The following is a 72,089-nucleotide window of genomic DNA, read 5'->3' as shown; positions in this document are numbered from 1 at the left end:
GGAGCGCTATGTGTTAGATGCAACATTTCTACAAACACATTTTTAACATAGGTCTGGCGATGCCTTTCCTTATGAGGGGCCAAAATAAGGAAGAAATGCTCAGTCGGTGGGGTAGGAGTACCTAGTACAGTATGCATGGGATGATGAAGTTCTAAATATAAAAATACTCCCATTATTATGATGAAAAGAACTGCAATAGTAATCACAAAAGCTACTTTCAGAAGGGTTATCCAAGAAGAAAACATGGGTATATAAGAAGGCATATATCGAGGAGCGAGGAGGCATTCCTCTTCAGGAATAAAACAACCAAAGGGGTACATTCTAGCTAAAAGTTCAAACTACACTAAGGGACGCAGTCCAACCTGCCAGAGGGTACTTCTTTCCTGTGTCTGTATAGAGCCTCACAGGCAGGCTCCTATCGTTCATCAAAAAGGACACAGATCCTTGTGTTGACTTTTCCATACAGTTGCAACCTGGGCCCCCTTTCCTTTTTCTTAGTCTTTCTTTCTGAACAGAGCAATATAATGTTCCAGCTCTCAACGTGTTCAGTCCAGTGTCTCGCTCAGTATGCCCAAACTAGTCTAGCAATGCCTTATTACTCAAGTCTCTCCCTATCTCCTACCATGTTTGTGTTGTTTTCTGGGCCGCAGGTTGTATCCAACATGACCAGGTAACGCCTGGTCGGCAAACAAAACAGATGAAGTGACACATGTGATACCTGACTTATCATGAACTCCTCGTGCAACAATAGGGGCAACCGATTCCGGGGCCAATTCCACTGTTGATGATGAGACCCCTTCCGTGCCCGATGCTCTTCCTCTTGCCTTTTCTCTATTCCCTGGGCGTTGGAAAAAGGGACAACACAAGGAGCCCTCTCACTCTCCTGGGTCAAAACTCTTTCTGGGTTTTGTTGATCAAAAGGAAGCGCAAAAGGTATTTTAGTTAGATGGGAAACATGGATCCAATGTTTCCGACCACCTTCACAGCTGTCCGAGTAGCCAGAAGAATTTGGACTGGTTCGGTCCACCTAGGCTCCAGGCTAGATTTCCGTTGATAATTCCTCACCAACACCCACTGGCCGGGTTCCAAACGATGTCCGGGACCCTCCGGCAGGGGCTGCAGCATATCTGGCACCTGTTGATGAATAGAACAAAGGTCTTTAGTCAAAGCATACAGGTAATCTGTCATCATTGTATAATCAATCTCTCGAAAATTTCTTGGTTGTGGAATGCCCCAAACATTAGCTGGCCGCCCAAAAATAACCTCATATGGTGACAATCCTAATCGGGAATGGGGGGTGATATGTAAAGACATTAAAGCTAAAGGCAAAACATCGGGCCATTTCAACACGGTGCTTTCCTGAATTTTGGACATTTCCAGTTTAAGAATTCCATTATATTTTTCAACCAACCCTGCGGACTGGGGATGCCGAGCAGCATGACATTTCTGTTTTATGTGCAGCCCATTACAAATATGCTTGATAAGATCTGCATTAAAGTGCCCCCCGTTGTCTGACCAAATCACTCCATATCTAGGGAAAAACTCCTTGATCAAGGCTTTGACTGTCGCTAGAGCAGTGTTTTCCTTGGTGGGGTAGGCTTGTACCCATTTACTGAAAGCACAAACCACCACAAAAACGTATTTCAAATTATTCACTCTTTCTAACTGAATATAATCCATCTGGAATACTTCAAAAAGTAAAGACGGGGGTGCAAAGTTTCCACTAAGAACAGGTTCCCGTCCCCCTGGATTATGTCGTAAGCAAACCATGCAATGCTGAAATAAATGAGCTGCAGTTTTGGAAATATTAAGATTATTCCAGGCTAGATCTAACAAGGCACAAATTCCCTTTGCTCCAACATGCGCTGTTCCATGAGCGATAGTCACTACAGCACCCACCTTTGTTTCTCACTTAAGTCAATCCAGCAGCCATTATCATCCAACCTCCTCACCTTATTCTCCCAACGGAACAGTTCAGCAGGGGTAGCTTCTTTCAGTATTTCTCAGACACTTTCCATGGTGTTATCAAACATATCAGTCTCCTCGACCCATCTGGCCGAACTCACATTCATAGGAGACATTTTAGATCTGTCAGTTTCCTTCGCTATTTGATCAGCAAAAGCATTCCCTTCTCCCACAGTATTCACTATTGCCTTGTATGCACTACACTTCACTATTGCTACCTTTTGGGGCAGAGTTAAAGCAGTTAACAACCTTAAGATCAAAGGGCCATGTTGTATTTGCTGGCCATGTGAGGTGAGGAATCCCCTTTCTGCCCACAATTTTCTGAAACTATAAGCCACACTGAAGGCGTACTGGCTATCAGTGTAAATGTTTACTCTCAATCCCTCACTTAACCCACAGGCTCGCACCAATGCTATTAACTCAGCTGCTTGCGCTGAATGATAGGGAACTCGAAAAGTCTCAACTACAGTACGGAGAGTGGTAATTGCATATGCAGCTGTCGCTGTGCCATCTGGTAACTTGAAACATGAGCCATTCACATACAACTCCCCTTGGGGTTCAGATAGAGGTATGCCTGTGAGGTCCACCCGTCCCTTTGTCTCTTCCTCAGTCCGAAATATACAATCATGAATGTCATTGTCTGGCTCGTCCGAAGGGAGGGGTAGTAACTTGGCTGGGTTCAGAGTGGCACACCTTTTGATAGTGATATGGGGAGCGAATAAAGTCAATTCATATCTAGTAAGACGTGCACTCGTAGGGTGCTGAGTTTTTGTTTTGTTCAGGAGCGTATCCATATCATGCGGTACCATCACAGTGAGGTCAGAGTTCAAAGCGAGTACTTCCGAATGTCGGATGGCCGCCGCCACGGCAGCGGTAGCCCTCAAACAGCTAGAAAGTGCTCTGGCAACATAATCCAACAGTGCCCAAAAATAAGCACAAGGCCTTTGCTTACCACCAAATCCTTGTGTTAACACAGAAAGCGAACAACCGTCCACCTCGTGTACATAAAGCACAGAAGGCTTTCGGTAGTCTGGAGTTCCTAGGACAGGTGCAGAACAAAGAGCAGTTTTTAAAGACTCAAAAGCCTTCTGACATTCATCAGTCCAAGGTAAAGGTTCATGCAGATCCTTAGTGGTTAGGTACAAGAGAGGTTTAGTAAGAAGAGAAAAATTAGTAATCCACTGGCGACAGTAAGAGATAATGCCAAGAAATGCACGAACATCACGTTGAGTACGAGGAACAGACATGTTAAAAATAGTAGGCACTCGTTCAGGGGTTAGTTTCCTCCCCTCTTTTGACAGTAGATGACCAAGATAGGTCACCTCCTGTCGACAATATTGAAACTTAGAAAGAGACACTTTGTTACCGTTGGCTGCTAAAAGGGACAATAATTTAACCGTGGCTTCCTTATAACCTTCCTCAGTGTCTGATGCCACTAATAAGTCGTCCAAGTACTGAAGGAAGACGTTTCCTGGGGGCAACGTCATTCGTCTAAAATTACTTTCAGGGCTTGACTATAAATACTAGGACTCTCCGTATAGCCTTGTGGAGCGCGACAAAATCTAAAGCTGCGCCCAGATAACGAGAAGCCAAAAATATGACGTCTATCAGGGTGTATTGGGATGCTAAAGAAAGCATTCTTCAGGTCTATAACAGAAAAAAACGTAGCTGTTGGGGGAATCATGGTGAGAATCGTAGTAATGTCTGAAACCACTGGATATTGGGGTACTGCTACTTTGTTGATTAACGATAAATATCAGCATAATCAGGGCCATTCCCTGTAGGGGCGTTTTTCAATATTGGTAATATAGGGCTATTACAGGTATTTGAAACTGTTTCTTCCACTACGCCTTTGTCAATGAAATCCTGTATGATCGCTAACAATGCTTTCTCACCAGCCGGTGAGATCTTATACTGCAAAATACTTGGCAAACGAGCATTTGGTTTTAAGGTGATGGAGACTGGTGGAATATTTAAAAGGCCAACGTCCGTATCACAAGACGCCCACAATGTAGATGGAATGGCAGCAAACACAGGAGGGAGGGGTTCATTTTTCGCAAAACACTGCCAAGTATGCTGACCAGGTGATTGAATAGTCAAATGCACTCCATCGGGAGAACAATACATCTTTGCATGCAATTTCTTTAGTAGGTCCAATCCCAATAAATCTTCCCCACAATGTGACGTCAACAGAAATTGGGAATCCCCCGTAACTGGACCTATGGTAAGTGGAAGAGGTTTAGAAATGAGGCTCACTACCGAGATTCCCGAAAACCCGAGTAAGACATTGTTTTGCCCAGACAGAGCAGCCCCTTGGACCAGTGAACGAGCAATCAAACTATTCATTGCCCCCGTGTCTACTAGAAAATCCTCAACAGTTCCCATTAATTGTCCTTTAACATAAGGTCCTCTCTGATCGACGGGTACTGACACTTGGCCCCTACTCTGTCCGTGGCTGTCCTATGCGTAACTATACCTATCTTTCCTGTCAGTTCCATAATCGTCATTATAGTACTGCCTCCCTCTCAGATTATCAAACCAATTTCCCCATGCCTCACCTCGTATCACCTCTTCTCTTCTCATGTCACTCCGGTCAACTCCTCCTCGTCCCCTTCCTCTGCCTCTTGCTTCTCCATTTTGTGTGGGGAACAAAGGACACTGAGCTCGCCAATGCCCTTCCAGTTTACAGTAAGCACATTGGTTTCCTCCCAAAGTAACAGCTGGACCTCCTCCTCGTCCTGCTCCCGCCCCTCTCGGGACAAACCCTTTTCCCACTCCGTCTCTACCTCATCCTCTAGCTACTTGCTGTAATATTACTCGGGTCTTAGGATCCTTCGTCTTCTTGTCGGACTTATCTTTGCTCTCATTTTCCCTATGCTCATGATTTTGGGCCATACTTAAAATAACAGAAGGAGTGGAGGTGGTCCAAGTACTTTCTGCTGCCTGAAACCGGGCAGATATTTCCGGCAACAGATTAGTCACAAAACGATTAACGAATAATCTTATCCCACCTTCCACCGACTAATCTTGCCCACTAAAATCAATGAACACCCCCTCAAATCGAGTAAAAAAATCAGACACACTCTCATCCTTCTTCTGTTTGCAAACGGTTAATTTATCCCAATCCACCTTCCGTGTTGGAATTAAAGAATGCATATATGTGATAATCCCACCCGGCAAGGCTAGAATTTCTGGTCTCGGTTTATCTCCAGGTTTCCGGTCCATGTCCGAATCTTTAATTTGGTCCCAAGTTCCTCTTAACTCATTAACGTGAAGATGATCATGCACCTGTCGCCATACATCGACGGGGACCAGTACACCACAGAATAATTCTATACCGGCTAAGGTCATCACTACCGATGAAGCGGCCTCAGTCAGTTCTTTAAAATAAGCAGTGGGATTCTTTCGAGGGTCAGGTAGCTGTGATTTCAAGGAAAGAACCTCACTCCTTTTCAAAGTGGTGTAAACTCATTGCTCTTGGAACCGGGCTTCAACGCGGGCTTGAACAATTTGATTCCGACCATCCCTGACCTTGGGGATTTCGGGATGGTACATGGAATGAACTTCCCGCATGGGATGCTGAGAGTCCCAATTCGGGCATTTGGTGAACAACCGTTCTCGGTTCTTCATTATTAGTCATGAGATTCCCATATACATCGTCTAAACCTAATTTGAATTTATGTGCCCAATCTATAATGTCATATAGGACCTGCGGGTCTCTCCCATCCATGAAACACTGTTCCCATAGTGAAATTAAACGATTTGCCATGGTTTCTAAAGCATATTGCTGCATAACTGGTTCGTAATCCTTCATGGTCCCCCATATATCTGGAACAGTATAGATGGCGTTCCGTACCCATTGGGATGCTTGATCTAATACCATCTGCTTTTCCCGGTAACCCACTGTAGCGTGGATATACAACCGTCGGGCACCAAGGGTTCTGGAGGCATGGGAGAGGGTTGAATCGATCATAGCAGGTGTCTTCTTTTGGCGAACAATCGATCCTGTAAATACTGTATCTTTTTCTCATCGAATGATCAGTTAAGGGCCACTGCAACTCCACGTTATCTTTTGTGTATTTGTGCCATACTTTATTAAACAGTATAGCCGAAAGGCCATGATTTACATACATATCAAAATGCAGGCTGCCTTCTGGTGGGGCAGGCTGGCTTTCAGCTCTTACGGCTGCAGCAACACCTGAAACACAGTTTACTAAAACACAAAATTTTGGTTATCAACAATACACCCGCTCTCAAATAGTACAAACTCTCAAACATGGCCATGTTCACTCATGCTCAATCTTTCCTCAAACAGAGTCATACACACAGAACAGATGAACAAAAGTACAATATTTTACCTTGATATGTCTTTCTCCAGAACCAGAAACCAAAGAACGGAGCCCGTCGACTCTCGCTCGTGGAGAACTCGCAGATTTTAAAACACCAGACCAACAGATACCAAAAACAGGCAGTCCAAAGACTACCAACAGGCCATCATACAGGGGTTACCCACAGACCGGCCTACAGACCATCCCGCAATCTTCATGGTTCACCTTCAGGACTATTCTGACTGAGCCTGCTGCCTTAGCGCCGCTTGAGATGTGTCCAAAAGGCTACCCAAAAGACCACCAAAACCAAATACAGTTAACTGTTTCCAAGACGCCGTTCAAACAGCGTAATCCAAAACACCAAATTATTACACTGACCTGGTGCACACAGGTACAATTGCGTGTTCTCCACTGCCCACTCCTGAAGACCAACACGGTCAGCTCCTGGGTTACGCCCGTAGGACTCCGGCGAGGGGTCACTAGCAGCTGAGGCTCTCTGATCACGAGAGCGGAGTTCAGCCAGAATCATTAGTCAGTCCAACCCCTCGACCAGAGTTCCCCTTCATTTGTCCTTGCTCACCCCGTATAACAGGAGGACGACCCCAAACGCAAAGTGCCACCACAGTCGCCAACTGTCGTATTACGAAAATAATCTATGGAGCTATTCCTACCAAAAGGCCCCAAATCTCGTCTTACCAAATAATCAGTCAGTTGGCAGTGAAGAAAAGTAAATTGTTTATTAAACCAATCATACTCTATAGAGGAGCCTCTCCGACATCACCCAGCCAGGGCACAGAGAAGACCGCCAATTCACACTCAATACATGGCATATATACTTTCATTGCGTTACATGAGATCACCGTACATGGAAAAATACTGGTTGGCACAGTAGCTTAAAGGAAAGACCATATATGGCACACAAAGCTTGTTTAGAAGTCTGCTTCTGCTATTATTGGGGAGGGTCAGGAGGGGTGACTCCCTTTCGTCTCGGTGCCTGGGAGCACAGGCACGGCGCCTCCAGGAATGTGCTTATCACCTCTGAAGCCAGATGCAACCTTGGGTCTTAGAACAAGAAATAATAGTATGAATTCAGCTGCCTTGTGTAACTCAACTAACTGGGGCCTACTCGACTGCTGGAGGACACCGCGTGACCGCTGCCTGAGTCTAATACATGTACAACAAAATGGCGTCTGTTGGGTTCTCTGTTCGAATACAGAGGAATACAATGCAAGAGCGGAAAAGGAATTCCTGTATTGATGTAACTAATTATTCTAAAGTACGATAAACGTAGATAAATTATGTATATAGATAGATACATCATGCTAACAAAAGATTACAATAAATGCAGAAAATTAATTCTATCCCTCAGAAAATCGTGGAGTTGATGTCCCCCGGGGAGGCCCCTTTTATATAGCTCACTGGTTGGGGCACCCTGTCGAGCCGGCGTAGATGCCCCCGTAGCCTGTCCCACATGTCACACCGGTGGTTACTAGAGGGTCTGGGTCGCGATGCGTGCCACTACAGATGAAGCAACTGAGGTATTTAATTGATGCGCAACTTTAGTATTAGAGGCTGCAATCTGCATGAGTTGGGCGGAAGAGGCCAATGAATTTTCCATTTTGGAGAGCGTTGCCCTTATGTCAATAGGAGTTTTCGAGAATTCATTTAAAAAAATGTTCAAAAGACAAGACACTGTCTCCACAATTTTTGTTTCAGGACCTCCACAGGTCTTCAGAGTCATTAGCAACGTTAGTGTCTGGGCCTTTAGTGCCCACCCCCAACTGCTTAGGGATTGTTTTCTTGTGTACTTTCCGTTGTTTCTTCGGGGCCAGGGGACCACTTAGGTCTGCACAATGAGTGATGAGCGAAGTGTGATCTGGCCAGCCGCGTTGTTACTCAGGCTGGTACCCGTGTTAGGGCCCCCTACCTCTTCTACTTCCTCTATTTGCCTCTGGCCTTGATCATCCTCTGCTACCTCTTCAACAGCCTGGGCCACGCTCCCATCCAAGCGCGGTGCAGCTAATCCAGCCCTGTCCAGAGAAAGCCTCCTCTCTGCTTTGTCAATTTCTTTAGAAATTACCCCCACCGCTTTTATCAGAAAGGAGAAAATAGTACCTTTACTTAAATCCTGTTTTGAACATGTGGGGGCCCCTTTCCTCTTCCCATGGTGTGCTTGATCCTTCAGTCACCCCAACCCTCCTCTATACACCGGGCGTAAACAGAGAGGATGCACACAAACAAAAAGTACTCACATGGGCTTCATCGATAGCCACTTCCTGCATGCTCCTTTATGCTTTCCCAATCAACAGTGGGCAGCCCAGACATGTCATTCCTCCCTCAAATGAGAATCACTGGTCCACTAGTCTACGGCCAAGAGAGTTGGCCCGGCCAGACCTCGTACATCAGCAGAAGGGCTCAGACTGGACCGGACACGCCGTTGTGCGTCCCGTGCTGCGGGGTCCGCGATATACTTTTAAAGTGCCTCCGAGCGAGGACACAGTGATGGCAGAGCCTCATGGCGCTCAGCTTTGTGGGGCTTGGAGTCCCCCCCTGGCTGTGGCTGCTGCTGGTGCTCTGCTTTTCCACAGGCGGGTCCTGCTCTCCGGGGGTCCCAATGTACTTTTGAAGTGCCTCCCTGCATGGACACGGTGACGGCAGCGCCTCCTGGCACTCAGCTTTGTGGGGCTTGGAGTCCTCCCCTGGCTGTGGCTGCTGCTGGTGCTCTGCTTTTCTACTGGTGGCTCCCGTGCTGCAGGGGCCACAATGGTCTTTTAAAGCTCCCCGGGCACGGACACGGTGACGGCAGCACCTCCTGGTACTCATCTTTGTGGGGCTTGGAGTCCTCCCCTGGCTGTGGCTGCTGCTGGTGCTCTGCTTCTCTACTGGCGGTTCCCAGGACCTAGCACTTATCTGTTTCTTATATTTTATGCCCAGTTATTCATATTTATTAAAATAGCAGTTTAAATATATATGGACCTCTGCATATTAACCACCAGCTAGAGTCAAGGGAAGCAAATATCATGATTTCCTCACCTCAAGCAGTTAATTTTATTATGTTCCGTATTACTTTGTAAGTCATTTATGCGTTAAAAAGTAATGTGTCAATAATATGAAATGTATTTTTTTTTTAAATATACTATAATCAAACTATTTACCCTTGAATGAACCCTGAGTTACAGATGGATGTTGAAATTGTTCTTCTAGGCACACAATAAAGCAAATGTAATAACTTTTTTTCATTACAGTAGAACATATTCGCTTCTCAAAGTATATATTCATGCAAGCATTAACATTTTCTCTTTTATGTCCCCGTAGACTTTGAAACAGCAATTTGCGATGGTAAGTTTACTCTTTTAAGAAAACCTTTGGAAAACAACTGTCTCCTGTAGAAGTTGTAATGTAGTTTATTATGTGCATAGTGACTCAGAGTGCATCCTGTTATTACCTATTTTCTCTGTGTTATGCATGACAAGCATCACTTGGTTTGTTTTGGTCATAGAAGGACATGCACATTTTTTGTGCGTTGTTTTGAAGTCTGGCAACTGTAATTATCAACTGACATTTACCTAGCAGTGCATAGCGCCTTCAATTTATTTGTTCTGGTAGCTCCTCTCTTAGAATTCACACACTACCTCTTTGTTTCAGTCATGCTTCTATTCACACAAGCAGCACTTTCCATTTTGTTTATTACTATTTGACATTGTTAACTTTATTGGGTCTGGTGTTAGCTAGGTCATTTGATTTTACTAACTCATAAGGGGGCTGATTTACAATAACTGGCGCATTGCTGCATATTAGAAGGGATGCACCAGTTATTGTGAGCTGCGGCTACGCCACCATGGATGCGCCACATTTACAATGTGCGTGACGCATCTGTGCCGTAAAGGCGGCACATTGCTGGAGTTGCGTTACAAGCGCGACTCAGCTCCAGCAATGCTCTGGGGGGCCCTATCTGTACAATGCTGCTTCAATCCTTATGCCTGCTTCTGGCAGGTGCAGGGTTTTGACGCATCATTGCCCCAAAAGTGACTGAGTGAAATATTGCAGATTTCCCTCAGCCACTTTTAGGAGGCGCTCCTGCGCCGGAACGCCTCCCCTTGCGCAGGAACGCCTACTTCTGGCGCAGGGCTTTGCAACGTGATGTATCTCCCAGATTTAACTGTGTCTCTATGTGCAACTGCTTTTTAGAATTGGTGAATTACAAGCTTTATATAAATCATTTGAGTCTCCTTGTTTCATACTTATGTAATGCTGCTTGCATACATGGTTAAACTGTCTTAAAACTGATACCGGTTGGGATATTGTTTCTCATATATACTGTATCTCCAAGATACGTCACGTTGTACATACCCTGCACCATGGCGCCTCTATTGCGCCGCCTCTGCATCACAAAAGTGATGCAACGGCGGCGTAAAAGAGGCACAAGGGGCTTGTAAATCTGCCCTAAAGTTTTTAGGAAAGCCATCTTGTTCCATTGTATATCCAAATGTAAATGTAAATGTAAATGTAAATGTAGTATACTTGTAAAGCGCACAGCTGCCCCAGCAACGGGGCGTCCCGGCGCTGTATAACTCTGGGGAACCCGTCCTGGCTTTCCCTGTGGGATGGTCCCTTGCTGGGAGTCCCCAAGGTGGAGCCAGGCATCCCCGGAATTGGTGGGGCCGTTGTGAAGATTAGGCAAGCTAATGCCCAGAGTTGCCGAGTGGAACCCCTGATTAGAGTAAGCACCGAAGCGAGAATTATCGAGTCCGCTGACCAAGGTCCACGACCCTGCCGCGTCGGGAATTGAACCCTGGTCCCAGGCTGACTTCTGCTCTCAGGCCTGCCGCCTCTAACCAGTGAGCCACACTACTCCACGACACATGGTGACCAGGCAAGGTGCTCAAGGGTGAGGGATGGCAACCAAAGAACCCTTATAGAATGGAAAAGGTTCAACAAATACAAATTACCCTGAGTACTCAGATATGTTACAAGGTAGGATTGTACAAATTAGGAATTTTATCATTCCAGTCTCTTGATTGAACCCATAGGCACTTCCTTAAATTCACGCACCAGTATAACTAGCAAAGTCATATTTTATTACAGCCAACACATGTTTTTTCATAGTTTCGTATTAACCTCTGACTTAATCAGGGCTGTGAATAAATACATCCCAGATCAGCTAATTCCTAAAGCTAGACAGTGTATGTTGCCATCATCCACCAACAATAAGGTAAAAATGACATAGCTTTCCAATATACTAGAAAATTAATGATATAGGGTCCGATTCACAGAACTAACTTAAGACAACATCATAAACTTACTACCATTTTGGAATTCACAGAAGGCACTTACTCATTTTGGTATCCACAGAAGGCACTTACTCATTTCTGTATTCTCAGAAGTTAGGACTCCAAACTTTAGGCCTCCTAAATGCTTTCTGTGAATACCGAAGTCTTAAAATTAGGATTTTTCTCAGTTTAGTAGTAGTAAAGTTAGGACTCCTAACTTTAGGACTCCCAAATGTCTTCTGTGAATACCGAAAGTCTTAAAATTAGGATTTTTCTCAGTTTAGTAGTAGTAAAGTTAGGACTCCTAACTTTAGGACTCCTAAATACCTTCTATGAATACCGAAAGTCTTAAAATTATGATTTATTTCAGTTTAGTAGTAGTAAAGTTAGAACTTCTAACTTTACTACTCCTAAACTGAGAAAAATCCTCACAAGTCTTCTGCTTTAAGAATGTTTCATTCACCTGGATGCGCTGGGCTGCAATCTCACATTCATTGAATCGACTTGGCATAACACTAGGCAAAAATCTCAAAATGGAAGTTAAGATTTGCACATCTGCCCGCACGCACACAGTGCACTCCTACATTTTATGCTCCTGAAGAAATTGGAACCATTCATACCGACTTCCCACCTCAAAATAGCAATCCAATACTTCGCTATATCTAGGTTTGACTACGGAAATGCAACACTGTTGGAAAATCCCAAATCACAACTTGCATCGCTAAAGGTACCCCTCAAAGCTGCTAGAGGACAAGAGAGGGGCCTATGGAGACGTGGTGAGATTGGCCCCCAACTGACTGCTGTGCGGAGGGGTTCGAGGACGGAGACCGCTGATCGCGGGTTCCCACGGCATTGGGACAGCTGGATTTAGCCTGGGGTTTGCAACGAGAGTGCCCGAACTGCGTCTCCCTTACCTGGCGGGAGCTGAAACTGACTACTTGCCCCGGTCTGCACCGCTGGGTTATAGGTACGACGCCCTCGTCGGAGGCCGCTTCCGGCTGACGTTGGAGACTACCTGAGTCTGGGGACGCGGCCTGCCTGCTGGGCCCTGTGGAGGCGAAGTGCGACGGAGATCGATAGGCACCACGACGCCTTGGCCGGGACCCTGCCGGATGCTGAGCTCGTCGGTGGGCGATTGCTGACTTCCATGCTGAGGCAGAGACCCAGGGCCGCCTGTAGTCTGGGCCATAGGAGGCGGGACACGGAGCGAGTTGCGCTTGGCCCCCCTCTGATTGACCAACGAGGAGATACGGGACTAGATTCCCGCATGCACTGACGCCGTGGTCGGCGACACGGCTGGGGGGATAGAGCTGGGACTCACTCGCCGCCTTGCCCTGCCGCTTGCCCGACCCTGATGCTGATGTGCTTTTGGGGCACTTCATCGCATGGATCTCCGCCCTGAGCCCAGGTGAATGCTGAAGGCCTACCCTGCCAGTGAGACATGGCCGTGCTCTGAGCGCCGCATCCGTTACACACAGTTCTGTGGTGGCAGAGACGGACCCTGAGGCTGCTTTAACTCTGCTGAGGTGCTTGCCCATCCACACTGAGATCTCCTTCGCGACGCTGGTAATCGTGGGCCCGAACACAGATGGGACTACGAGGTGCACGGGGAAGCCGGCGTATGCCCTGAGGAGCGGGAGGAGAGGCGGAGGGGATCACAAGCTGGTCTCCCTGGTGCGTTACAAACACTGTCTGCAGTGACGGACGGGTGTGTACCTGGCGGATAGGGTCACCCCTCTTGGATTGCACCCCCCCCTGCATGGGATCCTTACGCCAGATACCTGCTCGCCGGCTGGCGGCACCGCTGACTCTCTCTTGCGCCTGGGACATGGCGCGGTCGACTTGGGTTTGAACCATCTTCCAGCTGAACCCGATCCCACCGTGGGCATATCCACAGAGTTCCTACAGGACACAAGAGACTCAAGCTCCTTTGCAGCTGAATAGCGTCCCCCCCTCGGTGAGCTGTTCCTCCGTGGGCTGCGTAAAAAGGCTCTCCGAAACATACCCTTGGCTACACACTGCGGAGCCTCCCATGTCTGAGGGGCCTAAAACAAGAGCTGTAACCGGCGGCGCACAGGTGAAGGGTAAGATGACGAAGCAGGCTAAACAGGACAAACCGCCTCCAAACTGGACACGATGTTGGCAGCAATGGAAAGGCTGGAGGAGTCGATGCAACTGACCCGCGCCTCTTTAGAGACTAAAATCGACAGCGTGGCCATAGATCTGACGTACCTCCGAGCTGACCACAAAAAACTCTCGGAACGGACAACCACCCTGGAGACCGCAATGACAGATCTGACTCCCAAGATCACTCAGATAGACAAACATGTTCAAGATCTTCTTAACAGGGTGGAGTTCCTGGAAGATCGCGCAGAGGATGCGGAAGGGCGGGCTAGAAGGAACAACATCCGCATAGTGGGCCTGCCGGAGCGATGGGAGCCTAGAGAAGCACCGGAGCATGTGGAGCGGTGGCTCAGAGCGATTCTCCCGGAGGACACCCTCTCGCAGCACTTTGTTGTAGAGCGAGCCCATCGTGTGCCGACCCGACCTCCCCCTTAGGCTCAAACCCGAGGCCAATGCTAATCCGTGTATTGAACTATCGTGATCGGGACACCATTCTACGTGAAGTTAGGAAGTTGTCCGAAGTCAGGGTTGACAACGCGAAAATTATGTTCTTCTCGGACTACACAATCCAAGTACAGCATCAGCGACACTCATTCTTGGCAGTGAAACAACGCCTCCGTCGCCTGGCTCTCAAATATTCCTTGCTGTTCCCTGCTCGCTTACGAGTCGTAGCTCAGGACAAGACACACTTTTTCAACACCTCGGAAGCGGTTGAGGCTTGGCTCGACTAGGGCGTTGACAAAGAACCTGGCGGGATGCCCCCGAGGATGCGCCACGACAGAGGAGCTCGACGGCGCCGGCGCAGGAGACCCTCAATATCGAATTCAATGCGTGCAGAGACAGACGTGGGCCCTACTCCTGAACATCGGCAAAATGAACAACAAGAGGCCCTCCGCATGGTGGCGGAGATCAGTGGCTCGTTGTCGGGGGACCCTGCCCCAGGAACTAACCCTGAAAGACAGGTGAGCGATGATGAGTACCTACAGACTCCCAGGTGTCAGTGGATCTTCCAGATGTTACACCACAGACCGCTGATCTGCTCCATTGACAATGCTTTAATCTAAACGGCCCGCAATTGAGATGCAAAGGCGCATCTGCAGCCGATGTACTACTGGATCCTTAGGTTGCTGGTGAGCTGCTGGGGGTGCTACACTGGCGCAACAGCGAGGTTCAGATTTGCTTGCTGCGAACCTGAGTGCCGAACGTAACATTTGTACCCTGTCATGGATGATCCCACTACTGGTGAGTCCCAGGATTGTATAGAGGGGGTGGACGTACCTCCCCAGAGGTGAGTGCCTATGTGCGCCCCGCCCAGCGCAGCTGCCGATTACTTGGCTCCTGGCCTGCTCGGACTAGCTGCCCCATGCACTGGAAACTTTCGCTGTTGATGGGACGCAAGACTGGTCCTCAACCTGCCAAAACACTGCCACATCTCCCAGCACCTGCGCACACTCCACTGGCTCCCCGTCGAGGCAAGAATCACCTTTAAGATGCTCACCCACGCACACAAGGCCCTCCACGGCACCGGACCAGCATACCTGAACAGCCGACTCAAATTCCACGCACCCCAAAGGACCCTACGATCAGCCCAGCTTTCCTACGCTGTGGTCCCCCGCACCAGAAAGACCAGATCGGGAGGCCGCTCCTTCTCCTTCCTCGCGGCCAAAGCATGGAACGCCCTTCCGCTCCACCTCAGACAGACAACATCGCTCCCCATCTTCGCAAGAAACCTCAAAACCTGGCTCTTCGACAGACCCCCTCCTTGATGGAATGGAACCTGCACCCCCCCAACTCCCCCCCACCCCTAGCGCCTTGAGACCCTTACGGGTGAGTAGTCGCGCTTTAACAAACTCCTGATTGATTGATTGATTGATGGGCTGTATAACAATGACTGCCTGTGGTGGGGAGTCTACACCCTCACCCTGATTGCATGAATCCTTGGTACACTTGATACAACAACCTCAGTGCACCCCCCTTGAACTTACGGACTGTTAGTGCTCACTAGAGCGTTTGGACGACAGCACGTTCCGCTGTTGTCCTTTTGGAATTATGATTATGTTTCCCAAGTTTATGAGACTGATAATCTTTTCCTTTCCCTTTGATGTGTGCTTGCGGGGCGGTGGGACTGTGCAGACGTTGCAATGGGCATGGTATGGCAATTTTATCTGTTGTGCTGCTGGTTGGGTTGTTGCGGGTGGGTGGTGGGGGGGGGTGGGGAGATGGAGTTGCAATGTCTACTGTTAAATTTTTCACCTGGAACGTGCGTGGCATGCATACCCCCTCGAGACGTTACCAGGTATACTCATATCTCAAACGACACCGGTTGCAGGTAGCGCTGCTACAAGAGATACACTTTACAGAACAAGAGACGCACACACTGCGGCGCCGGTGGAGGGGGCAACTGTATGCCACAGGTTTCTCAGCATATGCGCGTGGTTCTCTGATATGGATTCGCCCAGGCGTCCTCTTTGCTCTCGCTCAAAGTACACTAGATACTGAGGGCAGATATGTGATACTTCAGGGTAGACTAGATGGACAACAGATAGTCATAGCCTCTGTGTATGCCCCTAACACTGAACAAGGGCGTTTTCTTACATGATTATCGACAGCACTAGCGCCATGGCCAGGCGTCCCACTCTTGCTGGGGGGCGACTACAATTGTATGCTGGATGTCAAGCTGGACCGTTCATTTCCCCCACTGGCAAATGCGCCGATGATCGGAGCATCACGAGCGTTCGCTGAGTGGGCAGCACAGTGGGATCTCCACGATGTCTGGCATAGTCACAATCCCAACACGAGGATCTATTCGTATTACTTGGGTGCACACACGCTACATGTCTAGTGACCTGCTACCTGATGTCACGGACTCCTGCTATCTGGGTCGCACTCACTCAGACCATAACCCTCACACTCTTGACTTTACCTGGGAACGCCCACACCCACCGATCCCCACGTGGCGACTCCAGCCGGATATCTTACTAGACGCCCCATTCCGGGAATTACTCTCGTATCACATTCTACAATATTTTGAGGATAATACTGACACTGCGTCCACCCCGCAAGTTGAGTGGGATGCATTTAAAGTGGTCATACGTGGTCATTGTCTGGGCACGCAGGCGGGAATGAGACGCCAGGTAGATAGGGATTTGACGAGGGTGGAATCTACCCCACTGGATGGCGAGCAGGAGGCAGCGGAGGGCGACAATACGAGACTAGTGAATGCCCGCGAACAACATGCGCAACTTCTGGATAGACTGAGGCACTTGAACTATGCCGCACACTCGGCACGCACACACTACGCGGGGGACAAGCCAGGCAAGCTCTTGACTTGGCTGATACGGCGAGTCACTCAAACGTTACCTGTGATGTCAATCCATACCACACAAAGTACCGTGGTATACACACAGAGGGCCATACACGAGGCTTTTACGAGTCACTATGTGAATCTGTACCGCTCCCGTTTGCGAGCCACTGGTGATGATATCTCCAGGTAAATATCGGAGTTGCCACTACCAACGGCCACTAATACACAACGCGACGGACTGGGCGGGCCGCTTACGGCGGTGGAACTTCGGGCTGTTATATTCTCCCTCTCTAACGGTAAGACCCCACGCCCTGATGGCTTGCCTGCGGAGTTTTATAAGGCCTACTCTACTATCCTCATCCCTGAGCTTTTACGGATGTATAAGGCGGCGATAGAAGATGCCACTCTCCCACCCACTCTTAACGAGGCGAAGGTGATATCGCTTTTAAAGCCTGGTATGGACGAGCTCAATATGGGATCTTACAGGCCACTTGCCCTCCTTGAAACTGACTACAAGATCCTAGCGTCTGCACTGGCTCAGAGACTGGCGCCGCTGGTCCCCGCACTAGTACACACTGACCAGAACAGTTTTGTGCCCACCTGCAGCACGTCTTATAATATCAGGCGGCTATTTCGTGTGCAGAGTCTGGCTGTGTCCCGGTGGCCTCGATCGGGTTGTGTAATTCTGGATCTTGAGAAAGCGTTCGATTCAGTGGAATGGCCCTACCTCATGCAAGTACTGGGAAAGTTTGAGCTGGGTGCTGCCTACCTACGAATGGGGGAACTCCTTTACTCTGACCCTGTGGTGCGTGTACGCACAGGCAGACTTTTCTCTGACCCGGTCCGAGTGCGAAGAGGCACCAGACAGGGTTGCCCCCTAACCCCCCTGATTTTTGCGCTAATGATGGAATCCTTAGCTGCGCAGTTGCGTGCTTTCGGCGCGAATTGGGGTATCCCCCTGGCTGACGGGGTGCACTTGGTGTCATTGTATGCTGACGATCTACTGATCCACGTTAGAGACCTGACCCATTTTCCGTGCGTGCTGACTGCCATATTTAGCAACTTTGAAGACGTGTCGGGACTTCGTGTTAATTGGGCGAAATCATGGTAATAGGTGAACGACTCCTCTGGTATCCAACCGTTTTTAGATATCTAGGAATTCAAGTTTATCGTGACTCCGCTGATCTGTTGGAAGGTAACCTCACGAGAACAATTTCGTCACTTACAGCTCAAGTGTCCTTTTGGGCCTCTCTCCCGTTGAACGTCCCCAGTCGCATTACACTGGCAAAAATGGTCGCCCTACCTCGGTTGCTGTACTTTTATGCAAACCTACCGGTATATGTCCCTAATCGCATTTTCCGTGAACTGGAAACTGGAAACGCATTGTTTCATCCCTTAACTAAGACCCGCTGCCCTAATCAACTGCACCTCGTGGTGGCGAGAAAGTGCTATGTGAGGAGTCTGAAACTTACAGGCGCTACCACACCATACGCACCTAACCTACCACTACTGGGTACACCTTGGGAGGGGGGAGCGCTCGCGGTGCCTGCGTTGAGCAGCTGGGCGGCAGTTGATTTGGAGAGCCTGGGCGACTTGTTTGAAGATGGCTCACTGCTTCCTTTTGCGACTCTAGCGGACAACACAGGCCTACCGGCTGGGAAATTCCTGACACATGCAACGCTTCTGCATATATTGACGCGAGCCTGGGGAACTCTAATGGAGGAGCCCCCGACACATCTGCTAATTCAATATCTGCATGTGATGGGGAACGGCTCTCACATAGTACATTGGCTCGCCCAGGCGCTACACCCACACACGCAGTTCTCGTCACAGCGGCTGCGAGACAAATGGACAGCTGATAGAGGCCGGGACTGGACTGACAGGGAATGGGCGCAGATACTAGCCGGGACACTACACATACCGCGCAATGCACGCTTTAAGATTATACAATATTATATCTTGCACCGTGCCTATCTGTCCCCTGATAAGATCAATAGATACTTCGGGCTTACTACATCAGCGTGCCCCAGATGCGGACTTGTGGATGCACAACTCCTACATGCACTCTGGACATGCCCATTTCTGCATACCTACTGGACTACAGTGTCAGGTACCTTGGCAAAAGCGACGGGAGGCAGCTTGCCGCTTACATGGGAAGCTTGCTTGCTGGGCTTGTTCAAAAGAACGAAACAGACAAAAGTCCGGGAGAGGTTCTGGGACCTGGGGCTGATAACTGCGAAGCGCCTCATTACCAAGCGCTGGAAGAATAGTACACCCCCCCAGGCGATACACTGGCGTAATTCGTTTGACAACTGGGCAAGGGGGGAAAGTGTAGTGCTACACAGCAAGAGACAGCGGGGCTCCCCAAGTATCCCATAGCACTGGACTGTGATAGCACCTTGACGACTTACCATCAGGTGTGCCTGCAGAGTGGCATTGTTTAAACGCTGGTGCCTCTATTTGCATGGTTCCGGCTGGGCTTTTTCTCCCCCCTCTTCCCCCCCCGGAACCCCCCCCCCGCTGCGCACTTGGCAGATCTTGTAGTTGGATCCTCACTGTCGATATAACACAGTACATGCCTGTTCTCCCCGCCTGCCCTGAGAGCAACACACATACTCGCTGTTGGACACCGCCCAGTCTCTCGTTTCCGCAACTTTCAGATTGTCCTTTACACTTGTTAGTTTTGTAATAAAGCTTTGGATATATGTTGTATTGCTGATGTGCCCAACCTACTTTGATTTACTGCCATGGCATAGCCTGTGCTCCGAACTGAACAAATCTCTGATGTGACATTGGGAAGCAACACTTGCTTTATCATCACCAATGTAGATCAATATTCTCTCTTTGATATGCCTGTAGCTAATGATGTTGACACGCTGTTTTAACTAAGTTGCTTTTAAATTGATCCTTACGGTCGAACTCCTTCATGTGTATGAACGACCGAAGCGGCCTATGACACATCTTCTGTACTACGGCATAACTAATCATTTTTTTCATATGTGTAATGTTGTCATATGACAAAAAATGCAATAAACATATTCAAACAAATAAACAATCATGATTACCAATAAAAAAAAAGAAAGAATATGTTACAATCTTATATAGTTGTCTTTCTTTCTTTACATAAACGCATATTGTTCACAAAGTAGTTGTCTCCTCTGGCTTGATGGCTATTCTCTCTCAGGAACACTCATTTACTCTCTCCTAGCAATGTGGACTTTAAAGTTCTTACACTGCTGATAAAATCTGCATTAGGTCCTTGGAGACATCCCTGCAGAAATGTCCAATTTCAATTTGTAAGTTGACTCTGCAGGACGACAACACTTCACTTGCACTGGCTATACAATACAATGACCTTCCTGAACCTGTCTTCAGGGTGCTACTCCTTTGAAGCTGGTATTAGTGGCTCGTCAAGTGTTGCTTAATGGAGAAAACAGTAGAGTAATGCAAAATAATGGGGCCTCCCTGCAGAATATGAAGAGGGGCACTTAAGTTTCCCAGGTCTTACAGATTTGGCGTTGGCTGAATAGGGAACCTCTGAATGGTTGTGCCTCCTCCCCGGCACAGCAGGGTCTGCAGGGCTCTGTGTCATGCCCAATGGAAGAAGAGTTGCTGTCTATTCCATCAAACCTGTTTAGGATGCCCTTGCTTACTAATCTAACCTAACGCTTTTCAAACCTTCATGTTTATTCATAGCCAGGCATGCTACTGGGTCATGCACAGTCTGTCCACTCACTGAACCCACTAAGGAAATCAGACATGACGCAACCAACACATGGGCCCAAAAGACACACATGAACTGTATTTAAAAAATAGTGTCTACTTGATCACCCGTCAAGGTAAGAATCATGGAAAATCACGCAGCAGCATCTGCTGCAAAAAGCTGACCACAAAATTGAGCAGACACTTTATCAATCTAATTCATACCCCTGATGATACTTACTGCTCAGAAGAGAGCAGAATTGGATATTCCACCTTGTGACCCATAAAGTTGGCCTCCATGATGTTATTCCGTAGAGCATATTGGATAACTGATCTTTAGCTCCATTACTCCCCTTTGATAACTCTTGTTTGGCCACCTACAGACTGCCACACCTATCACATCTCATGTCAAGCTTGACTTTGATATACACTATACCTATGTGCAATGTTTTTTTAACTTTATTTTCTTTAATTGAATGGAAAAAAACATGGAATTATACATCAGTTGTGAGACCAGATGGGCAGGATGAAGACAGCAAAGCAGACATACTAAGGCAGAGATCTACACATCCACGCAGACTGCATTTGGTCCAACTCCTTGAGATACCTCAATGCTTAGATCACTCCTTTAACGGGACCCATATTCTAGTGGCCAACTCCTGCCTACTTTTCCCCCTTAGAAGAACAACAAAGGACTCCAAATTATACGTTGCCAACATCCTAGCTCTCCAATTAAAAAATGAGTGGGCTTCCAGACTTAACCATTGAGACGTAATACACAGCCGAATCATTGCCATCGCAGCAAACAGGAAGGCGGAAACATACCTAGATCTTTCACCCATCCAGGTATCCTCGCACCCCATTATCACTCGCTCAGAGGAGATTACAACCAGAATTTTCAGCGCCATTTTGATAAAATACTCAACTTCCTAGAGGAATTCCCTCAGATTTGGACACAAATAAAACACCCCTATAGTATTGGACGCTCGAAGCCCACACCTACGACAACTATCACCCTTCCGCACCCCACGCACTTTGCAATCTTTGCCGGTGTGTGTATAGATCAAACATTGCCATATAGCTTTGAGTCTGTAAGCTACCAGAGACTAAAATATGGCTTGCCAGTTCCAATGAAGGCCTAATATCAACCCCAGTCTTACAAAATGTTCCCTTCCATTTAGTATTCTGTACGTCAACATCGTCCGGGAGACCGGATAACAGGTGTTGATAAACTGTACCTATTCTCGCTCTCCTTCAAACTAATTCGATTAAAATAACCTTTTCCAACATTGTGGGAGTATCATGATGGTATTTATCAATGAAACTTCTGATCTGGAGATATTTTAAAAAAATCATGAGTATTTAAATGAAACCTCTCCCTTAAAAAGAAGAAGGAAGCCATTTGCCCACCAGAACATAGGCCGCCTATATCCTTCAGGCCCAGCAGCTGCCATCTAAATATAACCTGGTCCTGAAAAATAGATGGCAAAACTCCAGCAGCCGTAAAGGGCGTATAGGTATTAATATTTGGAATTGCCCATTTATGGCGAATTTTCCGTCAAATTGAAAACACAGCCCTGATTACTTTGAACCTTGTTTTTTTGAAGTAACTTGGTTCAAGTATCCACATTAGAATACCCTTAGCCGCCTCTCCCAAACCTATCTCGTAAATAGTCGGTCTGTTGGCTAATGGAACCTCTGCCTTATCTCCTACCAACAATACTCCAAAATGTTGCAGCATAGCTGACCAATAATACAATAAAATATTAAGGACCGCCCATCCTCCACGGTCTCTAGGGAGGCACATCCACTTTGCCGCCCTACGTGACCGATGATATCCCCAGAGGAATCTAAAACAAATCCCCTCGGCCCTACCCAGACTCATTTGCAAAAACTCTAGTGGGATAGTTCTAAATAAATATAAAAAATTTGGGAGGACCAACATTTTAAGTATGTTGCAATGGCCATACAACGAAAGGTGCAGATGATCTAATCTTTCTAAATAATTATTATTAGATTCAACCACTGGAAGGATATTCAAGTCAGTGATATTGGCCACTGAAGCAGTGATTTTGACCCCCAAATATATTGCTTCTGTAACAACAGGAACATCAGAGGGACACATAGCGGCCTTTTGTATGACCTGAGTTTTATAAACATTCAGCTTATAGCCTGATGGTAGGCCAAATTGCTCAGCAAGAGTCTTTAGAGCTGCAAAGGCAGGACCGACATCTGTAGTTAGAAGCTAAATATTGGCCACATAGGCCAGCGTCTTATACTCTGTACCATTGACCCTAACCAGCAAAATATTCGGATTTCCTTCGATTTTACTAAGAAAAGGGTCAATGTACAGAGCAAAGAGCAAGGGCGAACACGGACAACCTTGCCTGGTACCCCTGCCAATATGAAATAACCTGTCTCCTGCCCTGGGATACAAATTGTTGCAGCTGGAGAAATATATAATGCCTGTAATGCCTGTATAAATTCGATATTAAAGCCCTTCCAGCGGAGCCCTGCCCATAAGAACCCCAGGAAACCCTGTTGTCTCGGTGTCCAACAGGATCACTCCGAGGGGAGACCCCATGACCTGCGCCCAATCCAACAGGACAATGACCCGCCGAACATGGTCGGGCGTATCCCTGCCTGGAATAAACCCATGCTGCCATATGGACACTAAAGGAGTTATAACCTCCGTGAGTCTAGTGCCTGCATTTTAGAGTATATTTTGCTGTCTGTATTAATTAATGAGATAGACCGATAAGATGAGGTGTTTAGCTCTGACTTGTCTTTTTTCTTGAAAAGTACTATCGTAGTTTGTCGCTAAGATTCAGGTATGACACCTTTCTGTGCCGCCCTAAAGACTGATAAAACGTCTTGATGGATTTCTTGGGAAAATGCCCTATAGAACTCCAGCGGAATAGCATCCGGGCCTGCAGCATTTCCATTGGCCAAGGACTGTTTGGCCAGCTCAACCTCCTCCCAAGTAATTGGAGCAGAAAGAGCCTTATTCTGACCTGTTGTGACTTTAGGTGTATCAATATCCTGCAGAAAGCCCTCAGCCAAAGACTCACTGAGCAATCTGGTACTCTCCTCCTTGTACTGCAAAGTATACAACTTCTCAAACACTTCCATGACCCCCTCCTGCGTGTCCTGAATACAACCTTGCTGATCCTGAACTCTAGTGATTCGATTTGCCAAACTTCTCCGTTGTAGCCTTTTAGCAAGAACGATGCCCAAATTTACCCCAAATGTATACATCATTGTACGATATTGAACATACTTCGCAGCCAAATCTTCACCAAAAAATTCCAATAATTTAGACTTGATTATAGCCACCGCCTGTTGACTCTAATCAATATTAAGGCCATCCTTAATATTCCGCTTTACCTCCATCTCTGCAACCCGTAACTCCTCAACGCGTCCCTTGGTCTGCTCCTGTAGAGTCTTCCAACGATAGGCTGCAAAGCTCTTAGTCTCACCCCGCACTGCAGCATTGAATGTGTCCCACACCATACAATCAGAAGCAGTTTTTCTGTTAATACCTAAAAATTCTGCCATCCATTTAAGCATGTGATCTCGATAAGATTGGTCCAACAATAATTTTCCTTCAAATGTCCACGGTCTGGGAGCTCTGACCAAGCGACACCAGGGGCACTTCACTATCAGCGATTTATGATCAGATATAATTCTTGGGGGTACTTCAACAGAGGCTTCCCCCTACTAGCTAATCAGAGATAAAGAGATAGTCCAACCGGACCATTTTATTGTGGGGGGCAGAATAGTATGTATACCCATCATTATCTTTATTATGCCTGTACCAAACGACAACCAATCTGTGCTCTGAGACTAAAGTCTGAAGAGTCTTAAGGACTCTGGGTTTCCTACCCAGATACTTTTTTATCACTTATAAGATTAAAGTTGCCTGCCAGATGAATATTTAGGTCCCCACACATAACCATAGGGTGCAGCCATGCTGCTAATTCAAGATTTAGACATTTCATAACTTCTGGATCTTCTAAGTTTGAGCCATATATTGTGCATATGGAAATAGGTCTGCTATTAATCATAATTCCGGCTACTGCCCATCTGCCTGCACTGTCCTTTTTGGATATTTTACAGAGCTCAACTCCTCGCCTTAGCAGTATGGCCACACTTCTAATCATAGATGACTGTCTAGAGCAAGCACCTAAATCAAAACCAGGGACTTTCCAACACTCCGGCTTGTCCCATGGTATATGTGTTTCTTGTAAACACAGAATATCTACTTGCATGATTTGTAAAATTTTGGATAGCAATGCCCGTTTTTTCCCATCATTTAGGCCACAAATATTCCATGTACTTGTACGCAACCTATCCCGCCCCATTTAAACAGAACACAAGGCCTAATCTCAACTCAGAAAAAAATAAAAATTTTACTCACAAACAGTAACATACCACCAAAAATTTTATTGCAGTTGTCACAACTATATTTTAAGACCAAAACCCTGCTAGCCCTCCAGTCCCCACTCTTCAGCCAAAGCTTAACCCCTCCCTTTGCCCATACCCAACCCCAACCCCTGCCCCCCAAACCTTCACCCCCCCTTATGAGGCAACAGGACCTAGGTCCTTGTGATAAGCTGGCTTCCCCCACTCTCCCCTAGATCCTTCCTCCCATTATTGCACACCACAGAGGATCTGAGCCAATACCAACCTAAAAAAATTCTAAATGAGAGAAGAAAAACAAACCTTTGCATTAGCTCAAGCCCCGTCTTAATACCGGAGAAATCTAATGACCCCTGCAATGGTGAGCCACCAAGGCTGGAATTTTCAGCTAAATAGAATTCAAAAACTCCTTTGCCTGGATTTCCGTTAGAAAGAATCTCGTCTGGCCCTGTTGAATTATTTTCAGCTTTGAGAGGTAGAACAAGAAGTCTTGCGCCCCCTTCGCTTGAAATGCCACTATTAGCTGGCGGAGCTGCCACCTCCGCTCAACTGTTGCCGGACATAAATCCGGTCCAATGAAAAACTCACAATCTTTCCCTACCCTCTTCCTGTCTGGCCTAGCTTGGTCATAAACTCTCTCCCTAGCCAAAAAATTATTTAGACAAATTATTATTGCCCAAGGCTTATCCCCAGCTGAGCCAGACTTCTGCCTTTGCTTGAAGGGAAAACGATGTGCTTGTTGAACCTCCAGCTGCCAGTCCCACTGCTTTAAGTCCAGAAATGCTACGGAAAAAAGTTCCACGACAAAGTGTCTGATGTCCGACCCCTCTCTGCTTTCCGGAGTTCCTAAGATTCTTAAATTTTTCCCCCTGGACCTGGTTTGCTGATCTGTGAATTTCCACAACATGTCATCCCTTTGTGCCTTAATTGAATCCGTAAGGCCTTTCTGAATTGCCAAATCGTCCTCCAACGTAGGGATCCTTTCTTCAGCTTCTACGATTCTGGTAGCAATATCCGTGCATGTTTTGGCCACTCTTCAGATTGAATTCTGCATCCTGCAACATGCACCCTGTGTACGAGCACTCTTCCTGACCCGTCTCTTCATGGTGCACCATGATAGTCTGATAAATAGTTGACAGTGTTATTTCTGCAGGAGACATCTGAGCAGCTTTTATTGTACTAGCTCCATCAGCAACAGCAGCATTCCCAGTTGAACCAGGCTGCGCAGAGAAGGAATAATCCCATATCATCAATCCCAGAGACCCCGGGTCTTTACTTGACAAAAGAGCCCATTGATCTTTCAGTTTCATAACTTTGCGGACAGTACGGACCCCTTGGGGTGAAACTTCATCTTTTGACGCTTTGTTGCACCACCAATCAGCGAGATTACTGTCGTCATCCGTCTACTTCTTGTCCGGGCCTTCATCCTCCAATGACCCTGTATGGTCTGACATAGAATAGAATTTGTCTAACCCTTCGGGCTCCTTTAGAAACCCATTACCGGCAGAAGGATCCCTAGAACGAGCCCCTTGAGCTGCTGTACTTACAAAATCAGCACTTTGGCTCGGCGACTCAGGATTATGTTGAGCACAAATGGCCAAAGCTACCGAGTGCTGGACTACAGTTCCCATAATTCCATTGTCCGACAGAGGTACCATTGGTTGGGATTCTCTATTGCCTTCACCTCCAATAGCGTTTTCACTGCCACCAGCCAGCATCATGCTACTGTTTGAGCCATCCCCGTTTGGTACCAATACGCTAGCCCCAGCCTGCTCCTGATGCGGGGACCCATTTCGCTGGAGGGGCTGAACAAATAGACTCTCACTGCATACAGCAGAAATGAAAGATGCGCTTGTCACTTTCGATACAGTATCGCTTGCCGTTTTGAATGCAGCCAGCTGCTCCCGCTTGTTCCTTTCCCAACTCACTGGGTTCTTCACTTTCCCCGCTTGTACCTTGAATAGTAAGGGCAGCAACTGCTTCCCTTTGCCTACTCCGGCGACAGTCGATTGCAGATTTCGAGCTACTCCTGCCGCCATCTCATCTACTCCGCGGGCAGCTTGCAGCTCCTTGCCCCGCTGGCACCTTTACCGGGACTGGCTGCTAGCGCTATCAGCGCGTGGGCTTTCACGTTCTTAACTGGCACTTTCGGAGCCAGTATTCCAAGTGGACACTGAGATGAACACAGGAGACCAAAACAGTTTGGAGGTAATCCGAGCCAGGATATTTTGCCCGGTAACCGTTTCTGTAACGGAGTCAAACGCCAAAGCATGTCATTTGATAACACCCCATCTCTTTTTCATTAGATTTAAATCACTTTCTTCCAGCTTCAGCTCCCACCATTACAGCAACCTTGAATAGGAGGAATTGTCCAGGAGAGCAAGCAACACCAGCTCACAGAGCCGAGTGGCCATCTTGCCTCCTCTCCACATACCTATGGAAGTTGTCAGTAAAATATACCTATGTACATTGTACTGACAACTTTCTTTGGTTACTCTTTCACACCGGCACCAGATTCAGTGCCTTAACTCATATGATAACTATATTTATTAGCATACAATGAAGTTTACTACAGCATGTTCTCTTATGACATATTGACATAGCTCCTACCATTCAGCGAGTTGATACTTAGCCTTTCATGTCTGCCTAACGAGTTCTCCATGTAAGGCTCTACACAAGATTACTTCTACTAGAGGCTCCCCCACATTAGTTTGGCCCCTTTTAAGATGGCGCCCATCGTACTCACTGCCCTATGTGGCGCCGGTCACTGGCCATGGCAATCCATGTATTATGACCTTGACCTTTGCAACCCTCCTACTGACCTCCCATGTACTTCGGGAGGTTACTTTGCATGACCTTTTAATAATGAAGGGAGGTTCACATCTGCGACTGACCCAGGACCATCTCACCTTCCGGATACACCTCAAGACCTGGCTATTCGAGCAGTAGCGCCCCCCCCCCCCTCTCCCTTCAGCTCATTGAAACCCTCACGGGTGAGAAGTGCGCTCTATAAATGTATTGATTGATTGATTGATTATCCAACCTCCCCAATGGAGGCCTAGTCCATTCACCCCCTTCCAATATGGTGCCAGTAATAAGTTGAAAATAACAAGCCCAATCCTGGGGTCTGAAAATAACACACAGAAGAAAAGACGAAGACACTGACAATATCACACAGATCTAGCTGTGGGACAATCCCTTTTTAGGACGAAATCCCTCACCCACCATAAGTGGCATGCTTCATAATTTGGGATTCTCCGCTCAGAGGAACCTAGTTCCTCTGAGGGCTTCAACCCCCTCTCTGCGAGAGAGACGCACAGGGAATCCCAAATGATGAAGCATGCCACATTCGGTGGGTGAGGGATTTCATCCTAAAAAAGGATTATCCCACAGTTACATCTGTGTGATATTGTCAGTGTTGTCGTCCTTTCTTCTGTGTGTTATTTTCAAACCTCAGGATTGTATTTGTTATTTTCGTATATTGAATTGGGAATGTAGCAGTGAAGCCCATGATACAGTTAATACAAGTAAAAGTAGATATTTAGTACACCAGGTTCAAACAGTCAAGTATCACGTAATGAGAATTGTAAACACCAAGGAAATCGCTAAGATGCAGCATTTCTATGTGTGTACTCAATTAAAAATTAAGTAAAAAGGATAAAACAGGAATAAAGTGTGAGTACAATAATGACTAACAATATCCACAATTTAAATATATTTTGATAAAAACTTTGAGAAGAAAGTTAACAACAGGATCCTGGGGATTAAAGCACCCTTGAGTCGTAAGATTTTTACTACAGCTGGTCCCTGGCACAGGGAAAAGTGGACAGGAGCCTTCGCCTAATGACCCAGAACCAGCCAAGGTATTTTGCAATGGCACATACAAAGGATGGTCTTGTATCCGATCTTAAAATCCGTAGTGGGTCAAGATGGCTATGGGTCCCCAACTGTCTGCATTGTGGTAACCAAACATTTCCTTCTTGGTCTGTCGTAGGCCGGCATTGCAAAAAAGACATGGCCCACAGTTTCGTTTGGGTCGAGATAGGATGGGGCATCCCTTGGGCTGGCTGGTGATGTTTAGCCAAAGGTTGGTAAAGGCATTGATGGGTAAGCAGCCAAACCTAAACTGGGTATACAATTTCCTGTCCCCAGGCACTTTGATAGTAACAAGATATTTCTCAAGGTATTTCGAGGATTTTATGATTAAAAAAACATAGGTTAACCAGCCATGACGAGTCCTCGAATAGGTGGTCTGTTCTTCCCATAGCCTATATTGACCCTTTAGCTGGTCCTTTTAGTACCGTGGTGGAAAGCTAGCAGGCTCATTAGGGAGGCCAATTGCTGCCCGAACAGTGTTAACATATTTTATCCACCATAGGTTTTCATCCTACCTTCACATTAGGATATAGTGAGTACGATTGCTTCTCTCCCCTTGTAAGTCTCTATCAAGCCGTTCCCGTCATTTGTCCCAAGCAAATTCCTACATTTACAACACTTTTTAGAGTTGTATTTCCAGCTAGCTAAAATTTAGCTTGGTCTCCCCATCCACCTAAGGTGGCCCTCTGTTTTTCCTAATTGGGTGAGTTTTACTAACAGACGCAGTGCTTGTTTAAATTATCATGTGGTATCACTTTGTTTGTTTGTTCTGTGGTTTGATTGGTCTTCACTCTTGTGATCCATGCACCTTCACTACCAAGGGTGGGCTCGCAAGTATGTGTGTTTCATGGATAGCACTTGTACGTACATTGGTCCAAGATGGCGGATTGACACCGCCGGAGTGGGGAACGCTGAATGGGTCCGGGCTGATGCGAGTTTAATGGACGATTGATATGCTACACGACGCAGAAGTGTAAAGCTGTAAAGCTACAATGCTTTAACTCACAAAAAAGAAAACGGAGAGCTCGGAACTTACTGAGACCGCAAGTGCTGAAAGTTGAATGCGGCAGCTACGGCTGATCGAGAGCCGTATCTGGAGCTTGCTGCGCTCCACTAGCATACAGAAACTTTCGAAAATACCACGCTTTGCTCTAGAATCTACGAAGGGCTGGACGAGCTGGGCGAGCTTGACGGCATTCAACTGGTTTGGTCTGCGACTGCTTCAGCGCTCTCCCGCGGCACCGGCAGTAGCGCTGACAGAGAAGGCGAGCTCTTGTGGGATGGCACCGAAACCTCCTGCACGGACTACCCGGACGACAACAGCTAGCGGGAGAGCAACGACCACACCGGTATCTGTGTTTGTGCCGGCTATGAATGACTTAACAGCATGTAAAAAGCCCTTATCTGCCAACAACGCTCTGGAGCCAACTGTGGATGTGGATAAAATGTACCCCGGCAAGTACCAAAAATTAACTCGAGCAAAAGGTAACACAGAAGATAACATGCTGTTAAACGGAGGGATTCAAACAGAAGTATTAGAATCTGAGACAATGTGTCAAAGTGTTACTGCAGTAGCTCAGAGCGATGCCACTTTAACTGAGTCAAATACCTCGTCAGTGTTAGATACTACGGAGATGGTTATTGCAGATGAAGGGGTTACAGATTTAACTAATGCCTCTATTAGTCTGTCTAAAGGAACGACTGAGCCCTTAGAGCCCTTAGAGCCCTTAGAGCCTCAGATTATGAACAGGGTGACTAATACCGATATTAATACGAGAGCCCCTCAGAGTGAAATAACTAATATGCCTCCAGACAAGGGGAATGCCGAGGGCGTGGAAGAAGGTGAGGGTGGTGAGGGCGGAGAAATTACTGATAATACGGATTTGGCTGAAACAGACGAAGAATACATGGACTTTAATGATCAAGGGAGCAATACGCCTTTAAGATCAATTAAAGATAAAAATAAAGCTTTTAATACCAAAAAATCGAAGGTTAAAAATAAGAATAAGACCACAAAAACCACAAGCAAATCCAAGACAAGTGTTCTGAAAGCGATTGCCGAAAACAGTCCAATTAGACAGTGGGTGCAGGCTAAGGGCGGCGTAAAATCAATGGCGATGAGACTGTCCGGTAATAGCCCTAACGATCAAAATATTACTACAAAAGAGGTAAACGGAGCTACTACTATGGTGAATACGAATAGACCTGGGCTAATGGACTCAAATCAAGTCACCAATGTACCACTTAGCTCCATTCTGTCTACTAGTTCTATTACTACGAAGACCCCAGCCGAAGCTGATGGACTTGATCTGTCTGGCATGATTAAGGAGCCTACAAAATCATCTGAGGAAATTCTTTTGGATCACCCACACCCTTCTGTACCTTCTATTATACTTGTGGAAGACAATTCTGCTTCCATGTTAATTAGCTGTAGCAGTAGCAGTAGCGGTAATAACAGCAGTACCAGTATAACCCAAGCTTTGCCTAATACTTCTAAGGCGTCTATATGCGATGCTCTTCCAGCTCCGATAGACGAGATTATGCCAGAAACACACCCGGGAAATACAGCTCTTTCTTCATCTAGTGTACCAACTGAATGGATTCCTCAGGGGGAGGTATCTGCTTCTTTTCAGACAATATTACATCTTTTAAATGAACAGAAACAAGAAGCTAAAATTCATTACCAGCAAATGAGGGATGACAATAATAGAACTCAAACCACACTACAAGAGATGGCATGTAAATTGGGGGCTGTGACTCAAGATATTGAGGAATTACAGCAAAGAGTGGTGGTAACGGAGGAGAAATCACAACGTTCCGAAATAGCAGTGAACAAACATGCCTCACATCTTCTTCAGATGCAAGCTAAGCTGGAAGACTTAGAAAATAGACAAAGGAGACAGAATCTCCGCATTTTTGGTATTGCTGAAGGAGCCGAGGGGGCAGATCCGAGAGCATATATTACTCAATTATTCCAAAAGGCCTTTCCCGACCTTTCAGATTGGGATTGGGATTCACAGATCCAACGGGCTCACCGGTTACCCCTAGTTCAAAGGGATAAGAGTGGTAAATTCCCACGACCAATTCTGATCTACATAGGTAATTATTTGCTTAGACAAGCTATTTCTCTAAAAGCACGGCCGAATACTCCAGTTACCATTGATTCTACTATTTTTTGTGAGGTCAGATCTAAGCAAACTCTCGTTAGAAAGACATTGGAAACTGAAACAATTCATTGACCCGATTAAAGAACTTGGATGTCAAGTTTATTTACAGGAACCTGCAAAACTGAAAGTGATTAAAAACGGCCGTTCCTATCTCTTTTTGGAAGTAAATGAAGTTGAAAAAGCTATTGCCTCTTGGCGATTGGGGAAATGATTAAGTTAATGACTAATGCTCTGCTTATATTGCTTCCTGGATTTTTTTGATATATTACTATTTGTCCTAATTTCTTGCGGGATTTGGGCGATTGTCCTTCTGGCTAGGTTATATTTGAGATAAAGATCACGGTGTAGCATGGTTTTTTTTCTATCTTTTTGTTGATATGATTAGTACTGATTACCTGGACCCTATTAGCGCTCTACCCGCTCTCCGACTGCCAGGGGAACGGCAGTCAATCGAATGGGGGGACCAGCAGGTAACTATTGGGTGGGGGGTGGATGTTATGAAGTGTGGGGAGGGGAAGAGGGAGAGTTTTTTGGGGGGGGAAAAAATGCATCAAAAGGCACAAAAAATACAAAATATACGAAAATAATATGATTTATAAAAATGTTTTGATTTGTTATGACGGTCATACAGATAAGGATTTCTATCATCTACAATGCATCGTATAAAATGGCTAGTTTGGAATGTTTCAGGATTAAATAGTAGAACAAAGAGAAACTTAGTGTATGAAGAGCTGAAAATGTATAATCCTTAAATAGTGGTTATAACTGAAACTCATATACCTTATAAAGATAAACATCTGTTGAAACAATTAGGATACGACATAATCGTTTGTACTAGATTTAATGCTTCAATTCGGGGAGTAGCGATATTAAAGCAAAAAGGGCTGAAATGCGAAATACTTAAGACACTAACTGACAAAGCTGGTAGATGGGCTATTGCTCAGATAAAACTGGAGGGACGGAAATACACTATATGTGGAATTTATGCATCAAATCAAGATGAACCACACATTTTTGATAATATTAATATAGAATTGCTTGGATGGGAAGGGGAATTTATTGTTTTGGGTGACTTCAACTGTATTATGAATTATGCTTTGGATACAACTAGGAGAAATTCCATTTCAAAGAATGCGGAAAACTAGAGCAGCAATTTTGGACTTAGCTTCTAATCATTTTTTAAAAGACTCTTGGAGATGTCTAAATCATAAACTTGCAGGGTATTCCTACTACTCGGCCCCCCATAAACTATGCTCACGCATTGACATGATCTGGGTCTCAGATTCTATCCTCAATTGCAATAAATGCTCAATGGCAATTTACCCAAGGGTTACTTCAGATCATAACCCAATTTCTATTACTTTCGAGATTACACCTGAAGATTTTTCGCCACGACTTTTCTCATTTCCTAGATATTTATTTTCTGACAACGGATTTGTGAGTCAACTTAAGGAACACCTGAAACAATTTATTGATATAAATATCCATTCGAGTCAACCCTTAATAGTATGGGACGCTTGTAAAGCTAGCATACGTGGCTTTACACAACAATACATATGGCATCAAAATAAAAAACACCAAATTCTGAATGAGAAAAGGCTTGGTGAAATACGAGATATTGAACTTCAGTTATCAACAGCTTTGTCTGATGAGGCAATGATTTCAGATATACTTAATCTTAATCTTAAATTAATCGCACTCAAAGTTGCACTCAAAGATCTCCTTAGAACTAAAAGTATTAATAAATTAAAAAAATATCAGCTTGATCAGTATGAAAATGCAGATAAAATTGGTAAACTTCTGGCTTATAGAGTTGCCGAAGATCGCGCACAGAATATAGTTAAAGAAATCAAAGGAGACAATGATCAACTGGTTAGCGATTCTAAATCTATACTGCTACAATTTGCTTCTTACTATCAAGCTTTATATACTCCGGAATATGCAACCTCGGAAGATAGCGTTAAAAAGTATATAGAACTTAACACAGTAAATGTTTTAAATCCACAACAAATGAAACAACTAGAGGAAGACATCACAGTAAGAGAAATTAGAGAGGCCATTAACTCCTTAGCAACAGGGAAAGCAGTAGGGGAGGATTCTATTCCTCTGGAACTATACAAATGCTCTGCTGAGGAATTAATACCTTTATTATTAGAAGTGATCCGGGCAATTGGTAATGGACAACAAGCACCTAAATCCTGGAATTTAACTCAAATCATTTTTTTCTTAAAAAAGGGTAAAGTACCTCATGAGAGGGGATCATATCGACCAATCTCACTTATCAATAGCGATGCCAAAATTTTTGCTAAAATATTGGCCATTAGGCTTGCACCAGTTATGTCTCAATTAGTATCTTCCCAACAACATGGATTCATACCAAAACGTGATACAACAGCACACATTAATATGGCCATTTCTGCTTTTGATGCTGCACGGGTACAGTCCGCCCCACTCGGTATGATCTTACTAGATGCAGAAAAAGCATTTGACCGAGTGGGGTGGGACTTTCTATGGCCAGCCCTACAGGCATTTGGCATTAATGGTCAACTGTTGAGGTGGATTCAATCACTCTATGACAACCCAATGGGTAAAATATCTTACATGGGGAAATACTCTCCTATGTTCCCAATCAAGAGGGGGACAAGACAGGGGTGTCCTTTATCACCCCTGCTTTTCGCTTTGGGTATGGAACCTTTCTTAATTGCTCTTCAACGTCAGACGTTAATCAATCTACTTTTTAATGGTTTAAATAAATTGGACATCACGGTATATGCAGATGATGTAGCAGTGTTTTCTTCGGATGTACCTCAAGCTTTGAAAGGTATTTTTATCAAAGCAAACATATATGGATCAGTTTCTGGTTACAAGCTTAACACTATTAAAACTCAAATAGTTGCTAATCATCATCTTCCTACCTCTATTTCAGGTATTTGTAAAGTCGCAACATATCTTGGTGTTAAAATTTCTTCAGATATTGATTCTGTTGTGGCTCTAAATTACGAAGTATTATTAAAAGAGACTACATTGCAATTTAAGAAATGGCACAAACTTCCCCTTAATATTATCGGACGTATAAATCTAATTAAAATGAAAATTCTGCCTAAATATTTATATTTATTTCGGGCAATTCCTCTACGTGTTAATAACTCTTATTTTGTCAGATTAGAAGGGATTATTAGCAGCTTTATATGGGGATATAAAAAGGCCCGACGGGCAATCTCCTCACTTAAGTTTCCTTTTAGTCAAGGAGGCTTGGCTCTTCCAGACTTCAAACTCTATTATTTGTCGGCTTTTCTAACTCGCTTTCGCAGTTTAACAATCCGGGATAAATGTTTGTATTTTCATAAATTTCTGTTAGGACAAGATGCCACTATGTTTATATACAGATTAAATGACCCTAATTATTTTAAAAGGGTTAAGTTTAAGACTATACGAGATACTGTTAATATTTGCCGCTCCATCCTGATGAAATGTAATGCCTCTTGCTTTCATTATAAAACACCTCTTTGGGGTAATCCAGGATTCCCTTCAATTTTTCATGAATCAATATGCAGACTATATGCAGAATCTGGTATTAGATCACTGGGAGACCTGTATGATCATCAAGGGTTTATGACATTTGAAAAATTGAGGCAATGTTATAATTTATCTGAACTGGCTGGGTTTAAATATCTTCAAATTAAGGATTATTTAGTGAAAAAATTAGAACTTAAGGTGATAATAGATTCAGACTTTTGGGATTGTATCTATAGAGAATCAGACCAAGCTTTGATTAGTATTGGATACAAATTATTTGCGGCCTTCTATACTAGCGATTTAATAAAATTAACTGCGAAATGGAATACAAGGCTAGCTGTAAATATACCACCTGATCTAATCACCTTATCTTTTAAGAGCTTAGATATGTCAGTTCATTCCTCTAGCCTTAAGTTGCAAATGTTTAAATCTATATGCCAACTGTATCATACCCCAGAGAGAATTCTTAAATGGACAAGGAATAAAAACTTTAGTGAACGTACAAAATGCCCTAAATGTGATCTAAGCGGGGCTGATATCACTCATATGTTTTTACTTTGCCCTATGCTTAAAGAATATTGGAGTGGTATACTTAAGGTGGTCTCCGATAGACTTAATCAACCAATCTCTTTTTCCTCAACTGATGTAATGATTGGTACATGCGTGGGTCAAAATGAATTTAATGATTTGTTGAACATCTTAATTTCGTGTGCAAGACTTATTATTGCTAGAGTTTGGATTCAGAAAAATACACCCACGGTTATGGAATGGTGGAGCTTTGTTAAAGAAATTTATGCTATGGAGACCACTCTTGCCAACCCCAAGGGCCTTCGGGGGTAAACAAAAAATGGACAAAATTTGGGGAACATTTATGTCTTAAATTTTTTGGGCATCTTTTCTTTTTATTTCTCCTTTCTCTTTTTTTTCTGTTACATGACCGTATTTTCGTTTGGGATTATTATGATGCTTACATGTGACTGCTGTATATTTTTTGATTTACTCTTTTTTCTGTGGTTTTTGTGTACTTTTGATGCAAATAAAAAATATTTAAAAAAAAAAAAAAAAAGGATAGCACTTGTATTCCTGTGGCTATGCATGCCTATATTTCAACTATTTAAATGTTGTTTATTAATTTATATATTCCCATTATAGATCACTGTTTTACCAATAGTGAAAGTATCATCTATTTGCTACAATTTGATGGTAGTGATTTGATGAATAATCAAGATGATATTCCCAATCACTGTGTAGATTAGAAATTAAAGTCCTGATCAATTGCCCTTGATCAATTTCGACTACTATGGCAAGAAACATGTTGACCAACCTTTGCACTATTTTATGAGCTGATACAGACCACCACTTCGGGTTACTGCCATTACTTTTGATATCAACCTAGACAAGGGGACCCACTAAATAAAAATATTAACCCCTTCCATGCTGATGACGAGCTGGGCTCGTCATGAGGTAGCCTCCTGCTACGCTGATGATGAGCCCAGCTCGTCACGTAAAATGCGCTTTCGCAAAACTCCGCGTACGAGCGGAATTCCGCCCGCACGCATGCGGTTAAGGTACTCCTTATTAGCCTATTTGAACTCACTAACTTCAACACCAAACTACACACGAGAGCCCCTACACATGTACCCTCGCTTCACATCCGGCAAAAATGAAGCTCAACGGCAAAGAGCCCCCTTTCTGGGGAAGAGGTTAGTTTCTGTTTCTTTATAATTTAACTTGGATGTAGGCAAAACTCTTGCTAAAGATGACTCCAGTACAATGCAGAAAGCCTTGAAGGTTGCACGCTTGGCTGTGGGTAGCCAGATAAGTGCTTTGAAGACGAATGAGACATAGTCCTAAATACAAAGATAAATGTGTTGTCCTGCAGTGATATTTTTCATTCCCTGCGGTCTTCACAGTACAAATAATGGGGCATCAAGATGGAGTCCATTAACAAAATGTGGGTAAGGCATGACAATAGCCGGGTAGCTTGGTACCTCTATGGAACACCTTGTTGAAGAAACATACATAGAAGAGTTTGCATGGTGTATAAACCACTTCTTATGATGTGGTTTACTTAATGTGGGTAATGCAGAAATAACAATAAGCATCATAGATTTTACATTGTGTAGAAAGCATTTCCTGTGACTAGGACTCGCTGGTGCGCTGTTAAAGGCTGAAATTCATGTTCACTTACAGGTTTCTTTTTTTCTTCAAACAGTATTTTATTGAAGTTTTAATGAGATGACAAGTTGCTCTACAAATAACAGTGTCCACCAAGAGCCTGTACGTTGCTTCAAGAAAATCAGTTCAGCATTGCCCAGTTTAATCATTCCATCCCCTAACAAAACCATACCACTGCTCCTGCAGAATTCCAAGGTTAAGTGTTGCCGTATATACTATGTAAATATTATTATTTTCATACTAGAGCATTTGCTCCCTATAAATTCTGCAGAGATTTTCAAGAATCCACTTAATAAAAACATCTGGACCTTCAAATACGTCCCTCAAATAAAATAAAGAAAGGTAGAGCTCTCTACTTTATATGGAAAGAAAGAAATGAAAAATCCCTTGCATGAATAGTCAAGTATTTTTTTCCAGATGGTATAAAATCTGTAAGTTTTCTTTTTTAAATTAAAGAGTGCTGTTTCATGTCCAAAATATTTCAGATGCATCCTTAACACTGAGTAGTTTTTAGGTCTTGCCTAGGCAGCGCGCATGCGCTACTCTAGGAGATGACCTTTTGGAATCGGTCAGCTCTTTTAAAGCACTCGTGCTTGTGGCGGCATCCACCTTGCGGGAGCTCGCAGCGGCTCGCAGGGGCTATCTGTTTCCAATTAGCGTGGCCACACACGCGTCTGCTCTCTCCCAGCAAGGTGGATGATTGCGACCACAAACACGAGTGCTTGAAAATAGCTGACCAATTCCAAAAGGTCACTCGTGCTCCCTCATCCCCTATCATTACCATTGAGGAGGCGAGGCCTGGTTCTTTTTTCTTTAATTTTAATAACTATTTAATGTATGTAGCATGCAACTGTATTTACATTTATATAATCAATAGTATTCTTTGTTTTACAATTCAAATTAGATGGTCTCTTTCTGGAGCGTTTTCCAAAAATGTCAGATTTTCTCCTAATTGGTAACTGGTGGGTATGCTTTGTGTTTATTTACTGGATGCTGTTTCTGTTCTTTCTCTTTAGGTTAGAATACATATAGGTAACTTCATCGTAATTGAAAAAGGTAAGAATTATTCTTTCAGCAGTCGGTACCTGGACCAGCCTGCTAGCTCATTTTACTGCAGCTGTACTAACCAGCTTTTTTATGTTGTTTATTTTTGTTAGTGTCAAGTCTTTTTTATGTCTTTTTTTTAACACCCTGTTCTTCCAAACGTACACTTCCCCATTAAGCACCCTGAAACAAGTGTCTCTGGAAATTGCCTGGCACTGTATTGGCACTAACATCACACTGCTATAATATTAACATGCTCCTGCCCCTGCATGTCTTGGCTTCAAGGGAAAAGACACGTTTTTGTTCCCTTTCTGCTTGCTTCGGGCGGAATCTGACACCAACACCTGCCACACTGGAAAAGGTCTTTGTTGCTTGCTCTTTTGTTTGAATTGCTGCACGGAAGCCAATGAGAGTTAAATCCATTAACTTTTTTTTGTTGCCTAAGCACCATGGAATAGGCTCTAGAGATGGCGCAGATAGGAAGCGGCACATGCTGGTCTGTTTTCTGGCTCTTTCAGTTAGCCCAATCCCTAATAAGTGGCTGCTTTCCTCGAAGGGCAGATTGCCCGGGCTTTCTGAAAGGAATAGCTGGGGGCGGAGTTTGGGGGTTTGTGGAGGCGGGGAGACAGAGGAGACTAAAACAGTGAGTGCCGACAAACCTAGATTGGCGGAGCGCAGTTTAGGGACCTGGCAGCAGGCTGCCCCACACTCCAGGTGTGGCCTAGCAGGCCTGCAGCTTTGGCTCATTTGTGCGTCCGATTTACAAGACAGGGCGGGAAAAGCTGAACTATGTAATAGGACGGGGTTGGGGAATGGAGAGTTCTTTGTTTCCTCCTGTAAGTCTTTGTCATGGTTTGGTCCAGTCTCCTCATTAAACAAGCATTTGCAATGCAATAGGTCTCGAATTTAAGAGAGTTTAAGCTATTGGCATTGTAAATAACAATGCCTTTATTTAGGTTTTAAAACCCAAAACATAAATAAAATGCATTGCAAATGCTTGTTTGAGTTGGAGGCTATTTATTTTTTGGGATGGGAATGTGACTGTTCCCTAAGTGTCAATAACTGTTATAAAGACCATATTTTGTGGCCCTTGCATCATACCAATCCAGCAAACACAAAGAGGCCTAGGCCCATCCCAGAAACAGTTTTTTAACGTGGAGGTAAACACAAAGCTTTCCTTCATAAAGGGTGTTGGACTATCAGCCATACCCTATGATATTCGCCTAAAATGCTGCTGGCACTGTATGAAGGTTTGTGAATCAATAGTTTGACCAGATGTTTTTCTCTATGTCAGGGAGAGGAAACTCTACAGATGCCACTCATGTTAAGTTCCACTGTTATGTGGCCCTTCAGAACCGTTTAGCACAAGTCAAGTATGATTCTCTATGTGGTACGAGTCTGGTTATATGAAGAAAATAGATACATTTTGGATGGCCCTGGTTTATCATGGCCTACGAGGGTGATGATAAATTTTTCCAAGACAGTTGAAGTCTATTGTCTGCAATCATGAGGCTGAAAGGTGGAGATAAAACACTAAAGTGAGGGAGGATGAAGGCAGGCCTGACTTTAAGAATTCAGCAAGGACTCTACTAGCACATAAGCTTCTGTTTAGTTCTTCCTGCACACTGCTATTTAGTAGATGGTTGTGGTGAGGGAAGGATCTGTAGATTCTGATGTTCAAGGTGAGGAAGTCTCCTTGCTGTCTGTTTTTGATTACTGCTTCACGAAAGCTGTTGATAGCCAAGTGCTGAGCTCTCATACTTGATTTGCCCTGATTTTTGATTCTCCTGTTAGGAACTAGCACCAAAGCTACCTATTGTCTGCGAAATCTCTTTGCTGAAAGGGGCAGTGTTTGAGGAAGAGCAAAACAAGATGTTTTTGTTACTTTAGCTTTTGCGGGTTTGTCATCTTATAACGCTGTGGAAATGAGAAATATTATATAGTTTATTAAGGTGGCCAGAGACTTTTCCAGTCTTCTTGTAGTAAAGTGAGAAAGGCACACTGGGGCTGTGGCTTGACACTGTAAAAAATTAACATTTTGTCAACATGTCTCCTCCATTGGTTGATTTGTTTATCAGCCCTTTGGACTTCGTATGTAAATGATGTGGTTTTTGTGTATGCCTAACCGCTTCCGTGCTTCGGTTACCAGTTATGATGGGCGGGTACGATTTAGCTTACACTTTGCTTTTGATACATTCAGTTAATTAGCCTTATTTTATCTAATTTCTACAGATGTTGTTAGCAGCATGAATGATATGGAACTTGTTTGCCTCTACGGACATTAGTTGTTTGTATCTGCAAGCATTAGTGCCCTTGGTCAATAATGTTTAATGTATATTTTTGTTCTGCTTTTATTGAATTTCAGATTAATTGTGTTTATGTGCGATGCAGTATGCACTTCATTATAGCAGGGTAGTTAGTCCTTTCTTAATGTTCACATTTTTTATGATTATTACACTTGAGTATATGGGTGAGATATGGTCATTTTTTTTTGTCATGGTTGCACCACTTTTGCGGCACATCCATGGCACAAAATTCAAGTTGATATTTACAAAGTCACTCAAGAGGCCTCGAGTGACTTGCACTGCATAGAGTTACATTTCTTTTTGAGAGGCATTCCATGGGTGGAATATGGGCGTTCCCATGCATCCACCCATTGATTTCATGCAATCCCAGATTTACAAAGGTTTGTAAACTTGGAACTGCATGAAATTGCTGTGCCTCCCAGAGGATGGCGTAAGAAGGAGAAACACCTTTTTACCTCCAAGTTATTTTTTAAGAGATGTATCCATTCCTGTGCCAAAAGGTTTATATATATACATACAGAAACAAAGCAGTATACTCATGTGTTGCCTATAATTTTGGCACCATTTGATGAATCTGCCATGAAACTCTAATAAAACTACTACTTTTAGACGTGTTTGCCCATGAAAAGTTTTGGGTTAATCCATCAAGCGGGGACGGGGTAAAAAAAGGGGTCCCAAAAACCATTTTCCCCATTAATTTTCCCATAAAAATTTTAGACACCTTTAGCCCAAATCGCTGAAGGGATTTCCACCATATTTGGAAGGAAGTTAGATCTAGGTCAAGAAAAAGTGCTTTTTGTAATTCACCGTAAAACCATTCAGTAATTTTTGAGCAATTAATGCTCAAAAACATTATATAGCTCGGGACTGAGTCTCCGCAAATCCCAACAGATCTCAAACTGAGATCTGATTAGCTACCACCATCTCAACCAGGAAGTGGTGGCAGCCATTTTAGGAATAAAAAAAAATAAGACCCTAAGGGCCAAAAGTTTTTTTAAAATTTTGCTTCAAATTCGCTTTGTGACCTGGGAATCTGCTGAAAAATAAAAAATAAAAAAGTACTTGTTTTTCACACCCCTCTACAGGGTGGGACAGTGCCTGAGGGAGGAAACATTTATTTTTATGGATGGGAGGATATGCAAGCCATCCCCCCTTGGCCTATTTTTCCCGAGGACCCAATTTACGGGCCCTGATGCATTTTTAAAGGGGAAGGGGCATGCGGCCCACCTCCATGGGCCAATTGCAGTCCAGGTCACCCCATCCCCTGAGGCTCGGCTCATTGTTGAAGGGGAGGAAAGCACATGACCCCCTTCCCTGGGCCGTTTAGGCCATGGGGACCCAATTAAGTATGGGTGAAATTTGCGAATTCATGGTCCGTGAATTCGTGCGAAATGGCAAAACAAATCCGCGAGTTTGTGAATTTTCCAGCGAACTCGCAGATTTTTGTGCCATTTGCACAAATATGTGACCATGTGTGCCTGTAACTTTGCCAGCGCGCCAAAAGGCGCCGAGGTCCCTTGAGTGAGCTGGCCATTATAGTGGGGACGGGTGTGAAGATGTTTCATACTTCTAGTGTGTGGTGGACGGGGCCAAACGGGCGGGGCTTCTATGCGAGTTCACATGCATCTTGTTTATAAAGGGTCAGAGACTAAGCAGAGCAGCAGATGAGGAGAAAGCAGCCTCCTAGTCACAGGAGCTACACGGGGATGGAGCTCGGGATACTCATGGATGCAAAAATATGTTTGGCACAGGTCCCCAGAATCCTTCAGATGTCCAAGATAGCTCTGCTGCACGTGTTGGTACAAAGCCCTTCTGATCCTGCTCAGTGGGTTTAGGCGCAAGCAGCTGCTGCTGCTGGACAATGTCCCATCTCATACTAAACTGCCCTGTACAGGCATATGCTGGTGCTGGGCAGTAGGGTGCAGTGGCATGCGGGTGCTCCACGCCTAATACATGCGCATACCGGTGCCAGGGGGGACACGTGTTTATTGGTGCTGTGTAGCAAGTTATGACTTTACATTTTGACTGCACCAGACGGTGGTACCACCTACACGGATCAGGAGCATCCAGGCACCAGACTTCATGATGCAAGAGCATAATGGTGCTGTGCGGTACGGGTATATATGTACTGTGGGCAGGGGGGCACTTAGCACAATGTGTGCTCACACCCAGAGGGCTCCCAGGCAATTGAGCATGAATGATTTTCACACTGAGAGGGCTCCGGGACAGTTCAGCAGCACGGGGGCTCACACCCACCGGGCCCCGGGGCAGTTCAGTAGCGCGTGGACTCACAACCCCGGGCAGCTCAGCAGCGCGGGGGCTCACACCCACAGGGCTCCCGGGCAGTTTAGCAGCGCCACCCTCTGGTTCATCACTGCCACCCTCTGGTTCATCACTGCCACCCTCTGGTTCATCAATGCCACCCTCTAGTTCACCACTGCCACCCTCTGGTTCATCACTGCCACCCTCTGGTTCACCACTGCCACCCTCTGGTTCACCACTGTCACCCTCTGGTTCTTCACTGCCACCCTCTGGTTCATCACAGCACCCTCTGGTTCACCACTGCCACCCTCTGGTTCATCACTGCCACCCTCGGGTTAATCACAGCACACTCTGGTTCACCACTGCCACTCTCTGGTTCATCACTGCCACCCTCTGGTTCATCACTGCCACCCTCTGGTTCATCACTGCCACCCTCTGGTTCACCACTGCCACCGTCTGGTTCATCACTGCCACCCTCTGGTTCACCACTGTCACCCTCAGGTTCATCACTGTCACCCTCTGGTTCATCACTGCCACCCTCTGGTCCATATTAGGCCTTGTCACATGTCTCACATCTTCAACAAAGGAGTGGTGATGGTGCCCCCCTGTGAGGTGGACACCTCTTTTATTTTTATGATGTCTGTGTAACATGCCTTTGCACCTCAGGGGCCCATGTGTGGTTCTGCTGATTTCATTTTCTTTGCTTGAACTGGCTCCTAATGGATCGATTTGCATTTATCTGTTGCACAGTGTACTGTACCTGACTTGTCATTCTTCAATAAAGGTTTTGGAAAAAACAAAAGTGTAGCAAATCCTGTGGAGACAGGCTGTCGCAGCCACAGGATACTAACACCTGACCACTACAGCTCCCTTTTGGAACAGCAAGTAATCGATGAAAGTAATCCAATCGAAAGCTGGACAGTAAAAAATGCTCATAGGTCGACAGTGGCCCCAGAAGATATGGCTCTGTAAAAGGTGCTGTTTGAAGCATCACAAATTTACGGACACTCGATTTTGCAATTTCTGACTCATCTCTTTCAAACTTTTTTAAGCTGCTAAAAGTTTCTTTACAAACTCCACGTCTTTCGGAGCAGACAGACAGACAAACAATCCACTTTATTCGATTAATTAAAATCATAAAAGTACACAAAAAATTTGAGCAGAATTAAACGAAACCACTTTTAAAAACATTTTCATATAATCAATATACAATATTTTATGACAATAAAATAGCCTGAATATTTAAGAACAATAAAAATCATACGAAATAGACCAAGTAAATACAATATTGTTAAACTGGCACTTCTTTTTTGTTTTATACGAACAGCAGCTACAAGAAAATTAGAAATGGCAAACATATCCATGGGACTACTCAACATTTGAAGATAGAGAAAGGCAGGTCTAACTTGCAAAAAGCCCTTGCCACTCCGTATAGGGATTAAAAATGTCCTTCGAATTTCATTAAAAAGGTTGCAGAACATCATAAAGTGCATAGTGTCTTGTACGGAATAATTATCACATTGACATTGACAGGGAACTGCGTCCTCTGGTTTAGACCACACAGGAAACTCACCCAAAGTCAGGTGGATCAAATTAAAACTGAACCTAATCAATAACCAGCGATGGAAGACCCGATTCACCAGTTTTAGATAGGGTTCAATAAGCAGGGTAGATTTAGTTAAAAAATTTGCCCTAACTAAGGGCTTCTTCATCTCCTGGTCTTCCCGTTCCATCAACAATAAGTTCATAAAACTGATCTTGACCCACTTCACGTCAGCCTTACAGATTCTATCAGGAGTTTCAAATAAATCCAGGTTCCCCAATTTATGTAGCATGGTCTTAACATAGGACAATCACTTAATTTTACTGGCTTTATTCAGTTTGACACAGTCCCGCAGGATTTGATGATTCAATTATGGGTTAAGCCAGCACAATAACGGGACGGTTCTTATAACATCTGAAACATAACACTGCCCCAGTTCTTGATGTATGGAAAAAATTGGGGTAGACTGGGGAACGGATAAAAGACTACGCAAAAACGTATTTTCTACTTGATGCAACCCCTCCTGCTGCTTAAAACCCCATATTGAGGAACCATATGTGGCAATGGCTGGCACTTTGAGGAGTACACCTTAAGGATAGCTTCCACAGGCCAAACTCCCAAAGGCTGGGCAAATCCTAAGAGGGATGATGTGGATCTTGAGACTGCATTTTTTAAACAAATTTCTCGTGGGAAACCCAGGAGCCTCTCTCATCGAATAAGACACCAAGGTATGTAAGAGAAGGTACCCTGGTCACTTCCACCCCATAACAATAAAAAGCCTTCGTTTTCTTATGTCTTTTACCGGAAATCATAAAATGGGATTTCCCAGTATTAATTATGAAATCCAGTGATCTCATGTAGGCGCCAAAAGCGTCCAAAAGCCTCTGTAGGCCTATTACGGTCCGTGCTAGGAGTACGGCATCGTCCGCGTATGGGAGAACCGGTATCATACAATCTCCTATACGCGGAATATCCAGACTCGCCTCTACAAGAGATTTCTCCAAAGCATAAATGTATGAGGTGAAAAGCAAGGGCGCCAATATACAGCCTTGCCGGACGCCCCTCTCTGATTTAAAAGGCCTAGTACTTTTGCCATCCTGCGAAATCCGGACAGACGCTAAAAGGTCCCGGTGGAGATCAGCCAGAAAATAAACTAGACACGGCTCAATCCCCATTTCTAACAGGATATTCCACAGCCTCAACCTGTTAACCAGGTCGAACGCTTAGGACAAGTCCATAAATGCCATCAAGAGGGATCCTTCTTTAGGTATTGAATATTTATTAATTAATAGATACAGATTAAGACATTGGTCCATTGGTGCTTCTGCGTTTCCTAAAACCATATTGTAGGTTAGATAGGATCTTGTTATCTTCGGACCAGTCAGAAATCTTCGCTAAAATCACCTTACCTAGGATCTTTACTGCTGAGTCAATCAATGATATGGGTCTGTAACACCGCGGGTTCCCTATCTGGCCTTTTTTAAAAACAGGGATAATAGTTGAATGAGACCAGGAAAGAGGGAACCCTTGTGACCCAGAGGCATTAAAGACATTTGTCAATATTACTGCCCAGAATTTGGAATCCGATTTAAATAATTCTGCAGGCACTCCGTCATGAACCCGAGCTTTATTACTAGTGGTCTCCTGAATAGCTCTCTCAGTGTCCACCACAGAAAACATAAATGGTGCAATTTCCACACTAGGAAAAGGCATTGGAGGGGAATATAGTGACTCCACAGAGCCATAGATTCCTTCAAAATGAGCCAACCACTCATCTTCAGTAATATTATTATCCTGGTTATCGTTTTCCAACTCCGAGAAGAACGGGGTATTAACTATTGCCAAAAATCTGGAACTATCCTTCAACACCTCCACAGATAAAAGGGCATCCCAAGCCTCTGTCTTGATCTCAGCCTTACGCTTTTGAAGAGCTAGTTTACTGTTTTCGTAGACTCGCTATCCGGACCTTGTCACGTGGGACGCTTTTCAAAGCTAAAATTAGGGAGCGATGTAAACGGGAGCACTTTTCATCAAACCACCTTTTTGTGCGTATTCTATTAGATCTGCCAACAACAGACAGATCTGTAGCAATTTGATTACAGATGACTCCAAAAGCATTAAGAACCTCACTTTTTGAATTTAAGGAGTCTGCACAGATTACAAGCTCATTTGACACCTTAGAACACAAAGCTTTAAAAAAAGAGTGTGGGGTGACCTGAGCCCATTTTAACCTCCTCCCTTGACCCAGAGAAACCAATACATTTTTATCCCATTTTACCTCTCCTTTATCAATAAAACCACAAGTACTCTCAAGTACCAGTATGACAGGGTTATGATCACTAGAAGACACCCTGGCGTTATAATACTCTACTTTATCTATTAACTGAGGAGACAAACATTTATAGTCAATATTAGTATCACTGCTCCATGATTTAAATGTTGGACACCGGTCTAGCGAGTTAAAAAAAACGGGTTCCTAGAGATCGGCTAGTGCCAATACATTTTCCAGGGCTTCCCCTTGAAAGGAGTGTTTGAAATGGGGGGTCACTGAGTGATTGTGTCCTAACTCATCCTCAGTAATACAATTCAGGCCACACAAGTGTATATTAAAATCACATGTTCATTCCTATAGTCACAGAATCCCCGGGATTATAAAAATTAACAAGCAATAACTTAGAGTGATAGTGAGAACTACTTCAACCGCCAGACAGTTTGGGTAGTCTACTTCAAGTCTTTTTTGGGAGCCCTTTAAACTAACAGAAAGTAAAAGAACTAGGCCACCAATAACTCTACCGGCAGATGCTGGCCGGGCAGGTTGAAAATGGGAGCTAAAGCCATCCAACCGAAAGTTTTCACCAGTATCCCATATTTCCTGAAGCGCAATTATATCACAGGGTCTAATAAAATCAAGCCAAATGGGAACATCTCTTTTTGACCTGAGACCCGCAATGTTCCAACTTAATATAGAGCATTTCTATACCTCTAACTTCAGTCCCTAAACTCTGTGGGGGCAATTCAGGTGTACACTCTGACCTCTCTTCCAGTCAATCATTGCCGTCCATATCACTCAAAGACGAAAATCTATTAGAAAGGGGTATAGAATCTACAACAGCCACGGTTACATACACTTTTTGATTCAAAGACACTATCCCCCTAGGTAGAATAGAACGTTTTACTGGGTCATTACTCAAGAGAAACCTCCTAGAGAATGGACAGCGATTTCTTGGACCTACCCCCCTTTTTACATTATAACCTTGTGTTGGGGGATACAAATAAACTAGAGGTACTGCCCTAATAACACCCCTCTCTATCCCAGAGGCATCCCATAACAACCTATCCGCCATATCCCTTCTATTGAAGTTTACTATAATACAATCACCTTGTACTTGTTTAGGACCACTGCCCCCCCAAGCTACCCGTCGGGCCATTATAATATGGGAAGACAACTCAAGTCGGCCGCTGCAATAATTATCACACCAGTGTTTTGTCTTGCGTAACAAGGCTGCCGTTGATTTATTTTCTGAATTACAAAGGGACGGGACCCCTACCAGAATCGCCACCAGAGGAGTAGCTTCTGGTGGAAGATCTATCTTTCGGTCATTATGACTTAAATTATTGTCGTGAGAGGGCCCGCTCCTAGTATTCGACAGGGACTGCTCCGGCATTAGAGCATTAGCTAGGCAGGGGATATTATGGGCGGAATTCCCCCCCTCTATAACTCCCCACAGTTGTGTTGCAATACATGCCCCGCCAGGGTTAGACACACTTATTGAGCAAGAGATAGGAAGGGAAACTGGATTAGGACTAGGAGGGACATGAGATAAAGCTACTGCATTATTTAGAAATGAATGCAACTTCTCACATTTCTTCCTTCAGTTCCGCCACACAAAGATTCAGAGTGTCTATAATTGTTTTGGCTATAGCAGTCAACATAGATTCAAATTTTACACTAAAGACATCCTCTATCAAGTTCCGCAGTAATAATTGTGTGGATTCATCAACCTTAGCCGTTGCCTTGAGAGGATGTCTTTTTGCCGCTTTCTGCCGGAAGCTGGCTTTCCTAGCACCACTTTTCCCCTCCAGAGGCACCCCCTTGCCAGCCCCCGATGTGCTCTTCCCACCCACAGAGGGAAAACCTTATGCCCAGAATTCTGGCTGTCAATACTGGTTTTAGGATTGTTGATCAGCACAATCGGCTCCAACGGAACCGGAGATTTCGACCTGTTGGCCATTAATCTCAGCCATCCTCCCCTCATCTAGATTCTGACTATTTGCCAGTCCCAGTTCATGCTCAGCATTGGCTATCTCAACATTCAGAGCACCCAACGCAGAAGTCAGGTATGAAATAATGGACGGTGTCTTTTTTGAGATTTTGGCTTTTAGCCCACTCTGATCTTGACTTCCTGTATACTTGCACTTACCCATAGCAGGCCGTTAAGGGGGTGGTCCAGCCCTGCCTCCTCCTGGCTCTGATGGGCGTGAACGGGCCCGCCCTTGGCCCGAGCAAGCCCGCGGGCGTCCCGCCCTGCGAGAGCCCAAGCCCCATTTTATGCGCCTCTTTGTGCTCTCAGATGTGGCTGCGGCTTCCCTGCCGCTAGGGCCGCTGGGAAATGAAGTCCCCGGTGATGTCAGGACAATGGCGCCCTCCCGGAGCAACTGGCGTTAAGCAGCCTCTAGCGAGTCCCAGGGTGGTCAGGCAGCAGTCTGTGGTGATGAGACAAGTGTGGCAGGTAAGGGAAAGAACAAACAAACATGGGCTCCCACGCTGCGGGAGCCCAAGCCCCCTTTTATGCAACTCCTGGCACTCTCAGACATAGCTGCGCTTCTCCGCCGCTAGGGCCGCTGGTAAATGAAGTCCCCGGTGATGTCAGGACAATGGCGCCCTCCTGGAGCAACTTGCGTCAAACAGCCTCTAGCGAGTCCCATTGGGGTCAGGCAGCAGTCCATGGCGATGAGACGAGTGTGGCAGGTAAGGTAAAGAACAAACAAACACGGGCTCCCACGCTGCTGGAGCCCAAGCCCTCTTTTATACGCCTCCTGGTGCTCTCAGACGTAGCCGCAGCTTGCCCGCCGCTAGGGCCGCTGGGAAATGAAGTCCCCGGTGACATCAGGACAATGGCGCCCTCCTGGAGCAACCGGCGTCAAACAGCAACTAGTGAGTACCAGGGGGGTCAGGCAGCAGTCCGTGGCGATGACTGAGACAAGTGTGGCAGGTAAGGGAAAGAACAAACAAACAAACAAGGGCTCCGGAGTAATGGAATCAGGCTTTGGGAAGAGATCCGGGCGCCCCAGCTCTTCAAAACACCCCTTGATGTATTTCAGCCTCGGTACACGTAGCATGTGATCAAGACTTAAACACTCCTTTAAAATCTGATGGTTAAGAGCTAAGTCATTATTTAACCAACATTTAAGCCAGAACAACAATGGACGCAAACCCAGTGTGTCACATAAATACGGAATCGCCATGGGTCCTGGGCATATCTAATATTAGCCTTGGTTGCAAATCCTTCAGGAAATTGACCAAATTGTCCTCTACCCCCATGGCTCTCATGGATTGCCACAGCTTCTCCCGATTAACACAGTCGAAAGCAGAGGAAAGATGCATGAAGGTCATGTCACCGCTGGAACTGTCACACTGCACCGCATCGATCAAGAGCACCTCCCATCCCGAGAAGCGCACCGCCGTCGGAGCAGCTGCCGTCGCATCTTGGATGACACCGCTGTAGTTGTCGCATCGAGCGGAAGCTTCACGCATCATGGGAGAAGAGCGTCGCCGCTGGAGCTGTTGCAGTCTCATCGTAAGGGTGTCGCCGCTGGAGTCCATGCATCGAACCGAGAGCTTCTCGCATCCCCGAGAAGCGTGCCGCATCTGGAAGAGCTTCACATCTTTATTTCTTTGTATCTGAACTTTACCGCATTTCCCATCGCTGCGACATTGCTTGTCGTTGAAGCGCAATGCAACCTAAGGTACATTGACGCAAAGTGTTGCATCTAAGAACTGAACTGAACTGAGCTTAAATCTACCATCTTAAAGTAATCATAGTGTGTATTTTTGTTGTTTATGGTCTTGTGGTAACTCTATATAAAGTGTACTTATTTTTTATATGAAAACTGTGTGGTGTCCATTTGTAGTGTTGTCACTGGGTTACTGTATGTGCTCACAACTGCTTAACTTACAACACCTTGCTGCTCATGCCACGCTTCCAAAGGGGTGAGCAGGGGTTATTTTTGAAGTGTAATCCCCTGACCCTGACTAGAGGAGATGGTCCCTATTTGTCACACGTACCTACCTGTGCCAAGTAGAGACCCCCAAAACTAACAATGAACGATGCGGCTCTTAACAAAAAAGCGTCCATAGTGGCAACATTAGCCCTCGTAGCAGTTTTAGGTCCTTCTTGGGTGACTCAGATCTTCTGTCTCCCCATGGTTCGGAAACAAACCAAGCCCTCAAAATATAATTAGTAAGTATCCACTAACACGTTACGTAAGGATGCCAACACGACACAAAAACCTTGAATACTAGGAGATATGCCAGATTAATAAAGTGCTCCCATGATAGTCCCCGACCGTATGACTACAGTGGTTAAAATACGACCCGTTAATATGATGCTCCACCCACAATGTTAAAAAATAGCACCACACTTGTACACCTCTGTGTATTAGCAGGCCTAGAACTAATAGTATCCCAGTCCCAATTGACCGATGGTACCCTGTACATGGTAAATGTTACACTTAGTTCGTAACAAAACCCAGAATAAAGAGAGGTGGCCCAGCCCAGCCTCTTTCAGCCATTGGTCTGGGCTTCGTCCGTGCTTTTTCCCGCGCACCTCCAACGCCGCGGGTGGACAGGCAGCACTTTAAGCACGATGGCCACGCCTCCTCCTCCCTCGCAGCAGCTGTAGATTGTCCTCGCCCCAGGTGTTGTGGCCTTGAGTGCCGATATTACAGCAGGTTTAGTAGGGCAATGCAGCGCAGCATCCTTCAGCATCCCTCCTCCTTTGGCAAGTGAGCAAGGGTAACTCTATCCGCGGTGGCAGCAGAAAAGATCTCCTGCGCCGCGGGGGGAGAGACAGCGCTTTAAGTGCGATGATCATGCCTCCCCTTCCCTTGCAGCAGTTGTAGATTGCCTGGTGCTCCCTGGGGGCTGAAGTCCTCGCCTCGGGTGTTGTGGCCTCGAGCGCTGATATTGCAGCAGGTTTAGCAGGGCAGCGTCCTTCAGCAGCCCTCCTCCTTTGGCCAGTAAGCAAGGGTAACTCTATCCACAGTGGCAGCAACAAAGATCTCAGAGTCAGTGTCAAATGAAAAACGTGACTGGTTAACTGCACTTGTTTGCAAATCAGGCATCGACAAATCTGTGGGGTAAATATACTCAGTATCATCAAGGGATCACCAGCCGGTGAACTCAGTAAAGGATTTGTAACTGTAGGCATCTCAATTGCAACGTCAGGTCCAGTGTTACTTGCCGGAGCTAAAACAGAATTTCTCAGCATCGCTTGACAAGAGACTGTAGGTGTCATACTAAGAAGAATCGGCCACTCGCTGTAATTTGACATTGTCAATGGAGATGTACCCGTTTTCCTTGCGACCAGGAAGTGGGGTAAAATGACTGTTCTTGTGCCCTGCACGCCAAGTACAGGAACTGGTGCTCAATATTAGAGACCGAACTCCTTCTCACGGACAAGATCACCAACTTGGGGTAGCCAGCCAATTACCGGAATCTGAAGTGCAGCATCAGATGGGGAGGGCAAATGTTCCTTTGCAACACTGTCTCTGTTTTTTTGTAGATTCTGCAAAACATCGGAATGTTCATCTACTTCAAAGGATGCGGCAGATGCTGCCATGTCTAGACCCTCACGATCCGGTACAAACATTTTGATGCCAAAGAGCATTTCGTATGGGGTCCGCCCACCCAGAGACCTTCTATCGAGATTATTAAGTGCACGTTGCACTCTATAGAGATGGCCTAGCAAGTTCCGGCATCCTTGTACGCCTTAGAGGCGAACGCTGGACCCTGGTCCGAATGAAAGGTACAACATGCAAAAATTCTCAAATCCTTTATGACAGTGCGGGCATCAGCACTCCTTTGTGGCCACACCCAAACAAAGCATGTGCACGAGTCTCCTGCAACAAAGATATACTTATACGCAGTATCTGAGGAGAAAGGACCGCAGTGATCTAAATAAACACACCCAAGTAGTTTATTAGATATGTACAACTGTGTCTGGGGTGGGCGCGCAACAGTAGAAGGTTTAATCTTCTAGCAAATGTCACAGTGAAGGACATAATCTTGCGTTTGTTTGTATAATCCGCGCCATCAGTAAGGCTGTTGTAGGAAAAATACAGTTCCTGACACACCGGCATGCGCCGAGGCCATACCCTCGTGAGCCGCTGTTATCAAAGTCTGCCTGGGTTCCGCGTTGGGAATCAACCTGTCACCAACATCGTTAATTCTCACATAGGGAACTTTATTAGGACTTAAATGATAGAGTATTTAGAAGGGAAACCTTTAGGGTAATTACCTTCCTTCTCTGTTGCGGCAATAGCTGCCAAGATATCATCATCAATCTTACTTTTGGAACATGTAACTGCTGCTACTACGTATGTCACAACTGCTGTCTTTCCTGTTTCATCAGCAAGACCGTTACCAACAGCGTGTACCCCCATGCGTTGGTGACCAAGGGTATGAATTACAAAGACAAGCGGAAGCTGTTCTTTAAGCTCAGCCACTCAAACCCATAGCATTTTGTGTTTGATTGTGCTACCTTTGGAATCACGATAATCATTCTGAGTCGAAAAGAATAAGTTGTCGTTGTAAGACTGTACACAGTATTATGAGTTGCTTACAATAAGAGTAGTCACACCAGGGTCAGCGTACACCAGTGCAAGTACAAGTTTACTTTACACCAGAGCACGAAACTCTGCCAATTGGGCTGTACAGTCCCCCAATGTCTGTGTAGGTACAACATCGGACTTGAACTCTCCATTCACCATAGTACCAACCACAATTCTGCAGGCCCCTGAATACGCATGCTTAGACCTCGTCGCGGGTTGTCCGAACCATCAGTGTAAATTATACAATGGCAATCCTCCAGTGGGCGAATAGTCAGAGGAGCAGGATGAACAAATTCATACTGCAAGTACCCTTGAGTCTGCAAAGAGGAATCAAAAATAAAAGTGACATCCGAAGACGTCAAAGATGTGGCCCATTGTATCCCCCGGCGATGTAAAGCTTTCGAATTCAGTACACTGGCTTTCGTCACTGCCTCCAAGGCAGGAAATGGTGTAACAACCAACATGCGTTTCCCTTGCAACAACGCACGTTCTTTCAGAATTGCCATCTGCACTGCAGTCAAAACTTTTTCCACAGAGGAAAACCGCATTTCAACCTAAGTGTACAAGTTTGACTTGTAAGCGATAGGGACCGTGTCACCCTCATTAAAAGTCAGGTACGTGAAACCCACCGCCCCAGGCACAATTCTGATTACTAGGTTAGTGTGGTTGTCATGAGTCAGTAAGAACCTAGATTCAGACTGCAAAGATTGCTAAATTGCAGAATGTTCAGGCAGCCAGCAAGATTTGGAGTAAGTAGGTTGTACCAAGGCATAAAGTGGCTTGATACGTTGGGCATAATCGGGAATGTAAGTACGCCCGAAGTTAAAAAAAACAGTAACGATTGTAGTTTTTTCAGAGTTGTAGGAGCGTGCAATTGTGCGCATTTCTCCAGGAAGTGAAGTGCCAAACCTCGACCTTCATTGTTGAGCTCATAGCCCAAGAACAACACTTTGTAACCAAAGTCCGCAAACATACAAATAATGCGGTCAATGCGACACAGATGCGGCCGCAATTCGTCGTCTGTGAGATAAATGTCGTCAACATACGAGCACGCATGAGGGGTCGAGCCCCTTCAAAAGAACGACTATGCAGGTGGCAAATACGCCAGGACTGTTCTAATAGCCTATAGCTAATCTTCAGAACTGTTTTTCTTTGCCGCCACAGGTGAAAGCTGTCCACTGACTACTAATAGAGGACAGATTATGGCTAAAAAAGCCATTGGATATGTCAAGTGTGGTCTTAAACCTTTTACGCACGAGACTATCCACAAGGGCATAACTGTGAGTATTCTGTACCGCCCAGGTCCGACAATGGGAGTTTAAGTGCCGTTAATCCAAAACCAAACGGTACGAGCCATCAGGCTTAGTCACAGTAAAAAGAGTATTATTCATCGGAGACACACACGTTTCAATCACACCTTGATATTCCAATTGGTTAGAGATTTCTGCCACGGGAGCTTTCGCTTCACGTTGCATGGGGTATTGGGGCTGAGGCTGTGACATAGACCGCAATGGAATCTCATGACTGGGAGAAAATTTGTCCCATCCATATTGAGTACGGTACACTACTTATTTGGATTATCCCCCTCTCATGTTCCCCCTCTTCCTGATCACGTTCCCACTAATCTGCTGAGGGATACCACCAATCCTGCACCCATCAAAACTCTCAAAGCTTGCTATCTTAATACCCGGTCCGCCGTGGCTCATTCGCATGAGCTATCGGTGCTGTTGGACCTTCATGCCCCAGACTTGCTGTTTCTCACCGAAACTTGGTTTCGTGATGATTCCCTCCCCGCTCTTTTGGCCACCTTGCCAGCCTCATATTACGCCCTACGCTCGGACCGCCTTAATGGCAGGGCGGGAGGAGGGGTAGCGCTTATTGCCCGAGCAGACTTGCCTTTTCAAATTCTCCCTCTGCCCGATATCGCTACGACCGAGTACCTGGCCATTCGCACCACTTCCATTTCCCCTCCTCTTACCTGTTTACTTATTTACCGCCCCCCTCAATCACCTTTATTGTTTCTGCCGACGTTCCTAGAAGTATTAGCTACAATCGCTATTAATAATACTTCCATCCTGCTCTTGGGTGACTTCAATTTTTGGCCCTCAGACCCGGCAGAGTGTTCTTCCTCTAAGGAATTTTCAGAAACCCTCCGATCTTTTAATTTTATACCCCACATCCACTCCCCCACCCATGCTAAAGGACATGTGCTCGACCAGATTTGGTCCCTGAATTGTCCTGTAAACTCTGTCTCTATTACACCCTGTACTTGGTCAGATCATTATTCAATCTCCTTTGCTCTTCCCATATACTCCCCAGCTAAACCCTCACTTCCTAAAAACGTTTGGGTTCGGTCTTGGGGACGAGTAGATCCAGGCAACCTCTCTGACTTACTTATTGCTTCCTACCCTTCACTACAGGGGCTATCTACTCTCTCCCAAGCCGCTTCCATCAACCAGTGGCTTACCTCTGGTTGTGACTCGATTGCCCCACTCAAGCGGGTTACGACCAAGAGGGAGAAGGATGCCAACCTGTGGTTCAATGAGGACCTCAAGTCGACTAAGCTAGCTGTACGCAGAGCTGAGCGGGCCTGGAGGAGAAACTATTGCCCCCTATTGAGACTGGAGTTTATTAATATACTGGCCCAGTACAAGCAGGCCATCTTAGGGGCTAAAACAGCTTATTTCTCCTCCAAAATCCTCGCCGCAGAGAACCAATCGAAAGTAATCTTTTCGATTGTGAACAACCTGGCATTCTCTGACAGAACTACTCTGAAACCCACTCCTTCACCTGAACTCTGTCACTCCCTTAACAATTTCTTCATCCAGAAAATCTCTATCATCAAGGCCAACATTCCTCTTCCCTCTCCCACGTTTGTGGACCCTCAGTGTCCCCCTCCTACTGGCCAACTAGACGCTTTTCCTCTGTTGACTAAGGAATGTCTCACTTCGATAGTTCCCTTGGTCAAATCCGGCTCCCCCCTAGATCCTTGTCCCTCCCACATCCTCCGTCACATTTTTTCTTCATGTTCTGACCCCCCTCTTCACCTCCTTAACAGTTCACTTTCTCAGGGTGTGGTACCCACCCCGCTGAAAACTGCAATCATTGTCCCCATCCTTAAGAAACCTGGTGCGGACCCCTCGGTCCCGGCTAACTATCGTCCCATCTCCCTTTTGCCATTCTTGGCAAAGGTGCTTGAGCGTCACGTTACTCGTACCCTGAGCACTTTTGTGGAGATGCACGGGGCCTTGGCCCCCCGCCAAGCCGGTTTCCGCCCCGCACACTCTACGGAGTCCGTGGTACTTTCGGTCCTTGATAACCTCAGGGAGGGAATGGATACCAACAAGACCCAGGCCTTGGTCCTGCTCGATCTCTCAGCCGCCTTTGACACGGTCGACCATACCATCTTACTCTCCCGTGTCAGGGCGGCGGGGATCGGAGGTACTGCTCTGGTCTGGTTATCCTCCTTCCTGAGGGACCGCACCCAGGCTGTTCGCCTGGGTGACTTTACTGCGGATTTCCGCAGAGTTCAGTGCGGGGTCCCCCAGGGCTCTTCTCTTTCTCCCCTCCTGTTCAACCTTTACATTGCTCCACTTATCTTTTCTTTACAGCAGATGGAGGTCGCAGTATATAACTATGCTGACGACCTCCAACTAATTTTTGATTTGTCTTCCTCTCTATCTTCTATTTCTAATTTTCAATCTATTATGACCCACATTCGTGACTGGATGAACCACAACCATCTAAAACTCAACCCAGATAAGACCGAGCTGGTGTTGACGGGTGGTTCATCCAGCCCCTGGTCTTCTCTGTTTTGGCCCCTTTCCCTTGGTTCCTCTCCTGTCCCCTCTTCCTCTGTTAAAACGTTAGGTATCAAACTCAATTCTCAACTTACTCTTCACTCCCAGGTTAGCTCTGTCGTTTCTTCTTCCTTTCTTTCACTGCGTACTATACGCAAGGTGTCCCGCTTCTTTTCTTTTCACGTCCTTAAACTGATCACCTTGGCGATGGTCATCTCCCGCCTGGACTATGGCAACGCCCTATATGCCAGTATACCTGCATACAGTCTTAGGCGGCTGCAACAGATCCAGAACCAGGCGGCCCGCCTGGTGTTCAAATTACCAAAATTTCACCATGTCACTCCCCTCCTTGAATCTTTACATTGGCTCCCCGTTCGTGAACGTGTCCAGTTCAAGCTGGCCTCCATCACCTTCCAAGCTAGACTGGGCACGGCACCGGTCTTCATCTCTTCTAAGATCACTCCCTATGTACCCACCAGAGACCTCCGTTCTTCTACCCAGGCCCTTCTCACGGTCCCGCGCTTTCGTAGGAAGAAATGGGGCGGCTCAAAATTCGCGACCCTTGCTCCACTCCTCTGGAATTCCCTACCCCTTGAGCTCAGGACCATGACTCATTACTCCCAATTTAGGAAACAACTTAAGACTCTTTTGTTTTCTAAAGCCTTTAATTAATTAATTTGCTTCCCCCTAAGCCTGAACTGCTCTACTTTCACATTGGCCAGTCCACCCTGTTTCTGTAAGTTGTAGCGCCATGAAGCCGCTGGCGAACGTGCGCTTTAAAAATAATTTTAAATTCAAATTCAAATTCTGCCGGTGAAAGCACCTTAGCTCACACATCTGCAAAATGCAGGTCCTGCTCCTTCAGCACAGTATGTGCGAAAGCAGGGAGGATTACCTCCTCCCCTTGCGGAGCGGCCAGAACAAAAGGCGGGGGGCAATCTACTTCCGCTAACAATATGACATAGGTAATCGTAAGATTTTCCCAAAATACCCCTTTTATAGCATGTTGTATGTCACCTTCTATTAAAACGACTATATCATAAGAAGTATTTCAGGGGGAGCCACTCTAGTGTCAGCTGCCTCAACAGCAACAAACGTGTCAGTTACTGTCACCTTCAGAAATGGACGCAATGCTTCCCGCACTACTGTAATTTCTGCCAAACTGTCTAACAGTGTCAGCACCTACGTCAGCTTCCGAAGCTGTGTTCTCACTGTTCTCACTATCCGTGGCATATCTCGCTGTTAAAGCGGCAACTTTCTTCTTCAGAAACTGGGGTCAAGGACGTTGAAAGTCATCTTTCTTGCCTTTACCTTCAGTCTTGGGGGGAAGTTCACGGCCTTGTTGGGCACCCCGACCTTTGCCGACATCTCCTTCACCGGTTGGTGAGACCGATGTTTCCTGCAAAGAGCAAGGAGAACGTTGATCAGGAACCTGAAAATGATCAGGTGACTTAATAGTAGAGCGGTCGCACAAATCATAAGTGCGCTCAGTAGACACAGGTATTGGCGAAGAAGGACGGGACCCCTGTCTCTATTGCTTTTTCTGCTGTTTCTTATTCTTATTCCAATTCTGCTTTGGAAAATTTGGGCGTTCCTCTTTATAAGACTTCTGCTCCTGAGTTTGCTTCTGTGCTGCTCTAGAAAAAGGCTTAACACCCAAACTATTGTAGCCAATGGTCTTATAAGCCGCTGCAATGATTTTAGGTAACTGTCAGGGCTTATCGGCAGCAGGGAACATCGCGCAGAGCATTAGTTACATGGAAGTTTACCGCATCCCGCTTGACATTAGCTAACTAATCAAACATTCCCACGAGTCTCATTCCCAACTCAACAGCCACCTTCGGTCCATGTCCATCCTGTACACGCTTAATGACGGAGGGCAGGACAGCCATTGACGGAGTGCCAAAGCCCTTAGTATAGACTGTCGCATAAATCTTACAGCAAGTTTCACAATCAGGAACCTCTGGTATTAAGTCTTTCTGCAAACTAATTGTCAGAATACTGTGTTTCTGAACAGGAGTCGTGTTAGGGAATACTGCTTCCAGCTGGTCAAATTTCTCAGCAAGCCAAAAAGGCATATCATCCTTATGTTGGGGCCGCATGCCCACAACCCAATTAACCATGACGGGATTCATTTTCATCCTGGCCGTCCATCTGGTTACGCCGCAGCACCAGGTGGCCCCACCTTGACGTTGCGGGTTACGTATTGCACTAGAGCCTGGTGCACCCCAACCAAAGAGGCATAGAGCACACGTAACTCATCAATAGTGACTGTAAGGTAACGCGGATGCAGGGTGTAACCGGCCACGTGGACCCGGGAACAGACAAAGAACCGAACCGAACCGTTGTTACCGATTGGGGAAGGGCGCCATTAAAACAAACTCGATGCTGCCAGGCTGAAAAAGGAATCTCTAGTGTCCTATATGGGGTGCAGTTAATAGGCATGGCTGTGGGAGTATAAACAAGAAACAGACCAGAATCCGCATTGACTGCAGGAAAGGTACCCCCCCGTGTAGAACAGTTCAAATGGGTATGCCGCTTCAGCACTCACCACAAAATCTACCGCCATGCAATCCACAGTGAGTGCGGACCGCCACCCTACTATGTTGGGGGATGTCAACGTCAGCCATAAGGACACAGTAGAGAAGTACAAAGAAAATGTAGCGTAGCACTAATGGGTAGTAACTCAAAGTACGCACTTTTTTAAATTATCAAGCTTGAAAAAACCTATGTAACTATAGGTAGTTTATACCGTCACCACTGTCAACCGGAAACAATAGTGAGGGTGTTGTGGAGTAAGATAAGCACTATTCGAGAGTCTCAAAATAAGACCAGTACGTTAGGTGCGCCATGTTGCAGGGATTCTGCTCATACACAGAACTGTGCACAGAGACCCAGGACCTCCTTGAATAGTGGTGGACTAAAACACTCACCTCAGTACCTAGAACCCCTAACCGACTAGCATCAGTGTCACATTAGCTCTTCGTCCTATAGCAAAGGTACCAATGATTAGACAACTCAGAACATGCAACTCAGGTTACTCTCAGGAATGGTGGGAATCAAGAACACTCTTTTGTTTGTTATTCTCATACCAGTCCACAAGATTGGTAAAAAGAGATGCAATAGAGTTTAAAATGTTTATTTTAACGACGTGCTCTAACATGCAGTATTTTTGCCAACATAAGCAGACATATGATTAAAAATAATACAAGCAGCATTGTTACAATTCCATAAAACCCAAAAGGAGAAATAATATTATAATGATAGTGGAAACAGTTCCTATAGTGCCTGGTATGCCACCCTCCCTAGCTAGGAACTATGTTTTATAAAATATAGAAGGTCTGTTAGGCTTGAATAGGGGACCCCATACCTCCAAGATCAGCAGAGACGAATCACATCAGGATCTGCAAAAGCTCTCTTGCTCTCTGGAAACTGGATTCTTCCAAGTGTCTAAAATCATGCATGCAGTGCCATATTAAAGGCGCCAGAATTTCAGTTAGCTGCAGCTACGTGTATGTTGTGTCTAAGCGTGAGCCGATCAGCCTGAAAAACAGCTAACATTGTTATGATAACCTTGGAGGCTTTAGCACTCACTGTGCAGACTAAGGTCGCGGTGTAAGTCTAGGGATGTTGAAAACAAGCCATTCTCATGTGAAGATATCCACAAAGTTAAACTTACAACAACATTTATATGCAGTGTCGTGTGCAAAAGCCGCCAACGGGCAAAATGGCATTCAAACTTCTAATAAACTTATGCTAACTTAACAATGTACGTAAGCAGAGGTCTGACTTCACTACAGGTTGGCCATCGTTGTGGGGGGTGGGGATTCATGGCACATAGAGTCCCTTTCATGATCAAGAGGAGACCAAACCTCAGGGTTTCACATTTTGCTTTAGGGAAAGTACACTCTGATGAAAGTCAAGAGTCCATGACCCAAGTAAGCACCTCTTGAGGCTTAGGGACTCCCTGCAGCAGGTTAGCAGGGCCCAGGTGAGTCCAACAGCAGGTCCAGTTGCAGCAGGTCAGCTGGGCCGTTGCAAGGAGGACTGTAAAGTTTGTTGTTTCCCTGTAGGTCACATAGAAGGTAATTCAGCTAACTGTTGGGAGTCATTTCAGTTAGCCTGGGATGAAGGCAAAAGGTTAAGTTTTCCTTCTCATACAGCAAGGCATTCCTTGAAACAACAGGTCAGTCCGCTGCGTGCAGGGCAGGCCATCTTCTGTAACTTCGCAAGGTCCAAGAGTGTTCTGATGAGTGGCTCTGGAGGTCCATTATTTTTACCTGGTGCCATCTTTGTGTGGGGGACTCTCTATCCTTCCCACGCATGTGGTGTAGTAAAGTTCTTTCCTTTCCCCTGTCAAGGCTCCACACTGTCTAGGGGTGACAAAAGGCAGGGCAGACCTGGTGTCAGATTCCTTTATGTGTTCAGGAGGGAAAGCCCGTTGAAGTATAAGTGGTGATGAGTACAGCCCCCACCTGGTCATCCTGTCAGGGTAGGGCATCCTGTCCTCACCTAAATTCCCTTTTATGTCACTGTCTGGAAGGAATACACACCCCAACTGCAGAGCCATTCACTGTCATGTGACCCAGGACAATGGTAGAAGGCACAGATGGTTTGGACAAGAAAATGAAAATGTCCAAAAAGATGCATGTTCAGACCTATGACTGAAAATATTACATTAATTTTTATTCATTTGAGTCTAACCAGCAAATCTCCATTTGCTGCCAATCTAAAATTAGCATATATTGAATTTAATTGGGTAATCCAGTGTTAGTCAATGAGAGAGAAAGAACTTACAACTGTGAAAAAGGACTTTACGTGTATTTCACTGTCGGGATATGTACACCATTGGTACACATGTTCTATTTTCAAAAGTGCAATTCATCCTGCCGCACAAACCATTAGAGCCTATTTTAAGGAAGACTTTTAAGTATTAAAAAGGAAGGTTTAGACCTGGCAAAAGATGTATTTTGCTTGGTCGAAATGGCAGTCTAAAATTGTACTATATGCTGCAATGGCAGGCCTGAGCCTTATTTTACAGTCCTACGTAGTGGGTGGCACAAAAAGTGCTGTACAACCCTAGTAGCATTTAATTTGCTGTCCTTAGGTGCCTGTAGACCCACTCACTGTGGACTTACAAGTAAATTAAATGTACCAACTAGGTGTAGGCCAATTTTACCATGTTTGAGGAGAGCACAGGCACTTTAGTATGGATTTTCAGTGGTAAACTCGCCAGAATCCTACAGACGACCGGAAACAATCTCAGCAAAATAGGACAGGTGAAGGCAAAATGTTTGGGGAAATACCAAACCAAGGAAGTCAGGTCTAACATAATTGATTAGCAAGGCCAAAGCCATATATTTCCTACGTATCTCGGGTATGTTATACACATATCCGATCAGTGCCATCAACGAGTCGAGTTGTAAATCAATTTCAATCATCCTTGATGTGTACCCATAATCTATAATCAAAGTAGGACACAATGAGCAGTGACATTAAGAACACCCCCCCCCCGCCCCCCATTTGAGTGGTGTTGTTCGACCTGTATATGGCTCAACAAAAAGAGAGAAAGGGTTTTTAGGGCACTCTTAGTCCCCAAGCAATATACAAGTAATCAAAAGAAGAGTGACCAATACAGGTAAGGTGTATACAGAGAGAGACGGGTGTCGCACGTGAAGTTTGAGGCCAGTTGTTAGTGATCCGATGGTAGGACCAAAATTCAAGAAAAAACACACTATTTTTTCAGGAAACCCTCACTCACCCTAGTGGTGACATGCTTCATCATCGGGTCCACCGGGAGAGATCGAGTACCTCCCCGGTGTGCTGCGACGCCAGGAGACTGCGGAGCTGGTTCTTGTGAAGATGAAGTGTGAAAAGTATTAAAGATGTCGGAGGTTATACCAAAAAACTTTATTCACTGGTTAACCTGACATATTAAAAATATATGTGAAGGGAAACTAGCCAATTACTTTATACTGGTGTTTACCCTGTACTTTTCACACTTCATCTTCACAAGAACCAGCTCCGCAGTCTCCTGGCGTCGCAGCACACCGGGGAGGTACTCGATCTCTCCCGGTGGACCCGATGATGAAGCATGTCACCACTAGGGTGAGTGAGGGTTTCCTGAAAAAATAGTGTGTTTTTTCTTGAATTTTGGTCCTACCATCGGATCACTAACAACTGGCCTCAAACTTCACGTGCGACACCCGTCTCTCTCTGTATACACCTTACCTGTATTGGTCACTCTTCTTTTGATTACTTCGACCTGTATATGGAACAGGACCATGGAAGAGGGGCAGCACTACCTTGTTCCACAATATATTTGAATTGGTTGGAATATTGGTTATTTACTAATGTAAAGGCTGTGGTTTGTATGAGTATTAATCTTACTCATTTAGTAAACTCTTAGCCCACCCATACATGCTCTGACATCACAAGAGTAAGTGTAAGTGTTTGCTGCATCTAGTAATACCACCACTACTTCTATCTCAGGTTAAAGATGATGAAGGACTAAGCACAGTATATATATGTAGGTTATGATATGTTGACCTCCCTGTAATCCTATTTGCTCTGGAGGATCATACTTGGCAGAACTGGTAGGCACAGATTCATGAGTATTTTCTTTAGCATTTTATTTTATCTATTTATGAATGATAATGGATGATGTGATCCATGGATCATTACGTGATTTGAGCAGGGCCATTAGCAAATCTTCCTTTAAAGTTTTGGGGAAATATCCCACTTCTCTGGCCTCCTCATACACTTCAGGGGGATGGGGTGCCAGTGGCTTAGAATGTCCTTTTTTAAAATTCTGTGGTGAGGCTGTTGCTCTCTCTGGCCTTGCTGTGTTTATGACTTGGATCTCCTGCTACTTACCAGAACTGTCCTTTGCTGCTACTGCCGCCAGAGTCAACCGGGGGATACTTGCTTCCATTCCCGTTGCCGGGCTCAGGGGAAAACTACATACCCCAGCACTACTAGTGGCGTGCACGCCACCCACGCCATCTGCCAACACCTGGAGGCACTTAAGAAGGCTACATGGCTCCCGCAGCGCGTGAGCTCCAGCTACTCACCAAAACTTTCATTTGCCGCCACGTCCGCCAGAGTAAACCGGGGGATATTTGCGGCCATTCTCGGTTCCCGGCTCAGGAGAAAACTACATGCCCCAGCACTACTAGCACCGCGCACGTCGCTCACCCCACCGGTCAGCGCCAGGAGGTGCTTAAGAAGACCACAGGGCTCCCGCAGCGTGGAAAGCATGCTGGTTCACCCGGGACAAGGGCGGGCCCATCCATGCCCGTTGGTGCCCGGTAGAGACTGGACTGGGCCTACCCTCTGACATTTGGAACTACATAACTCATTACAAAAGGTCCTGTCACCAGACTTACAGCTAATTGTAGCAATTTAATGCTGACTGTCTTTTTTTGTTTTCATATTGTATATTTATTTAAAATTAAGTTAGAATCAATAGCAAAAAGGAGGACCCGTGCCGATAAAACAGTAGGGAGTGTGGCAGGAACTTTAGATGTTTTTTGATTGGGGCAGAAACTGTTCCAACGCATGAGAGTGCTTTAACAGAGAGACGCCTTTCCTTGGACCCGTTAACTGCGCAAAAGCGTTCCTCACCGGGTACATTTACCTCACTAACACCGCTATTGGCCTCACCTTCTATCTCGTCAATATCATCGGCGTCACCTATGCAAACTGCTGCACCAGTGGACTTGCACGCATCCCATCCACCTGATGAGCCTATCACTAGCTCCAAGCCACTAATAGCAAGCCAGGGGCAATAGTAGTGCCTGATAAAAGCAATAAGCCCCCAGTGAAGCGCAGAAGGAGTGGTGCACTGGTAAAGCAACGAGTGAAGCAAAACTCTCAACCCATAAGATGTAAAGGGAAAGAAGTAATGGAAAGAACTGATCCTGGCCCAAATGACACTTTGCCTCATGCGATAAACTAGGACCCTGTTTCCTTCCCATTAACCGAGGGTGATGATATGTGGAAGAGGTTTGAGACAATGATTAGTGTATTGGTAAACTTTTGCAAATACAATTGAATAGGATTGAGGAGCATGTGTCGCATATTGAGGGTTTGAAACCTTCATTTTGTAATTCTCCAACTTGGCCTTTCCATCAGCGCAAACAGGTTGGGCCACCGTCCCCGCCCCCGCCTCATCCAAGTAATGGTACTGCACAGGGAATCAACCTAGCCAGAGGGAAGATGGAAGGCTGGAGCCTTCTAATATAAAGGATGAGGAACACACTTAGTCAATTTACCTGAGCCGTCTGGCACCTCCTGCTCAAACTGAGTCGCAAACTCAAATGGCTTACGAGGTACAGCAACATCAACCTCACCAGAGCGATGGGACCCCCCTACTGCAACCGGTCCCTATCATAAACGACCCAGTCAATAATATTCGCCCAACATTTCAGGGTCAGAAGAGGAGGGTTGCTTATTTGAATAAACAAAGTCTGTTGGGGGCTTTTACTAAACCCTATCAGTCTTTGTACCTTCCTCAGGCCTCAGACCCTCTTGTCATGATTTTGGCCAATGTCCCGACCTTAGGGAAAGATCAGTTGGAAAGCACTATTCAATTTCTAAACAAGTCTCTCCACTGGCTTTCCCATCAGGTCCGTAGAGGGCTAACTGGGGCTGTCGCACTCACAAAACAGATCCATATGGCGAGAAGGGTGGAGTGGTTGGTCCCTACAAATAAATCAATGGACGGGGATTGTGTTTTAATATCCATTACATCCCTAGAATCCTACCTGCAAAGGATTTACGTAGGGATACCCAGATAAGTTTTACATTATGGGTTTTTCTTTTCTAGACACTCCCCAAAACCATTTCCTTCCAGCAATTGCCTCGAAATCAGGCCGAGCAAAGGGGGGCTTGCAGATACTCATTTCCAATAACATTTCTCTAATGGTTAAAAATGTTGCATCAGTGGAACCTCATGCCCAGATTTTATGGTTAAGCAAGAAGGGAGGGAAAGACCCTATCTTAGAAAATTTTTATAATAATATTTTTGACTCTAAACGTATTAATATGGTAACAGCCCTTGATTGGCAACAAGAAATTTTTAGCACCATTTAGTACAGATGATGTCCTATTATGGACAGGAGACTTTAATATACAGGTATGTAATGTCTCAAACCCCCATACATTCTGCCCTATCCATTGTGAAAGGAAGAAAACTGACCACTTTTGCCATAATGACTATGGGGAAGTCTTAAACCAGATGATATCCAAATACGATCTCCTCTTACTTAGGGGAGGCTGTGGCCAAGACAGGGTTGCATTCCCAACTTATTTAGGGAGAAATATGTACTCGGCTATTGACCGCATTTAGTGTCTACCTCGAATATATTAAGGTGTGGAAACCCCATCATTGTTCCCTCCAGTCTGAGTGATCACAACTTACTGGCTTTACCTTAATTTTTTTGGGGCACAAAGGGTGAAGTTTTTTCTATAGTGGACAATATTACCCAATTTAGGAACAATGGAACTGGAATAAAGTGGACTGGGGTTGACCTCCGTAGGACACTAAAGCAAATAATTAAACATAACCAGGGTGAAATCGCCTATTGCCTTCATGACAATATTTCCCCAATTTTACTAGTTAGTAATTTTAACTGAATTACCATGTATATTAAAAGACGTTTAACTAGGCAGCCCTATAACACAGCCAAAAACAAAAAGAGGTGGTTTGACAATACCTGCACCAAAGCACTGCAGGTGCTTAAATATGCACTGTCTAAAACACAGCGAGAAACATTGGTGATCAAATCCCTAAGACAAGAATATAAAATAGCTCTAGCAACTAGGAAAAAGGTACTGCAGAAATAAGAATGGGATAACCTGTTTACCTCAACTGAAACAAGGAACAGCAAAATCTTCTGGGACTTTGTAAATGCCCCTTTTTTTTAAAAAATGACTATGTACCAGAGTTTGGTTCATTCATCCAGGCAGAAAAAAGTGTGGCACACTCCTCTTGAATCTTCAACAACATCGAGGAGATAGTGGGGGTATCAGATAGATAAGTTCACAAAGAAAGGCTTTGCATATTAGATATCACATGTGCAGAGGTTCTACTGGAAATCCAGGAGAGTGCTGGGGGGGCAGTCACCAGGTCCCTATGGAGTCCCAGTAGACATCTGTAAATCGGAACTAGAACTATGGGGACCTATTTTAACTAGATTGTTCAATTCAGTCGCAAAACAAAAAACACCACAAATATGAGGTGAGACTATTATTGTCCCAATATATAAAAAGGGGGACAAAACTGACCCAAAAAATTATCGCCTGATTTCTCTCTTAGATACCTCTTTAAAAGTCATGAGTAGGGTTTTACTGAAAAGGTTGGAGGAATGGGTTGAAGAGCATCGCATCCTAACGCCTATGCAGTATGGGTTCAGTTAATGTCTGGGGACAATTGAACAATGTCTTAATCTGGAGCTACTCATCAGCAAATACACTAAGGCAAAGGCAGGCTTCCTTTATCTATGCTTTGCCGATTTGAATAGTGAATTTGATTTAGTTGCCCACAACTTACTATGGCAAACCTTGACCGACTTGTGAGCCCCTCGGGCAATTATTAACTTCCTCTCACGCTTACATGAAAAACTAACCAGCGTGGGTCGTTATGGTCTACACGCAGATGGAACCCCTAAATATAAAGTGGGACGGGGTATACGACAAGGATGTGTGCTAGCCCCAATTTTATCCTCCCTTTTTATTGACGAGGTTGATACTTATTTACGGAAAATTCAGGCTGATGTACTCAGGGTGGCTGATTGTCCGATACCTGTATTATTATATGCGGACGACGCAGTACTATTGGCATGGACCCCAGTGGGCCTCCAAAGAATGATGGATGGTTTCTTAGGTTTAATGGAACAACCGAGGATGGTAATCAATAAATTGAAAACATTTACCATGATATGTGGGAATAAAAAGAAACCTTGTAGAACCTTTCATATAGATGGTACCCCAATTTGCAGTAAACTCTTTGTCCTACCTTGGTATAATGTTTTCAGACAACAGTACATGGTCCCAACATATCATAAATATAAAAGTTAAAACAATTAGGGCCAACCAATGTATTTTTAAATTTGCAGCCAAATTGGGCAATCGACCAATTAAAGGAGATGGTTACCATTTATAAAGCTACAGGAGTAAGTACTGCTATATATGGGGCAGGACATTAGGGTGGTTGCACAAATAGTGTTGCGTTGCAAACTGACATCTGGATGGCAGGACTCTTATTATTATGGGCACAAATCTGGAAACATGAAGTATCTGCTTTTACCAGATCCATCATTTTAGATTGGTTAAACCTGGAAATAGTAATGGATGACACCAATGTCTGTATCTTTTCATATGCACCAATTTTTATGTAGGATATTGTCTGTGCTTTTATGGCTATTTTTTAATAGTTGAATAAAGATTTTGATGATGATGACTTGGATCTCTTCAAATAATTTCAATTTTTCTAATTGGTCCAAATAGGTATCCCCATTGTGTGGATATGAGTCTTGCCTATGCTATCCCCCCTAAACAACTGTGTGTTTCAACCTCAGTTGTGTCTGCTTTTGAAATGTGAGGCGTGGTATAGAATGCAGAGAATTCTAGCCATATGCCATCTATGTCACTGTCAGATCTCGACCCCCCCCCCTTTGTTTATCCCCCGGAATGGCAGGAAACATCACGCTTACCCGTGGGTGGAGTAGCATACGGTCTTCGCTGTGCCCCATGACGACTGGAGAGGGAACTACAACTCCCGGCATGCTGTGCATCGCGTCACGTAGAGACGCTGGGTCAGGCGCTTACCTGGAAATAAAGACCGCAGCTGAACAAGCGGCAGCGCCCATAATTCAGCTATGTCCGGAGGAGTTGGGGCGGTAAGCAGTGGCAGCGGTAAGCTTTGATGGGACATTGTTGCGTGTTCACTCAAGACCCTCCCTTCTCTTTTGTGGACTACCGGAGTCGACACGCAGGGTGCGTGTATTATGGATATTTAAGTGACTGTTGATTAAGCCTCAGCATCGAACACGCAAGTAGCGTGTGTGGAAGATATTCTGTGACTCTCTCGGCTGAGAGAGTACTTTAGAACTTGAGTGGACTTCAGGTGTGCATTAGTACCGGCGCTTTGATACATCATCGCAGTGCTGCATTCTGGATCCACTGGATTGGTATCATGAGTATAAGGACATTAAGAATCCAGTAGGCAAACACAGTTAAGGAGATATTATCCTCGTTTGCTGTCTTTTGTTTTTTCTTTCCACAACCTTGTTTTGTTTTGTTTTACATGCAGGAGAAAACAAGAGAGGGGTATCTAAGTCAAGGGGTCCTGTGCTGTTTGGTGAGCATTCGGAAATAGTATGGGTAGAACGGTATGAGTGAATAGTGTAGTTGTTTTTGACCTCAGGGGTTCATGCAGGGTCTTTTAGTCTCACATGCAGATAAACAGAATTCCAGCTATCACCTCAAGTCTCTTCTCCTCGCATTAGTCCTTGTTATTTTCCTTTACAGGTACGAGGGAAAGGTTCTATAAGTGCTGTGTATTTGAGCAGGAAGAGAATAAGAAAGCTGTGGGTACGGGGGGGGGGGGGCTCCTATTCTAATAGTTTGTTGATTTGTCATTTCAGATCTCCCTCCCCGCTGTTCCCTTCCTTTCCCTCCCCGGTGAAACTACCTTAATGGTCTGTGTTTTGACCCGGACGTTGGGGTAGTTCTTCGGGGGAAGGTGTGGGTCTTTTCAGCACAGTTCCGAAGAGAAAGAGGTGGAGCCTGACAGAATTATCGGCCTACGAGTAGTCTCTCTTCTCGGCTGTGCTGGAAATCACCATGACCACGCTAGACGATGTAATGGCATCCCTGGCGCAGGTTCAGGTTGAACTAGCAGCCTCTAATAGAGAAGTGGCGGCTGCCAGAGCGGAGAATGCCCAATTAAAGGCCAGAATGGATAGATCCCAAACACCCCAGGCTATGGGAGGGGGGAGCTAGGTTCCTACTACCTCAGTTACAGTGGAGATGCCCGCTCAAATTCCCTTAGCCCCACCTGAGCGTTTTTATGGTGACAACAGTAAGGTACAAGTGTTTATAACACAGGTATTGCTGCACTTTATGTGCAAACCGAAGATGTTTGCTACGAATCAAGCAAGAGTAGCCTTTCTGATCTCACATTTAGGGGGCGAGGCGGCCCAATGGGCCGTTCCAGTGGAGAGATGACCCCTTACTATATGCCTGGGCTGACTTTCGTGTTGCCTTTGAGAAAACCTTTGACAGGAGAGCTGAAACTTTTTCGGCTGATAGGGACCTGCTGAAATTAAGACAAGGCGGTTCAGATTTGGTGACGTATCTGAATAACTTCTGCCGTTTGGTGGCTGAAACGGACTGGCCTGAAGACAAACAATCTACCCTTTTTTATCAAGGCCTGAATGATGACCTAAAAGATGTGTTGGCTCAAATCGATCCACAGCCTCGTACATGCTCCGCACTCATTGACCTTGCTTTACGCCTGGATCACAGGATGAAAGAACGAAAAGGGGATCATCGTACAAAGGAAAAGCTTGTTCTACCTTATGAATACTCAGGGCATGGGGAAAAGACTTCTTCGGTGCCGGAAGCAATGGATATCGGAGCGGTTCGGGCCTCGTTGACGCTCAGTGAAAAGAACTATCGTCGGAAACAAGGTCTTTGTTTATATTGTGGGAAGAAGGGACATTTTCTGAGGGAATGTCCGGTAAAGCCCAAGCCTGGAAGGGACAGGATTGGACAAGCAGCAGCAGGAACCACTGAAAAGGACCAGGAAAACTACAAAGCTTGAAGGAGAGCGGAGGGGACCCCTCAAGCAGAATAACCATCCCTTCTATTACACCAGAAAAAGAAACAGGCAAAACCCACTTGTTTTTACACATGTCTCTAGTAATTGCATCTAAGGAAAGGAACATCAGAGCTATGGTCGACTCGGGCGCTACCAGGTGTTTCATGGATTTTACGGAAGCAGAGCGCCTAGGGGTGCTGTTAATTTCAAAGGAACATCCAGAAACTGTGTATGCAGTCGATGGTAAAGAGCTGAATGCGGGACCCATTTTGTATCACACCCCGGAATACGTCCTGTCCTATGAAGGAATACATCATGAGAGTATATGGTTCAATATAATAGAGGCACCTCAGTACGGAGTCATCTTGGGGCTCCCGTGGTTGAAGAAACATGAACCCCTTATTCATTGGACCTCCGGCGAGGTGCTATTCCAATCCGTGTTCTGCCAAGAACATTGCAGTCATGAAAGGATCAACCCTCCAGGGGCCTTGGCTTCAGTACTACAAATAGCCACTGCCGCGGAAAAATAGGTCTCCCTTCCTTTTTGTTATAAAGCTTACGAGGAGGTGTTTAGCGATGTGAAGGCCGAAACGCTTCCTCCTCATCGCTCATATGACTGCCG

Source organism: Lissotriton helveticus, chromosome 2_1, assembly GCF_964261635.1.
Source record: "Lissotriton helveticus chromosome 2_1, aLisHel1.1, whole genome shotgun sequence".
In the NCBI taxonomy this organism is placed as follows: Eukaryota; Metazoa; Chordata; class Amphibia; order Caudata; family Salamandridae; genus Lissotriton; species Lissotriton helveticus.
This window is presented reverse-complemented; position numbering follows the sequence as displayed.